Here is a 72,089-nt window from a genome sequence, read left to right as displayed (position 1 = left end):
AAGTGAGGAAACTTGGGGGTACACAAGACAAATCAGACTGAAAAGGGGTACAGGAGTCTGGAAAGATTGAGAGCGACTGCCCTAGTCTACTGCTGAGAGCTGCCAGTAAATTAAGCACAGAGCTGTAGCATGAGATCTATAATGATTCACACAGCAAATCTCAATAGGCTCCGTTTTGTGCATTTGTGTTAGATGGGTAATTTCCTTAAAGAAGAAAATGGTGCAGAAAGGATCCATCTGTGCTATCGTTTGGAAAAGGACTCTCAGAAAGGTGGGCCAGAACGTCTCTAGTTCCCAGTGCCTTTTATAATACAACCCTGGGCTTCTCCCCTCCCCCTAACAAACTTTAAGGACCCAGGCCTGCAGCTTGCTGAGCGATTCCTGCAGATGCCATGTGCCATCAGCTCCCAGCGCAGTGCATAGATGTTAAGAATATGCAGAACTGAGCCCCAGTTAGGGAGAAACTCCTCACCAAGAGCCTTGTTTGCTTTAGACAGTGCTACATCGCCATCTGCTGCACACACGTTTTATTGTTGCACAGAAAATTCTTTGCAGAAAACATGAGCTTTCCAACAGCTAGTTTACTGAGGGCTTGTCTACACCAGGGACTTTTGCTCCAGTTTGAGCTAGCAGTAAAGGCACTCCAGTACAAGTGCAGTCCACCTCCAGCAAGTCTCGTACAAAACCCCCTAATGTAGGCAAGCTCAAGAGTTCATGGGTTGTCATTTCTCGCTACTAAATCCTGAAGCCAGGCCGAGATGTTTATTTTCAAGGTAAGAAACATCGCTTTTATGACAGGATTCTGTCCAAAGAACTTTCCGCTATTATTCCGTCTGACCTGATGGAAGGGTGAGGACAGCTGTTGCAGAAAGTCCACTGGTCATTGTAAAGATGCAAGTCCTTCTGCACCACCTACCTCGGATTTAGAGCAATGCAAAAGAGGAGAATCAAACCCACAGAAGTTGGCAAACATTTTCAAAACCTAAGTACTCCAGAAGGGCTAGTTAACCTAGACACAGAATAGGATACAAGAGTAACTAACGGATTCTCTGTTTGCTTACATTTTGTCTGATAAAGGTTGTAGTTGTTTGAGCCAACAAGGAAACGGACAGAAGCTTCCCATGATCCACTGCTGTAAGGATTCATTTATTTCATTTCTCTGGTTTTCAGCTCCAGAACACTTTCCAACAATAAAGAACAAAAAGTAGAGTTCACATTTATGCACTGGATTCCACTGCTGATGGAATCCAGTGACAAATTCCATCTTTAATAATCCAGCCATATCATCATCCAGAAACTTGCAAAAAAGCTTAGGAGTAGGGCTTTATTCCTATATGAGAATTGTATTTCAGGGCTTTCTTCAATTAAAAAAAAAAGAAATGGTAAGAGAACTTGATGGTGTGCCTAAAGATAGAGAATAATTAAATATGATTTGAGCAGAAAAAGAGCCGGGGAGAAGGGTGTGCAACTAGACATCTAAAACTCAGCACACTGAAAAAAATTGTTGTTCACTAATTAAAATGTTTGCATCTGAATTGCAGATTAAATATTTGTTCAACTCCAGCACTTTCAGCAAAGCAGACATGGGGAATTAAATGGAATTCCTCTGCGGGGAAATAATGGTATAAGTAACTAAGTGGCTTCTCCTGTGAACTAATTCATAGCAAATCAGCTCTCAGGAAGCCATATCTGCTTTCTCCCTAGCTGAAGAGGAGATTCCAGAACAAGTGGCAAAATCAAGAGAGGGAAAGTAATGTTTTCCAGGAAAAAAGTTATTTTTATTTTATTTTATTTTTTTAAAGCAGCAACCTTTATATAGCATCTTTTCTGTAAAACTGAACGTAGCCACAAGCAGTGTAATTTTAGCATGCGATTGGATTATTTTTAACAGCATAGTAATTTAATATCAATCATGACAGAAAGATGAGATGAATTGTATTTATGGGAAATACGGTGTGACTTGGGGGAAAAGGATAATTTACTTACCTGTAATTTGGAGTCTGGGACTAGATCATCAGTACAGACCCGCACTCAGTACTTGGCTTCTGTGGTCTGTGCAGGCACATCCCAGGAGCGGAGTTCTGTACTGACAGCACTTGGAGGAGGAAGGAAGGGTTCATGATGTATATTGGCACATAAAAATGTGACTTGCTTATAACAATGGATAAAATCCTGCCCCTTGGCTGCTGAAGCGATGCAGCAGTAGTAAGAGCTAGTCATTTTAGAAATTACTTTTCCCCATAAGATGACTTCTGACAAGAGAGTTATGCAGCCCTAGGTGGTGGTGAACGTCTGGCGCTAGAGGAGAGGACCAGTGTTTGAAGATGAAGTGGTACCAACACACACATCTATTAATCCAGGTGCTGGTATGTGTCGGGGTTCACCGATTTTTATAATTTAAACAAGCTACAGTTTCTCTTGCGTGCCATTATTATTGCTAATAATTATTCATGCTGTGCAGGCAAACAAGCCAACAGGCTTCCCCCAAGGAGTTTACAATTTATATCCTGATCCTGCAAACTCTAGTGGATCAGCAGGCAAGAGCTATGCTCCTGCAGTGCCAGAACACGAGTACCAGAAGAAATGTAAGACAGCGTTCCAGCTCCCCAGAACAGGGCCGCAATGGCTTCCTGGAGCATTGAAGCAGGACTAATGAACATTGTTCTTACTACCATGACAAAGATCATGGAAAAGGGGAGAAGGGAAGGGGAAGAGGCGCAGGTATAAAACAGATCCCTACAGAGAACTGTGCTGTAGCAGATTAGATGCAGCACGCTAATCCCAGCATTGACACCATGGCCATCAGCAAGTTACTTTGGTCAACGTTTTCAGAAAGGGTCCCTTTGAGTTTGGGTGCCTCACTTTCAGGGTGCTCAGCTGTAGACATCTTTAATTACAACAATCCTCAGCTCGGCTGTGGCACTTTTCATCCATAGATCTTGTAGTGCAGTACAAAGAAGAGTCCCATTGTCCCCATTTTACAGTTGGGGAGACTGAGGCAGGGAGCGAATGTTACTTGCCCAAGGTCTCACAGCAGGGCTGTGGCAGAATGAGGAACTTGAAGCAGGACTTCTGAGCCCTCACCCTAGTGCCTGATCCTCTGATCCACTTTGCCAGTCCCTAACCTGGCTCAGGGCAAGGATGACATGATGGGTAAAAACACTGACCTCTGCTCCATGCTGTCAGCCCCCCTGCTGCCAGCAGGATGGCGCTACACTCCCCACGAAGCAACGGTGGGAGATCTGCCAGTTCTCAGTGTGAAGAAAGCCAGAGAGCAGACATGTCACCTTGGCTGGGATGTTTCATGTCAAGGGGTAGGCGACAAGCTCATCTCCCCCGCAGGAGACCTGGGTTAGCTCCTAAACGACCATCAGTTTTTCTGGCCACATCCTACACCCCATTTCTGCAGATCTCAAAATCCACTTGCAGTTTGGCAAGAGGCAGCGAGACTGGGGGCCTGCACTTGGCAGAGGTCACGCTCAGAAGAGCTGCAGTGGGTCAGGTCAGGGCTACAGTTAGATCAGAGAGCCAAGGGAAGCGTGCCCAGAGCCGGCCTGCATCAAAGGCAGGTTCCACATTAGCCCCGTCTTTCTCCTGCCCCAGTTCTCACTAGCAGACAGCTCTAGTGCACTAGGGCGGAGTGCAGTGGGACAGCTTTACCAGAAGCAAAGCTTTTGGAAAAGAGGGTGTGCACAAGTCTAACTCTGCTCCCATCAAAGTCAATGGTAAAACTCCCATTGACTTCAATAGGCGTCGTTAAGCCAGTGCTGAATGCTTCTGAATGTCCCACCTGTGACAGGGGCCCTGCGCGTCGAGCTGGGGCGCCCCCTTCGGCCCAGTGCGGGATTGGTACACCCTGGCACCCAGTCGTCAGGATTCCCCGTTAAGCGGGTGATTTCGGCCAAGTGGGTCCCGGCCCCCTGACAGGGTCACTTAAACAAATAGACCGTGGTCTCTGGGCAGGCAAAACCAACCAGTCGAGCCCTGCAGCCTCCGGGCTGGGGCAAGTAGTATTACTTGGGGAATTAGCCCCCTGGGCAGGGCAAAACAAACAGTGTATAGGCCTTACTTCCCTCTGGGCTGAGACAGAGCAGGCAGCAGCCTCCTCAGCAGGTGGTGGCTTGGCTTCCCCGGCTGTCTCCGCAGCCAGCGAGTCACCTGGCATGTAGTCCGGGTCTTCGGGCTCTACCGCCAGGAGTATCACAAGCACCTCTGCAGGAACTGGCAGTGCATGTCCTTCCTTCTCCATCGCCCACCCCGACTGAGCTGGGCGGCCTTTTATCTGGCTTCTCCACCTACAGCATGCACAGCAGGGGAAAGGGGGTGTGGCCTCCTGGGCCTACAATGATTGGTCCGCTCCCGGCTGCCCGGTATGGGGTTGGTACACCCCGGTCACATCACCCTTAAGGTCTAACTTCTCCTGTTGAACTGAGAGGTAAATCTCAACTTGACTGCCAAGGAAGCAGGACCGGGCCCATAAGTTGTAAGGACTGCAGGCTTGAAACAGCCCGTTGGATAACAGCTCCACTCCCACCCATTGCCAATTGCTAGGTTCGACAGACTAGTTAAGAATCATCTGCTTTTTATTACCCAGGGCAGGCAACAGCCAGTCTAATAGTGCCAAGAACACCCAGCCAACATTGCATAAGCAGATGCCCTATTTCATCAGCTTGAGAGAGTTTTTTTTAGAGTTTAAAAAATGGAAGGGGAGAACAGGCAGCAAAAGCTTTGGAAGAACCCAACTGTCACCGTGCCTCCCAGGGTCACAACTGAGAATATCAAATTCAGGACAAACTGCTGAGAAACAAGGCAGACACACCCCAAAACTGGTGGGTATTCTTCCATAAGATATACCAAACCAGCAACAAAAGTAAACTTCTGTTTCACCACCCTGGCTAACAAGATGTCAGAAAAGCAGTCTCCTTAGGCATTCCAGTCCTTGTATCACCACCAAACACACTAGACTTAATGAGGAGTGGTTATTTAAAACCAATTCCATCAAACAAAAGGGTTCTTCTGATCCCAAAGGGCCAGCCACACACCCAGGTCAATATACAACTCAGCTCTTACCCAATAATCACACTGTTGTTAATCCTTTAGTATCTAAAATCTAAAGGTTTATTTATAAAAAGAAAGAAAGGTGAGTTAAAATTGGTTAAAGGAATCAAATACATACAATAATTGAAGTTCTTGGATCAGGCTTATAGCTGTGATGGAATAAACTGCTGGCTTAAGTCAAGTCTCTGGCTACTTCCAAATCATTGAAAGCTCCTCAGTCCGTTGGTTAGAACACTCCCATTAGTATAAATTCATAGTCCAGAGGTTGGAGCAGGAAAGAGGCCAAATGGAGGTGTTTCCAGGGCCTTTTACAGCTTCTGCCAAGTGAAGGGAATCCCATTGTTCTCACTGTGGAAAATTACAGATAACAAGATGGTGTTTGGAGTCACATGGGCCAGTCACATGTCCATGCATTATTTCGCTTAGTCATAGGAGAAGCCATTACCTATCCTCCAGACAGAACGCTCACAGGAAAGTCCGTTAAATGTAGATGGGCGTCTTCCATTGTGAGTTAAGTGTTCTTTGATGGGCCATTTAACTTGAATAGTTCCTTCACAATGGGCTGGCTAAACACCATCGTGGTGTTTTCACAGGAGCCAACATTTGAAATACAGGTACAGAGCCAATACTCATAACTTCAAATACAAAAATGATACATGCTTACAAATAGCATAATCCTATTCAGCAAATCATAACCTTTCCATAGACACCTTACTTGACATACTTTGTACACGATTTGTTGCAATTATATACCAGTGATTGCAACAATAATCGACATGGTCATATTTTAATCAGATAACGTCACACCGAGTATGTGTGGTAACTAACTTTGACCTTAGTTTACTATGGTATAAATTAGTTCTCTCAAAGGAAAAGACATGGGCATGGTTTGCTTGAGAGTTTTCACATCTGCTGTCAGAGATGGTCTAAGGAAACTGAAAGACTCCTTCTTGGTTACAAAATGTCTCCAGAATTAGGCCATGTCTAGAGAGGTGTTGAGAACCTGCCACTCTTTCACTGATTGTTTTGGGGGAGGGGAGAGAGGTGAGTGGAGAGTTGCATCCCAGTACTCAAACTCTGCCAGTGGTTCAGGGGCTGAGAGTACACAGAGGAAGTAACAACCCATGAGCTTCTTTGGTCATTAATTCTAATAGACAACATACCCTTTCAGCAAAGCAGCATGAGGAATGGTGGAGTCTAAACAGCATCACCCCTCCCCCCAACTCTGCGGAAGCCTCTTCCACATATTTTTACCCTACAGTGGGGGAGGCAAAGTTGTTGGATGCAGAGGGGATGGAACTGAAGGTGGGAGAGGTGTTTGTGCTCCGCAGCATCCATCCACATGAAACCAGCAAGGCCTTTCCTCTTTAGGATTATACTTATCTTGTTTTCATCATACAACAGAGCATTCCTCATCCAGAGTTTGAGACCCCTTCCACCCACAGGTGTTCTACACACAGATGTCTCTGGGAGTGGGGAGGAGGGCAAGCAACATGGAAGATGGGTGTCTCCACACAAGTATTCTTGTTGTCTACAGCAGTGGTCTCCAAACTTTTTTGATCGCGCACCCCATCAGTAAAAAAAAAAAATTTGAGCACGCACCCCCTGCTCCCGGCCGAACTGTCAAAGCAAAAAAAAAAAAAAAAAAAAAAAAAAAAGGCACTCGTACACCCGAAGGTGGGGGGGGGGGGGGGGGGAGCAGCGCTGCTCCGGCAGCACTCCTCCTGCCATGCACCCCGAAGGATCCTCTTACACACCCCACTTTGGAGACCACTGGTCTAACAGCTATGGTGAGATATGGCGACAACCTTGGGCTCGGAGAGCCATTTGCTCCTGTAAAGTCTCTGGGGGCAAACCATCAGCCGTATGACTCCACTAAGGCCTGGTCTACACTGGGGGGGGAGGGAAATCAGTCTAAGATACACAACTTCAGCTACGAGAATAGCGTAGCTGAAGTCAACGTATCTTAGATCGACTTACCTCCTGTCCTCACGGCGCGGAATCGACGGCCACAGCTCCCCCGTTGACTCCGCTTCCACCTCTCGCCCTGGTGGAGTTCTGGAGTCGACGGGGAGCGCGTTCGGGGGATCGATTTATTGCACCTAGACGAGACGTGATAAATCGATCCCCGATAAATCGATCGCTACCCGCCAATCTGGCGGGTAGTGTGGACGTACCCTAAGACTTCATGAGACCTGGTGGAGATTCCTGACCTTCCCTCAAGTTCCTCCCCCCCCCACACACACACACACTAGGGATGGTGTGGCCCTGGAAAGGGTTACATTAAATTGCTAATAGCGATTTGCCCCTTGATTTCAGCAATAAAGGTAGGTGTACATACACAACCACATCCAACTGAAGAGGAAAGAACCTTTAGGGGATTGGTCAAGAAAGTTTAAAGATTTCCTTCACTACGGATATTCTTTTCCACATATATTTACTGATGGAATGTAACCCTGACTAAACCCGAGAAGAAGGCCTCCATTCAGACATCTTTCACTGGAGAGCATTGGTACATGCAGCTGTCCTACTGCAGGCTGCTGTTTGTTTTAACATTTCCCACTGAAAGTCAATGGAGACTAAAGAATGATTAGTAAACAAAGATACCCACAATAAATGCCAAGTCTTGTTTGCAGAGTAAATTGTGTGCTTAGACTTAGAGGAATCTTTGCAGGGTAAACACTGCCAGTGATGTGCACTAGAGTGAGTGAGTGAAGGAAAAAGAGCAGACATGAATGGTGACTTCACTGGAACGTGATTTTACTGACAGGAGGGGGGCAATGGGTGGTTAAAATGGTGGGAGGGAAAACAAGGGACACAGGATCCATACACTGGAGTCTGATTCTTTCAGCATTTTTCACAAATGAAGAAATCCAACCTCTGCCCCATCCCGTGAATTAGCTAATGACTTGACGAGTCCCTTCTGAAATAATTTGATTTCTCTTCCAAGTTTTTCCTTCAGTCTTTTGTGTTTAGAAAGAAACATTCTAACAAAGAGCCATTTGTTCTCATCTGTCATCAGGTTTCATTCTTTAATTTTCCACTCCCTCCTTTCCCCCAGCTTGAAGAGAATAGCAACAATTAAAGGGAGGGACTCCCACGTTCCAGTGGTTTTGGTTTCAGTGGCTGTGTAGAAGCAGAAATGCAAGCCTCAAGTCCTCTGTCCTCACCCTGAGGCAATCATCTAGAATTACACAGCCAGGCCCAACATGGCCCTTCCTGGGCAGTAATGTACAAAAAAAACCACCCCTCTCTTCCTTGAAGATTGCCAACAGGCTCTGCTCAGCAGAGACCCAATCCAGCACACAGATAACAGGGAGAAAGATTCCATCCCTACAAACTGCTTCTATGGGGCAGCACTGGGCCAAACAACAAGTTGCTCTTCATAGACCCATGTACCAGGACCTGGTCATTTTATGACAAAGATTGTCATTGCCACATTGCTCTTTCCCCCTCTCCCCCCCCTTACAATCCAATGATGTACAGACACATCCTTCTTAGTAGTAAGGTCTTAAGTCTGCCAGTCATTTAAACACCACCCAACTATGTTTTTTCCATTGATGATGCAGTTCTCAGCATGTTTCAAACTATTCTCACTGGAATTTGTCAGGTCTTCAATTTCAAAACAAAGACCTTTTCCCCCCAAAAGGAATGAGACTGGAAGAAGTTTTGCAACATTTAAGGCTGGGTGTCCATGTGTTAAAGAGTTATGCACCCCTTCCCACCAGTGGTTAAAGAGCATTCTGAAAGCTTTACGGCCAGACACTAGACAGGTTAACAGCAACCCGAATGAAGAACACCAAGGGTCACACTCACTCCACAGCTAAATATTCTTTCCTACAAAGATGCTTTGTATCTACAATAAGAACGGCCATACTGATCCATCTAGCCCAGTATCCTGTCTTCAGGCAGTGCCAGATGCTTCAGAGGGAATGAACAGAACAAGGCAATTATCCAGTGATCCATCCCCTGTCGTCCAGTCTCAGCTTCTGGCAGTCAGAGGCCTTGGGACACCCAGACCATGGAGTTGCTCATATAGTAGTTTCCCATCATATTTTTCTGCTGTTGCTGATGTGTTTAGGTGGCAGATGGCCTGAATACTGCTTGTTAAACAGTGTTAATCACAGGGCGAAGTGTGTCGCTAACAGATTAATTGGGATTGGGGTGAAGACTTATTTTATTCCCATTCTAAGGGGTTTTCTTCAAAACAAAAAATAGGTGGCTGCAGCCCCATTTGACTGTTTTATTGCTAATTCCACTAGCTCAGCTTCCCAGCACTTTCAATCAGGGTAGGTCTATACTTACCTCCGGGTCCGGCGGTAAGCAATCGATCTTCTGGGATCGATTTATCACGTCTTGTCTAGACGCGATAAATCGACCCCGGAAGTGCTCGCCGTCGACGCCGGTACTCCAGCTCGGCGAGAGGCGTACGCGGCATCGACGGGGGAGCCTGCCTGCCGCATCTGGACCCGCGGTAAGTTCGAACTAAGGTACTTCGAATTCAGCTACGTTATTAACGTAGCTGAAGTTGCGTACCTTAGTTCGAAGTGGGGGGTTAGTGTGGACCAGGCCTCACTGTGAAGCATCCAAGCTGATGCAGTTAGACTCAAATTCCTCTGAGACAGCTCAACACTTAAGTCTGTATTAGTAAGCCATTTTCTTCAACTGGTACTGGTCAAGATCTTAGCCTTTCAGCAGAGGTACCAAGCAATAGGATTCGGATCACATAGCCTGGGTTACACTACACAGTATCTGGGTTCCAGACCTGAAACACAAGGATCCGTCTCTCCAATGTACACCTTGCACCAAGAAAAAAAATCTTGACTGACTGTGACCAGAAAGTACCAGATCCTGGCCCAGACAAAAGCCAAGTGCACAATAGCATAACATATCCACACACAACTCAACAAAATCCCCTAATCGCTCCAAGTACAGACCACATTTCCCCAGCTGCTCCCAGCCCTGGAAAGGAAGGAACCGTCTATAACCTGAGCAGCAGTCATTTGGTATAAGGAGAGGGGGCTGGCACGGGGGACTGGTTACAAGGTTTCTAAAGCCCAGCAATGCCTGAGGGAGGAGGCACGTCCCACAAGTGGGAACAGACAGAGGCTACCTCAGAAGAGTGAAGTTGTGGGGCTGGGAAGAATCTAAGGTCACATACTGTTTTCTAACACTGGCAACGCTGCTACTGCACCCCCCTAGTGGCACTGGTTCAAGATGCCCAATGTAATTTATTGCCTTTTTAATACAAGTAGCTGTCATCTCCATGCTAAGCTATTGATACAACAGCCCTTTCCCTTCCATCTCTCCCTTTGTAGAGGTTTAAGTGACAGAAATGATGTACTCCTTCCACAAGGCTTCCTTACTGGTTATTTGAATCCTTGCTTTCCGCTTTCCTCTTCTAGTATTTAGCTATAAGTTACAGAAAGGCATGAGGACCTACAACAAGGCCTGTACCCTATTCCTGAATGGGTCATGGGAGAAGTAATGACGCAAACAGTGGTGCTGCTTATTTGCTCTTACAGAGGTCTTGGGCAAAGTGTTTCAGTGTGCCTCAACCCATTTTTAATGAGTCCAGTCCCAGGGCAGGCAGCCGCATCCTAGAATCCTATTCATAAATGTATCAAGCCAAGGAGGAGCAGACACTCTAGATCCCCTGGACTGCCTGCTTTGTATGTGGGATGATCACTCACACCCTTATCACCTGGGGAATCCTGCAACTCCTGGTCAACTTTTCCCATTGTGGAATTGCAGCTGCACGGGTGTGGGCAGTAGTAGCAGATCAGTCCAGCCGAGAGTGCAAGGACTGAGACTAAGGAGGGCAGTTTGCCCTTGGAAGCCTGCAAATGCTGCCTCACAAGCAGAGCAACTTTTGCTCTTCTCCAGTCAGTGCTTTGGGGCTGCTCCACCATTGTGGGGTGGGAACTGGGTTGGCGGTGTTACACGGGCAGACCCAGAGAGGTTGAAGGCCTCATTTTTGGTTTTCCCAGCCTAAGATGGAAGGGCTTTGAAACGTGACCTGCTCCGTGTCTGCTCAAGGCTACAGGTAACAACAACGAACATCGGAGTGTTGACGTCTATCGTTTTGCTCAGGGAGAGGTTTATTATTATGAAGCCTCACTAAGAATCGGAGTTGTAATATTAGCCTGGGAGGGGGGTGAGGGGTTACCAGAGTTGGACATGAGTCCTCACTATCTGTAGCACTGGTTTTTGTTTACACACTACACTTTTGGATCAGACACCAAGGCCTAGTATTGACTAGGAAACGAGGTATGTTTAGCAAATGTGTTAGCGAACACAAATATGCATATTTTTAAAACACTATTTAGCGGCCAGTGTAAACAAACTGCAGTTAAAACCATGCTTACTAGGTGTGGTCAAACCCTGTTTTTAAAAGCCATATTTTTGACAGTTATTTAAACACGTTAGCCAACATACTCTCTAAAGAGACCTTTTTCCTATTCCTAGTCCAAAGTCTAAAGCAAGACAACTCTTTCATCAAAAGATAAGGCAAGAGACTGAAGTGGAACTGGCTGCCTTGAAAGGGAGCCTATATAAAATCCCGAAGGTCTTGTCTGATGCTTTTAATGTATTGGAATTCACTGTAATCCCTTAGTCAAAGTTTCGAAGAGTGCCAAACCCCCACTTCAAAGATCCATTACTGCAGGATATTTTTTGGCATGGGAGCTCTTAAAGACCAGACAATGCAAGATGGTATTGAAATTCTGGCCTCACATCTCCACTGAGAGGAAGCCCAGATTACATACACTAAAAGTAAAACGTTATCCAAAGTTAACAAGTCTACACTGAGTAAGAGCCATTGAATAAAAGTATTTATTTTAACACATTTGCAGATCCATGCTTAATATAATTGTCACCTAACAAGTGAGCATATTACCTTCATCCCCACATCTGCTGATGTAATCAGCATCATAGAACAGTTACTCATTGCACAGAACTGAATAGGTATGACACCAATTCACCATTATGCACGGTCTCAGGATTCCTGCTTTCTGTCATTAGGCTGGCTCGAAGACTGAAATGACTTTCAGAAGACGATTGTATATGTACAGAACACTGTCAGTGCAACAATTAAGTCCCATCTCTTATTGGATAATTGTTCTGATGCGTAGTTCATATTAATAATTGTTGCTAAGTATAATAAAAACCTGAATGGGCATAGAAATATTTCTAAAGTGCATTACTGCAGCTAAATAAATAGCAGCAATTGTGTATTTTTCTTTTAAAAAAAACAACCATATAAAGGATTGTGACCAAACTTGAAAAAGTTTTACACTATAAAAAGCAAACCTGGCAAAAACACAAGGTGAAAGCCTTGTATGATTCAGTCTACAGGAGATATAGAATATCAAGAGGTTCACACACACACACAAAACAGAAGGCTCTCTTCAAAGTTATCCATAATACACAGCAGGGCAAAAAACAAATGCGTTGGATACATGTATTTCCTCAGAATTGTGAAAAACAATCTTTCCCTTAGCTGCTTGCTGTCCAGCATAGGCCGTTATGAAAGGCAAGTCTGCAGCGTTAGCATAGCAGTAAATTTACCAAGACTTCACTGGCAGCAAATTCTGAAGAACTGATTAAAATCCCCATTTTGTCAACAGTATTCCAGTACAATAGTGAATTCCAGCTCATGGTTTTCTGCGCCTGAAATAAAAAACACAACACTCTCAGCTCAAAGTTTTGATTCTCACATCATAACTTTCTATAATAGTGGTCAAGAATGTTACTTAGATTTACATAGTCTGTTGTATGAATACAAGTTAAGCGTATATAGTGATGGAAAGACAATCAATTGGTTCAGTGATACAACTGTGCTATAGATTTTATTCAACACATCAGATCAGGGAGCAACAACTGTTAAGTTCACAATGTGCTTTTGCATAGAGTTCAGCCTACACACACAGTACAACAGCAAGACTGACACAACAGGCAAAGTGAAGACTTGATCCTGCTTCTCTAAAAGGCAGTGACAAAGCTCCCACCCACTTCAATCAGGCCCCAAGATTACACGGAAGGGGGCTTTGAAGAAAAGTTTATACCATAGCAGGATTACAAGGGAAATGTTTGTAAACAGATCTAAAATCGCAAGTCTTCCGACTAGACATTCCCCAAAGCGCCAGATTTCAAATGTATTCCACCACTGCTACTGGACTTGTACAGACAAGTTTTCCCACTTGTAGCAGTGTACACCATAGACTGAAGTCTAATGCATTAGCTTCTTACAGTTGTTTAGCCTCTCTATTTCGACCTGAAATTTGTGAAGGTTGTTTGGTCATTATGGTATCACCATCCGTTTCTACCCCCCAATCCCCTTTTTGCTTCATGAAAAGCCTTTTTACCTCTGAAGCCCTCTCTCCTGCCTGTAAACATCGTGTAAAACTGCAAGCTTTCTTCCCCTGAGCTGAATGGATCACTTCCACAGCACTGCCAGCACCTATCTGCAAAAGGCCAAATCTGCAAGTGAACGCTGTTCTCCAGCAGCTAGGCTACCAGACTACCTAATAAGCACTTATTCTGTCAGCAAGTGTTTGAGTTCCAGTCTTGCCGCTTATGAAGCTTCATGTCTAAACTATCGTTTGTTTGAACTCTGGTGTTAGAAACCGGAACTTCTACATGACATCAGGTGAGGTTTCTATTTGTATAGCGAGATGGGAGCTTTAGATTCACAAACTCTCCAGGGTGAGACTGAGCTACCCAAAAACTCCCCAAGAAGCCTCAGGCTGTCATCCAGGGCTAGGGCCTGTGCGTCTCTGTTAGAAGCTTTAAGTACCCAGTCTGGCAAGTGGTAGTTGGAATTTAATATGAACAACATCGACTTTGCCATCAGATTGTTGAACACCATCCCCCTCTCCAAGGTCCCTTAAACAGTTTTTGTAAACTAATAAAATGTATTTAAATTATCCTCCCCTCCCGCCATCAAGCAGAGATCGCGGATATGCCCATTTGCACTGCAGCGTGTTACTAACATTGACAGGCATGGAGATTACTTTAATCCTTTGCAACCTTAGATGTATAATGGCCAAAGAAATCAGGGCATAATATAGTCACTTCTCTTCACTTCTGTCCCTGAAACACTGCTCCATGTCTGAGCTGTCAGGGCAGCCAGTGTTCCAGCACAGGTTTGTGGGCCCACTCAAACTGCCGCTGAAGACATAAGGTGTCGGTCAGATTTTACTATCACGCCTCAGGCCAAGAGTTCCAAGTGTGACCGGTGATTCTGGGGACCCAGCTTGACATGTCTTACATGGGACTGATGTTCAGAAAGTCGGCCCAACTCTGAACGTCAGGCTCCTTTCAGGCTTATCAAGTTGGGCACCCAAAAAAGTCACTGGTCATGCTAAATTTGGCTTCAATCTCTGTATTTTAGGCCACTTTGTCATTCCAATTGCCATGGCATTTAGCTGTCTCCAGTAGTCCCCTCGGTGACATATCACTGCTACTTGATAATCCGAGTCAGCAAGAGAACCCATTCACACCAGCAGAGGAGAAAGAGTACATGGCTGGAACCACAAAGGCACCAAGTGGCAACGCCACCTGGTTTGACATTTTAGGACTCAATCTTTACCTTAAAGCTGGTAAGACTTGAGGGGAATAATATTTTTCCAGCCAAAGAGCATTTAGAGAAAGAAAGCCAGAAGCTCCAGTTATGATAAGTTAATGTGACACCTACTTGGGCTGAGCATGATGCTGATATCCAGGTCCCAGATTGGATCCTGCCCTCATTTCCACAGCTACTGAACACTGGAAAGACATGTGCATTAGTCGCTGCTGCTGCATAAAGCCAGCAAAAAGATGAGAGACTTACTGGCGTTATTCCAGATTCACACCAACGTAAGAATCTGGCCACCTACTTGTAACTTACCCTGGTTTCTACATCTGTCCATTCAGATTCCGCAGCATCTTCTGGTGGAGTAGGACTTGAAGGCGATGATCTTCGCTTTCGACTGAAGGAGGCAGAGAGACGAGTTAGTCCTGAAGACTGCTGTAGACAGCTCAACAGACTGTCAAACAAGTGACTGCACAAGCCATTATCTAGAGATGGTTCGCTCATCTGGAGATGATGAATAGCTTCTAGTACCCCAAAACCCCAGCAGCATGCCAGCGCTACCTGTAGCTGAAGGATTTACAAGAAACCCTTATCTCAGTTTTACATATATTAAGCCAGTAACTCCAGTTCAAAATCTCAGCAACTTCATTCTTCTGAAGTTTCTCACCAGACCATTGATGGAATTAGAGCTGTGCGCACATTCTGGGGATACTAGGTTCTTGACATTATTACAATTATAAAATTAAATGTGACTGACCCGGTTGGTGATTCTTGTTTTAGAGTCTCTATATCCGTGAACTGGACTGCCTGTCCACCACCTCTGGTTCTGTAAACGTCACCCTGAGGGAAAGAAACAAACAAGTTACTTACAAATTAATATAATTACTTGGATATTATGTTTGCACAGAAACGTGAATTGTGGCCAACTAGTACGTGACCTCAGCATTTGCAATAACTACCATTTCTTTCAAGGAAGCTCATCGATCAACCCAGAGAGCACAAACACTTGAGCATGCACTAGAGTGAACCATCAGCACATGATGTACCCAGAGGTTGTCAGCTGCCCCCCAAAAATGGGGCAAGAAATTCCTAAGGCCGCAGATTACAAACACAACTAAGTAATGCCCAGTTTCAATGCTTTCATTCGGCAGTCTAGACAGGACTAACTGTGTTGGCAGATAAAGCCTGGGATAAGTGGGGTCAACAAGCCCTTGGGGTAGCATGGACAATGCCGTAGTAGTCAGAGCTAAAGGAAAATGCAGCTGTTTTATCCAGTTTAAAGTTCACCACAAGAAGTCAATGCTGTTTCTTTGGGGGATTTTTTAAGTGACAACAATTGGCATTTCCAAGAAACATGCTGAAAGCGGCCATCTGGCTGAAGAGACATCTTTTGTGAAACTAGCAAAGCCCCCTGACACTGGAAGCCTACGCTGCATCCCAACTTGCTTTAGATGTTTGCCAGACTAACACTTGGAAGCTGCATTCTGAAAGTGTTAGATTTCACATTGCTGCTTTGTTGTTGCGGCAAGATGGGAACTGGCTCACGCTGCTAGAGGAACGAAGCGACATCACTTCAACAAGATGGTCAAACCTCCGTAACTAGGCTTCAGAAAGCCAGTGGAAGTCACAGGCTTGACACATCCACGGATTATGGATGGTGTCTTACATAATGGGCTAAAAGATCATTTTATTATGGTAGGTGCAATTTCTTTTTAATCAAACTGATGCAGATGAAACTTGGCATGCAAATAGCTAGAAGAGCACATTCAAGTACAGTAAGCTTACTTTAGAAATGTTTTCTAGGAACTGAAGTGTCTCCTACCCCAACATGCAACTTCCAAAATCACAATCAACAAAAGCACTTTAAGTCAAACACATCCTTATGCAAGCTAAGATCAGAAACTCCGGATCAGTTAAGTACGATTTGACAACACAAAGGTATTTGCTTTACCTTAATCAGTTTAGTTTCAATCTCCCCATCAGAAGCTAGTTCCTGATGCGTCAGCATGTACTTGTCACACTTAGCTAGTGCCTTTTCGTTTGCAGCTGCTACTGTGATGGCATGGGGGACATAGGGCTGCATGACTGTTTCAGTGGGCACATTAGAAGGTGGCTTATGATCTACCCATCTTTCCCCCGCTGAGCGTGATCGTCTGTGTCGGAGACGAACTGGAGGTGCAGTCTGATCAGAGTGGAAAAGGAACCAGAAGAAATAAGCATAATCAGTAGTTAAAGTGCAGTTTTTCAGGCCTGGTTAAAATGTATTTGGATGAAGCCCAAAATTTCATCTCTAAACTTTTAATGAGAATTGATTCTGCAGGGAACCATTACTGACACACTTACACAAAATCGCTATTAGAACAACACTTGGGCCAACTCATATTCTTTGCAGTTTTAATTAAGTTCGACGTAGTTGGATGGATTCCTTAACCAGAACTTCAGACAAAAGGATTTGAACTTTTTTGCAGCAGCTCTCAAATGTCCAGCCAAATTATGAGTTCTACACATATTAAAGAGGCCTGAAAAAGCAGTTACGTAAGAGTTTCCATGGATACATTCCTGGGTCAAATGGTCTGTTTCTCAGGTAATCAAGGGAGCAGATTCATGGCACAGGTTTTAGGAGGTGCTACTTCAGCGTAGTCACTCAAAGATAAGAGACCTTAACTGTATTACTGGGTAAATACTGTGGAGAAGGAAGAAGCTTGACATTAGTCCCCCTTTCCAGAGTGAGATTTTGACCCATCCAAAGTACACAAGATCTCTAGTCAGCCACACAGTGCACTGTCCCCATCAAATTCAGCTTTTTTCTCCCATCATGTAAGAGTTTACATTGCTGAGAGAATGGCACAGTTTTAAGAGAAGAAAGATGAAACTAGCAAGACCACTGGTATGGGTAAGTGTTCCTCTGCCATCAGGCTCTGAGAACTAACAGCTGTAAATAGTAAGGGGAGATTTTACACTTCTGTCGCACATATACACCCAATGAAAATCCATTTCACTAGTGACATGTGGCAAGACCACCTAACTCAGATCCATGGATACTAACCCCCATCCACTGCACTTCCAAGACTCGAGCATTGATTACATTGTATTTTAGCAACAGGTACAAGGCTTACAGTGCACCCTCTTGATAGGTCTCTTCTCAGTAGCCCCAAATACGGTTTACAAGCATCTATGTTCTTATCAAAAACTACATGCTGCCAGGATGCAGAAAGCAACATTAAGATTTGGGCAAATAGAAGTTTTCAAGGCTCACCTAAAGCTACCCACGGTAACCTTTTTTTTTTTTTTTTGGATGGGTGAGTGAAGTGTTAATTTTTCCATTGGCAATTTTTTGAGACAGTTCTGAAAAGCTGCCTTAGGAGTTTAGATCCTTAAAAAAGGGTGCACTGTATTTGACAGTAGACAATGTTCCTTAACTTGCTACCAACAGGGGTTAAGATATACTTTAATTTGAACGGCATTAGTATGAAAGCATGTCACTTGCATCAAAAAGTCTCTCTAGCAGGAACTTTGATGAACAAGTGTGTAATACAATTAAGGGAGTCCAAGATATGGATTCACAATGTAATAGAGATTTTGCTCCTGTTTCGAACATCTCTCAGAATAATCTGATATTTGTATTTGTCTATTAGTTTTACCTGAACCCCTGTAGCAAGAATGTGATGATAAAGCGTATAGTGTTAAGACAAGCATCTCCTTGCGATGAACTGGTACACAGAAGAATCACAGACCAATTAAAATGGAATGAGAACTGCAAGTAAAACCACCAAGTTTTATTACAAATATTCAAATTTAGTAAGAACATTTTAATGGTTGTATGAATCCCAGACTCAGCTCTTTACAAGCGAGACTGCTTGTCCAAACAGTTTCCAGCTGATAAATGAAATTTGCACAAACAGCTCATGAGACCTTTAATCTGCCCAAAAATGACTCTGGCAATTGCAGACTGCCAAATAAGTTTAAGAGACAGACAAATGGAGACACAAGGAGGTTTATAGTCAGAAAAACTGACTATAATTGTTGTTCCTGGAGAGAGCTACACACACGCTGAGGAGACACAGACAGACATACTCCTTTAAGGGCTTTTATATGCTGACTTTAGAAACCAAATTAGACTGTGTTTTGCAAGTGCCGTGACACACAACTTGGAGGCAGCAGTCAAGCATGGAGAAAATTTGTAAAATAGGGTCCAATCCCATTTCAGGGGTGAGCTCACATATGGCAGAACACAGTAAGCTTAGCAATTGTTTGAGAATGGTAATCTTCTGAGCCATGGCAACCAAGCACTGCTACATGTAACCATTGCTAGGAGTAGCACTAACCCTGCAGCATTGGTCCTCTTCTATTTCTATCTCATCTCTACGGCTGGGGACCTCAATGACTCCAGTCCAGTGCATCCCTCGCCTTCTGTCTGACACATTACAGTTTCTATTTTGCTCTGGTTCCTGTTGTCTACTCCTTGCCTTAGGTGTGCCAATGGTATGCTTGTTGTATGGAGGAATTTTCTGCTCCCACTCCGAAATACAGGATGCCACAGAAATGCTGCTACAAGAGTTAGAGCGTCTATGCAGCTGTGGCTGGCTCATGAGAGGTTGGCTGCTAGGGACTTGAGTAACATAGTTACTAGAAAACTGAAGAAAACGGGAGAGAAGTTAGTGAACACATACAATTTTGAACTGGTAACAAAGTATAACACTTCTCAGAAATCATCCTGTATGGCTGACTTGCATATATGCAGAGAGTAATCAACGCAAGTACTTCACATAATTAGGTGTTTCGTGGTCAGCTTTAAAAAGCCAGGGCACTCTTTCAATTAGTCAAGTGTAAGGTAAGAGCATGCAGAGACTCAACACACTGAAGGAAAAAAGAAAAAAAAAGAAAAAAAAAAAAACTTAAGGAATTTAGTAGAGCCCAAAACATATACTCATTCTCGTGTCCCATTCCCAACAACTAGACAGAAAAATAATCAGTCACATTTAGCTTTATAAAACTGGTTTGTCTCTGCACTGACATACAAAGAGATTCATATATAACATACTGGTGCTGGCGGCGGGGACAGAGATCTCTGAAAAGCTTTCTCCCGGTCCTTCTCCCGTGAAGGCCTCTCTGGTTTTTCATTCTTTGGTTCAGTAACAATAGCTTTCAGTTGCTTCAGTTTCTCATCTTTGACCCAGAGCTTGTTCTGCATCTCCAGTTGTTTTGCTGCCACACGGCGCTCCTGCAGGGGAGAACAGGGTAAAGGCGATTGTTTTCAATAAAGACCAAATTATACAAACATACGTTATCGTGATGAAAATTGAATTGAGGAGAGCTGTGTATTTCAAATGGAATGAAGTCTTTCCAGCCAAGATGTCGACTTGTCAAAGTACTCACTATGTAAACTAGGCCTGGCCAACTTTCAAAGCCATCTAGCATCTTTAAAGTCCTAACTGAAGAACAAAGTGATTACATTCATTTAGTAGCACACATTGCCACTACAGTATGAGCCAAGTCTCTAGCTCAGGTAATGGATCACTATAGGAGGTTGATTTCTCAGAAGCTATTTTTCCCCCCTACACACACACGCACGCACACGCACGCACACGCACACACACGCACACACACGCACACACACGCACACACACGCACACACACGCACACACACGCACACACACGCACACACACGCACACACACGCACACACACGCAATTGGCAGAAAATTTGCTGTTGCTAATGTACCACGGGAAGAGTAGAACCCTAAGTTCACATCAATCCCCTTCTAGAAAAATTCTACCTCAGCATAAGATCACACTTGTCAAAATTTCAAGATGAGAGTGGATGGTCTGGTCTCTCTCTCTCTCAAAACTGGATACACAAAGAGAAATTAACTTCAGCCTTAGCTTGGTACAAGCACCATTGCTCCATGAAGCATTTCTAACAGATCCGCTAGCGTACTTACACATTCCTTCTCCCACTTCATTGTGGTCTCGGTCACCATGCCTTGCAACCGTGCTTCCAATCGACGCTTATCAGAAGCCTGTCGCTGCAATTTCTGACTCTTGCTTTCTAGCTCTTGCTGCAAATTCCGTTTGTCTTCTTCATAAATTGTCGTCGTTTTCTCTAAAATCTCAATCTGGAGAAAAGACCAGAGCAATTTCTTTTACGTTTCACATTAATTGCTCACGAAGCATTTTCTTGGAGAGGTGCACAATAGAGCAAAGGAGCTAATTGTATTTTAAGATGCTTTAGAACACAATCAGCGATTTTAGTACAGACACAAACACACACTCCAGTAAGATCCCTTTGAAATTTCAAGACAATTTCAGAAATTTGTAGCACGTTTAGCAATTTCTGTTTTTCTTGAAAGAAACTTAACCGTAACCTTATGCTAAAGCCAAAACAAGTAAGACATTTTGAGTAATATCCCCACCAAATAAGAGAAAAAACAACTAATGTGGAACCTTATGTGGAAAAACTTCTGGCTTTGAATTAAAAATTTGCCATTTGCTAAGTAGGGTATAAGTTTTGTGCCTAAGAACTGAGTAATTTCAAATTATGCAAGAACAAACCTTGTACTCTAATGTTTTAGTTTTCTTTTCCAGTCGTTCAATCTCCATTTTCTGTCCTGCTATCATTTTCTCCTTTTCCGTGAGTTTTCCTTGAGCGTAGTTTTCCTTGGATACAATGCTGCTATCAAATTCTTGCAGCATAGTTTTAAATGCGAGTACTGGAACAGATTCAGACATTGTAATCCATATAAATTCACTTAGGGAGAATCTTTGCACTCCCGCCCCAGAACATTAAACTAGATCAGGGGTCGGCAACCTTTCAGAAGTGGTGTGCCGAGTCTTCATTTATTCTCTCTGATTTAAGGTTTTGCGTGCCAGTAATACATTTTAATGTTTTTAGAAGGTCTCTTTCTATACGTCTATAATATATAACTAAACTATTGTTGTATGTAAAGTAAATAAGGTTTTAAAAATGTTTAAGAAGCTTCATTTAAAATTAAATTAAAATGCAGAGCCACCCGGACCAGTGGCCAGGACCCGGGCAGGGTGAGTGCCACTGAAAACCAGCTCGCGTGCCGCCTTCGGCACGCGTGCCATAGGTTGCCTACGCCTGAACTAGATCAACTTCTGCCTCTTCCCAGCTAGCTTGAAATATGAAGATTGTCTTATTTGCTTGCTGTCACAACCCTGCCAAAAGTCTGATTTATTACATCAAACCACAATGAAGTTTTTAAAGCATCACTCGCAAATTTAGGTGAACAAAGATATGTTCTGCCACATGCCTACTGGGATAGAAGATATGGCTATTTTACTCCAGATGCTTTACCCAACTGTCTTTCATGTATTAGATTAGCAGAGGAATGGTTTCACATGGAGAATCAATGCTCACCATTTTTGGTAAACTCTTCTGACAGCATCTGCCGCATTCTGTGGCGTTTCTCAAGGACTTCAATCAGCCTAGGAAGTGTTTGGTCATCATTCACGTCCAATAGTTCACATGATGGTAACGGAGGGAAGTTCTGCAGAAGCATTTCTATAACAGATTGTTCTTCTGTTTCTGTAAGGATTGAAAGCAGACAATCCATGACAGCAAGCTATTCTAAAAACACTTCAGTATTACAGGGCACAGACTGAAGCCACACACTCACTCCCTCTCACCCCATAGCATTTTGGAAATATAAAAGCCTGAACATTTTAATCAGGAAGTTTCCACCACCTAGATGGTAGCTGATCAGGCACAACTGTACCAAAAGAAGGGTTTGCATGTGACATTGCTGCATATAATAAGTGTTTCAAGAGAAGTTATAAACCAAAGGTAGGTGTAGAGGGAAGCTTGGAAATTTAAGAGAGAGAAATTAGAAGTCCTTTGAGCATAACTTTTTTTAATCCTGTTTAAAAATTATTTCTTTGTCCAAATATTGCTGTATTTCTAGATCCATGACCTCCCCCAAGGGACAGGGTAAGGGAAAGTTAATCTAAGTCTGTTATCACTATATTAAAAATGTACCTTGTAACTAGTAATATGTGCACTAAAACCAACTGTATTCATTAGAATTTATACCCCGCAGTATAAACCCAAGGTAACACATATACTTATGACTTTATTGTATAGGTTAAGTTATAGATTACGTAAGAGATTTTTGTTTTCTTGTAATGTCTTTTCTATTAGTCAGACTGGACTAATAAATCTGTGCTATGAAATCATGTAACATCATTCCAGGTTTTACCTCCGCTGATTGGGCCACCTCGAATCTCAAGTTTTCGTGAGAGTTCATCCTTAAAGGCCTGGTTTCTAAATCGGCGTCCGGGGGTTAAGCCAAAAAGTGGTTTATCAACAGGTCTCGCAACTTCAACTTCTTGGGTCATTTCTGCAAATCGCATGACTTGCTATGATAGAACAATATTCAGTTTTAGATACTCCGTATTTAGTTACCACAATCTTTAGCCACAGTGTGAACTCGCAAGTACTAAGATACATATTAAAAAGGACATTATCAAATTGAGATGGCTTTTAAAAACCAAGTTACAGGTAGTTCCAACTACTACAGCTCCGGCCCAGTTTCCCTAGTGGTCTTACAGGGGCGTGTGCGCGCGTCTCCCCCCCCGCAATGCTGCCAACAAGGGAAACAGTGAAAGTGACTATACAGAGTGCTGGCAAACAGTTAATGCCTAGAAGAAATGTGACTTCTTTCAGTTATAGTATTCTTCATGCCATTTCTAGGAGTAGGGAGTGTGACTGTTAGGTTGTGGGTTTCCCTTTAAAGTTTCAGTTTTGTTCCTTGTGAGAGATTCCTTCCCCTTTATATTTTCTATCTCTTCGTATTCATTTCATCCGTTTAGTGGGGATGGGATGGAGGGTGGGGAGGAGAAAGAGGGGAAATCACATGCAAGTTACCAAGCTCTCCTCATAGTCCTCGGCCTTGGGGTTAACGCACACGATCATACGCACTTTTCCTTCTCCATCAAAGTAGTTCTTGAACAGGTGGGTTAATTTGGAGTCTCGATAAGGGACCATCTAAAAAAATTGAAAAATATCTAACCACATTCTCAAGCAAAAGTCTTGACAGGTTAGAAGACAGTAAGGAGGTGGGTTGTTGTATACCTTGTTGGTTCCATACATTTGGTTCTCCCGTAGAACTTCAATACATGTTCTTAATGTCATAAGTGACTGGTTAATATTACCTGAAAGAAACAGAGCTAGTGTTAAGCGCTCAGTTGGATGTTGCCCCTCCGTTACAATACTCCAAAATTAGTGACCAGTTTATGCCTAAAACAGCATTGTTTGGGGGATAAACTACTCTGATTAGATTAGGAATATCTAAAGCCTTTTCTAGTTACATTAAGACAACAAGTAAATGCTACAATGAGTGGTGTCCAGCTTTCCAGATAAGGGGATTTAAGAGAGTCATTTGACTTAATAGAACAAAAAGACACCCCCACCAGGATTTTCCCAGGATATTTATCTTGAGCCAGGAGACATTACCATACGACCAGCTTGCTAGTCCACAAATAGTTGCATATGAGCATATAAGCAACAGACCACCCAACAGACACCAAACCAACTATGTACCTGCTTCCCGTAGTCTGTTTCCTTCAGCTTTTGTCCTATTCGTTCTTTCACTTCCAGCTAAATCAACCAAGGACATCTGGCTTAAAGTTATTTGTTCTCTCTCCTGTTCAAGAAAAAAATTAAATGTTTAATGCCATTTGCAACACTTCCCCAATATAGGGGAAGAAATAAAATTACATGGGACTTTTAAGCCTTACATAACTGCTGTAAGTTAATACTTAAAGGTTAGAGAGAGAATTGAGGATCTCTCTTATAATTATGTGAGAGACTAGGAGCTCCTAATGGTTTAGTGCTCTAGCATTCCAGGTTCTGGAACCCAGGATTCCTATTCCATCTCAGGCAGCCTCAAACTATAAACGCCTTTCACAAAACCTCTCCCACTTTCTATATGCTTACTTTTTGCGTAAGAGTAAGACAAAGAGCAAGAGAATAACAAGCTTTGCTTATTTCGTTAATGCTCACCTTGACAGAGGGAGCTTTGACTTATGAGGCATTTAAAAAGTGCACCTGGAAACTAGTAATTAGAACGTCCCAGACAGGAGCCATTGTCTAGGTAGGTCTCCGCCCTTCCCACACCCCCATTGTGCTCTTTTAAATAATTAGCCTCTGAATTTCACCTGCAGAACATTATCTCCATCCGCATCCAGTGGCGCCTGAGCCAACTTAATCATAAACACACTGTGAGAACGACTAGATTCGCGATTCAGCTGAGTGTTAGCAATCCGCCTCTTCTTTTGACCTGTTAAACAAGAGTCTTTTAATCTGAATGGCAGATCTGTAGAGGTCATGCAGGTCTTCATGCCACAGGCTTTCTACTGTACATGAAGGGATCTACATGGACTAAAGTGACCACTACTTCTGAACATTTCTTACCTCTCCAAAAAACTTCAAAAGCTTCTTCAGTAGATTTTACCTCTACTTCGGTGCATCCTATAACATACATGTTGTGATTCTGGTCCTCACGGAGTACTTTGGATTGTGGAGGTCTGCAAAGAGCATGGTTTAGATCAAGCTGACAGACTGCAAGGCTTTTAAAACAAGCACCATGCAAATCCTTATGTTTAAGGATCAAATTCAACCTGAACACAGATGTCAAACATTCTCCCACACCAACAGGACGGAGAGCCAATACAAATGCATGGGGAAATATTTAGGCAGGATTAGTTACACTTCCGTTATTGCTTAAGCCACATTTAATTGCAATGCATAGTAGGCACTAGGAGGCTGGAGGACTACTGCTACTCTCCTACATGCATAAGCTCATACAGAAGCATGTAACAGATTTAAACAGCATTATTCTGAATTTGCTAGAGAAGCAGAGAAAGAGATGGGGTCGGAATTTATTTACAGCAACACCATACAATAAATTCAGCGTCTCCAATTTTAATAGAAGGGACAATATGCTGGGCACATACATAAAATCACCATTCTGCACAGGAGTGTTGCAACTGTTCCACCTATCGAAGGAATAGGGTAAAATATTACAGCAACCACCTAACATTTTAATCACTGTAGTTTGCACAACGGGAAATAATGTAAAAGTTAAGACCAATTTATGGAAATGTTCAACAAGATGGTGATCCTCTAGTGAGAGCTTAACAAGAGGTTAAACAAAATAATTGTAACTCTCCTCTTACAGCCTCATGACATAGCCAATATGTTCTATTGGTTTGTGGACCCTATTCAGAGAAGGAATCCAAAAAGACTAGATCCAAAGACCTCAGGCCAGGGTCATGGCAAATCTGTGTGCATTAATTGTTCTGCCGTAAGTGTATCAAGTTTCACAAAGATATTTGTACACCAGTAGCTATTTGTGAGAACCTTAATTTTAGATCCATTTAAACAGAAGCACAAAGCAGAGAGTTAACGTGGAGACAAGACAAAAGTTTAGAGGTGCGCTTGTGTTGTCCCTAACAGGCATTGTTTTCCCAAAAGTTCCCAAACACTGTAGCAGTGGGAGGCAGCTCATCCAGAGGCTGCCTCCAAAAGCCAGCGTTTCAGACTGACACCTAGCATTTCTGTTCCTGTTTCAATGAAGTGTAAAGCTGATTAACAGTGAGTCATGTTCCCCAAGCCAGTATCAGTTTCTTTGGAAACAGGAGTAGGAATGGCAGCTAAGTTGTAGTATAGATTGCAAGTTGTAATCATCAGTTGAGTGCTGTTTGTCAGACAGCATGAGCAGGTTTGGGAGTCCTGCAGGTTCCAAGAGCCTGTGCCAATATAACTGAAACTTAAGTTCCTCTTTTGACATTCCCTCTAGAGTAGGGTGACCAGACAGCAAGTGTGAAAAATCGGGATGGGGTTGGGGGGTAATAGGAGCCTATATAAAAAAAAGCCCCAAATATCGGGACTGTCCCTATAAAATCGGGACATCTGGTTACCCTACTCTAGAGCATGTTACAATTTAGCACCAGCAACAAGACACCTATTCTGAAGTTTTAGACCCTGCTGTAGAAACTTAAACAAGCGAACTCCACACTACATCACAGCAAGTCCCCGTTTTTCAGATGAGGTTGAGGCAGACTTGCACAAGGCTACAGAGGGTGTCAGTGGCAAAGTCAGATATAACTGTCTGGTTCACAGTCTTGCATCCACACCCCTGTACCCAATATTCCTTTCTTGAGTAATCTCGTTTGGACTCAAGACAAAAGTGGTGGGGGTTGTGAGCATGTCTCGAGGTAACCCAATATTAATTACAACCTGGACAGGTGATAATCACTCAAAGAGGCATATTAAGAGAGACACTTACTTTGGTTTTATTGGATCAAAGGGAATTTCCTCCAACAGATCATATATGTAGTTATTGTAGATTTCAATATACGAGACAAACACGCCGTAGACATTGTCTTCTTCAACCTCTTCCACTTTGCAATGATCTCGTACACTGATCATATCAGCAAATTCTGGATCTATTTGTCGTCTGTTAAAACATGTATGACATTATTAAACTACAGCATCCATGACAAGCTGAGAACTCATCACATATACTCTAGAATTAGAAGCTATATTGAAAGCAGCACAGTATCAGGAAAAACTGTCTAAGGGTATGTCTACACTGCAATTAAAAACCTTAGCTCAGGCTAAGGCACCATTTAAATGCAGTGTAGATGTTTTCAGGCTTGGGCTGGAGCCCAGGCTCTAGTACCCTGCGAGGGTCCCAGAGCTTGGAATGCAGCCTGAGCCAAAACGTCTACACTGCAATTAAATAGCCCCTTAGCCAGAGTCAGCTGGCATTGGCTAGCCACGGGTATGTAACTGAAGTGCCAAAAATGCCCACATTGAATACTGATGCCAGGCATCCAGTTCTCCAGAAAGAAAGATCTAAAGCACTCGTGAAAGCAGTAAAAAGCTTAAATATAGTCACGTTTATTACTATAGATTGTGATATAAAATTTTCAGATGTAGTTGTGTTACCTAGTCAATTACCAAGCAGTTACAGTTAGTCAGCCCTATGCAGAGCTCATTAATACTTTGTATTTATAGCATCTTCCATTCATTAAACTCAAACACTTTTAATTTAACATACCTTTTAGTAACAGGAAAGACTAAAGCACAGACAGTTTAAGTGACTTAACCAAGGTAATGCTACGAATCATGTTGCAAAGAACAGAACCTAGGTTGCCTGCCTGCAAGTACGCAGCTTTAAATGTTGACTAGACTATCTTTATCTCACCAGAAGATAAAGGAAGAGTGATATATCAACGCTCCCTGAAAGTGGTGAGAAGAGTTCATGAAGGGCGTCTAAGTCATCAAAAGTCAAGTTTTAGAAGGACATGTATCAATAGAGACAAGGTAGGGGAGGTAATCTCTTGCATAGACAAATTTATGAGATTACACAGAGCTCTTCTTCAGGTCTGGGAAATGTACTCTGAGTGTCACAGCTACATAAACTCTCAGAGAAAAATGAGAAGCCAGAAACACCACATCACCTCGGGGTGAACACTTTTCACCTCTGTATCGGACGTTCCAGTCCTCATCCTCAAAGGAAACCTGCACAATACCATCAAAAGTAGCCTGGGAGCTTAAATGCATAACTTTTCTAGATACTAAAAATCATAGACTGAACGGAGACACTGGATTTATGGCTTATTACAACAGTCTATAATCTTGTATAGTGACAGGTTTCAGAGTAACAGCCGTGTTAGTCTGTATCCGCAAAAAGAACAGGAGTACTTGTGGCACCTTAGAGACTAACAAATTTATTTGAACATAAGCTATCGTGGGCTACAGCCCACTTCCTGCCAGTTTCTCTCCCCCCACCCCAACCCCCATGCATGGAGAGGTGTTAAAGGGCCACTTTACCTTGAATGGTCTCTTACAATGTGTTAATTACTAGGGCTGTCGATTAATTGCAGTTAACTCACGCGATTAACTCACAAAAATTAATTACAATTAATTGTGGTTTTAATCACACTTAAAAAATAATATACCAATTGACATTAAATATTTTTGGATTTTTTTTACATTTTCATATACATTGATTTGAATTACAACACAGAATACAAAGTATACACTGCTCACATTATTATTTTTGATTACAAATATTTGCACTGTAAAAATGATAACCAAAAGAAACAGTATTTTTCAATTCACCTCATAAGTACGGTAGTGCAATTTCTTTATCGTGAAAGTGCAACTTACAAATGTAGATTTTTTGTTACATAACTGCACTCAAAAACAAAACAATGTAAAACTTTAGAACCTACAAGTCCACTCAGTCTACTTCTCGTTCAGCCAATCACTAAGACAAACAAGTTTGTTTACATTAACCGGAGATAATGCTGCCCACTTCTTATTTACAATGTCACCAGAAAGTGAGAACAGGCATTCGCATGAGACTTTTGTAGCTGGCATTGCAAGGTATTTACGTGCCAGATATGCTAAACATTCATATGCCCCTTCATGCTTTGGCCACCATTCCAGAGGACACGCTTCTATGCTGATGATGCTCGTTTAAAAAAAAAAAATGCGTTAATTAGATTTGTGACTGAACTCCTTGGGGAGAATTGTATGTCTCTGGCTCTATTTTACCCACATTTTGCCATATATTTCATGTTATGTTATAGTAGTCCTGGATGATGACTCGGCACATGTTCATTTTGAGAACACGTTCGCTGCAGATTTGACAAAACGCAAAGAAGGTACCAATGTGAATTTCTAAAGATAGCTACAGCACTCAACCCAAGATTTAAGAATCTGAAGTGCCTTCCAAAATCTGAGAGGGATGAGGTGTGGAACATGCTTTCAGAAATCTTAAAAGAGCAACACTCCAGTGTGGAAACTACAGAACTTGATCCACCAGAAAAGAAAAATCAACCTTCTGCTGGTGGTATCTGACTCAGATGATGAAAATGAACATGCGTCGGTCCGCACTGCTTTGGACTGTTATCGAGTAGAACCCGTCATCAGCATGGACGCATGTCCTCTGGAATGGTGGTTGAAGCATGATGGGACATACGACTCTTTAGCGCATCTGGCAGGTAAATATCTTGCAACGCCGGCTACAACAGTGCCATGAGAACGCCTGTTCTCACTTTCAGGTGACATTGTGAACAAGAAGCGGGCAGCATTATCTCCTACAAATGTAAACAAACTGTTTGTCTGAGCGATTGGCTGAACAAGAAATAGGACCAAGTGGACTTGTAGGCTCTAAAGTTTTACATTGCATTCAAAAATAAAACCGTTATTTTTTTGTACATAATTTTACATTTGTACGTTCAACTTTCATGATAAAGAGATTGCGCTACAGTACTTGTATTAGGTGAATTGAAAATTGCTATTTCTTTTGCTTTTTACAGTGCAAATATTTGTTATAAAAATAAATATAAAGTGAGCACTGTACACTTTGTATTCTGTGTTATAATTGAAATCAATATATTTGAAAATGTAGAAAACATGCAAAAATATTTAAATAAATGGTAATCTATTTTGTTTAATAGTGCAATTAATTTTTTAATCGCTTGACAGCCCTATTAATTACTTATTCTAAACAATCTGTTCCTCCTTGTATTTAGCTGTGACACTCTGACTACCTTTCCCAGACCTGAAGAGCAGGGCTGTGTAGCTCAAAAGCTTGTTTCTCTCCCCAACAGAGGTTGGTTCAATAAAAGATATTGCCTCCCCCACCTTGTCTCTCTAATATCCTGGGACCGACACAGCTACAACATTTCAAACATATGTATTAATACATTATTTCATTCTACTTACTTGCCAGACGGAGTCTTTGGAATTGGCATGGCATCTCTTTTCTGACGCTCTAACAAAGCATCAACTTCACACTGCACATCCACACCGTTCTTGTCATCAAGTTTAAAAACCTGAGGGCAGCAAATGGAGTTAGCTGTCATGTGACGATCTTAAACACTGGAAATGACAGGTTGTGGCGAGGGTTAGTGGTGATAAAAATGTCAGCACGATAAGAGTGAAAATATGACTAATGATCTCTGGGATAGTCAGACCAAACTACTTCATTTCATTGACATGCCCTCCTGTAGTCGGTCATTCTCCTTTTTGACCAGGCTCTGCTTCGTATGCAGATGTTTTGTTAGATTAATTTATTTCGAAGGACTGTAAGGTTACTCTTACAATTTAACTATTTGGAACAGAGAATAACTATTTGGAACAGTGTTTTAGACTGTTACTGGGAAAGTTTCTCTTAAGACTTAAAGCAAAGCAACTCACAAATCGCTTGGCCTGAAATGGTCCTATGCTGTTGAAGATCATGTCTAAGCACCGGGGAAGAAGTCCTCCATCACCAGGAGAACCTGTCATTGTGTGTGTTTTCCCACTACCTGTCACACCATAGGTGAAAAGGAGACCTAGGAATAAAACAGTTACAGTTAAATATTCCTAATTGGACCTTATTAACTAGAAAACGTTCAACTTGAACGGTCACTTGATCCTATCCAATAAAGACAGAGGCTGGGAGAAAAAAAAAAAAAAGACATCCTCATTTGGAACAGTTGGCACTAGTACTCAAGACATGTTGGTACCATCCCAGGCGTGGGAAAGGAAAGAGTTAGTCCAAAGGAGGAATGACCACAGCTGCATGTCTTCAGAGCAGTGACTGCCCAGATAGTAGGACTGGGCCAGCTAGTGTGAAGACATTTCCCCAGCACACTGTAATGCCGCTCAGGACAAGGCTAGCTGGCGCTAGTGGACAGACCTCAGGAAAGTACTAGAAACAATCCGTTTTTAATAAACTCTAGCTGCTCAGAGTCCCCCCTTTCTGGTTAAGTACATTTAGAAAGGAGAGGGAAGGCAGCCATTTTGACCGTAACTTAAAACCTGACTACGGGAAGCTTGTTTGTTTTTATTCTGCTCTGAAGAGCTTCAGATACAGCAGCCAGATGGACCTGAAGAACCTGGCCTCATGGTATCAGACAGTTTTTGATAGTTCAGATGAGCCAATCACCAAATTACCACCACCATCTAGCTCTTCAATAGTACTTTTCATCCGTAGATCACAAAGCTCTTTTCAAAGAAAGTTGGCATCATTATCCTCATTTTACAGGCGAGGAAACTGAGGCATGGAGTGGGGGAGTGACTTCTCACGGTCACCCAGCAGGCTGATGGCTGAACCCAAAGTAGAACATAGATAGAGCACTGGACTGGGATTCAGGAGACCTACTAGGTCAAATTGCTTGCCAATCAAGACTCTAGGCTATTTACCAAAATGATACGATGTCATGGTTTTGTAGACAAAAGCCTCTACAGTTATTGAGGCTTGATTTTCTTGCATACCAATATAAATATCTTGCATGCATCTGAAACAGGAGTAATTTAGAATTGGAGGCGGGGGAGGGGGAGGGGTTCTTTGCACTTTGTTACAAGGAAGTAGTCCTATTCTTTCATGAAAATAGGAACAATTTGAAGACTTGTTTTCAGCAGACAAACTGAGAAACCTTGACAATTTGGGGGAGTGCCAGAATAAGCGAAGTAAAGCTGAAGAAAATAAGTATCCTTAAGTTTTGAACAGCCTTAACAGTGGTTTAAAAAAAAAAAAAAAAAAAAGATTCCAGGAGCAAGGCAACCAAACGAGTTAATAAAAGGTTTTAGCTATGCAGTGCCACAGCAGCATGTTAAATACAAAACATGCTGCATACCATTTTTCCCACGAATGAGATCTTCTACTAGAGGTCTAGCCACAACATCAAAGAGTGCTTTCTGAGTGACAAGAGTTCCAAATACTTCCTTAAACGTATACTGCGTCTGGGGAAAAGAAAAAACACTGATGTAAATCTGGTTTTTAGATCTCTCTCTGCATAACTAAAACTCTGCTTTTCACTAGCCTAGCAAAAGGGCAAAGTAGATTCTTTAGTGTAAGATTTCATATAGACAATCACATTACATGTGTGTATAGGGCTGCATACAAAGAGTAACCGTTCAAATTCTGGTAAAGTCTAATACTAAAGACAACCACATTATACTTAAACACATGCTGTAGTATCAGGACATACCAGTCACCACCATGTTGTTCCTCTTTGCCTGTCATCTTTTTTAAGTTAGAATACATGCTTGTTGGGCCTGTGTGTGTGTTCAGGAAGTACCTAGCACATTCCAGACAGAAGGAAAAGCCCCCCTCCTTCCCCCAAGCTAAGAAGAGGTTAGAATTGTGTTTGAGTAGGAGGATGAGGAACTGGATGTGTGCACAGTGTGTGGTCCCATGATGGAACTGAAGGGGAGCATGTTTTGGAGCTGCAGAGCTGAAGCCTGATTCAACATGCATTGAAGTCAGAGGGATTCTTTCCACTGACTTCAATGAGCATTAGATCAGGCCCTTGGTAGTATATTAACATATTATGTTTGGGTATTAAAGGCATGCAAGTTGAGGTTATTGTGGATGTTAATTGGTTAGTTCCCTGATTTTTAGCGATTGAGTTTAAGCCATTTAACTGTAAATTAAGAACTTAGTGTGAGAATAAATACATAGTTTAATCAAACAGTTTACAAAAAAGTGAAATACAAATTTTAGAAGCCAGCCCTCTGTAGATTGATATACGAACTGTATGGCAAGCCTATGATAAACAGATTAAGTCCAAAGTTTGCTGGACAAAGTCAGCATGAGCATTAGCTATCAACTTGCCCATTTTAAATTTGTTTCTACTGCTAGTCTTAAAAAGTACTATACCTCCCTGTATTCCCCATTCCGGAATATTCTGTAGCCATCCGGAGGATGAATCTGAATGGTTGTTTCACTGATCACTTCTATGCAACACTCCTGATCCTGAACACTTAGGGGACGCACCCTGCAGTACACCTGATGGAACAGAAGTAAGTTTTCTTAGAATAAAAAGTAGTAACAATAATAATACAAAGCCAGTCTACTCTTGTTCAGGTTTTTTTTTTGACACAGTCAAGTGAAATTAACATTTTGACGTTTGCCACTACAGTTTACACGCACCTTAGACATTTGGTCAATTGAATCTACATTAGCCAACCATTCCCACCTACTGATATTTTTGCCATGTACTTCATGCTGTAGAACACTTAATTTGTTCTACTTTAAAGTCACCAAAGGAATCGTTTTATTTCAGCATCTTATAATTATGTACCAGATCATATGTACTTGAAAGTACACATGATTTACCCAAAAAAAGAGCCACATGAAGAAATTCCCTGGCTGCTTCTCTTCAGAGAAATTCCTACTATGGCAGTGACAAGAGAATTTTAAGACAAAAAAAAAATTGTCCAGTGCCATTAGCAGATTAACAAAGTCGCTCTTTTAACAGATTTGTATCTACTTCTCTCACTTGCCACTGTATACTGACAGTGCTGTCCTTGAAAATCTTTCTACTCTAAATTACCAGCCAAGAGTCCCACATTTAGATTCTGGAGCACACACTGCCCTCGTGGGAAAAGGCCTGCCTGTCAAGTGCCTCCCGTCAACCCAGGAGTGCCACTGACAGATTCTTATGATCCCATACAATCCTTGTTGGCAAGAAGTAAAGTTATAACTCAGGACCTTGAGCCACCGCATCAGTGAAAGATGAGAGGGGAGTAACTCTGCTGGGGATGGGGAAGAAGAGAGAAATTGAGGGAATAGTCTCTGCCACTACATGGCTTTCCTCTCCCTTCATCCCCCAGAACCACAGACTCATCAGAAAGCAAGCAGAAAAACACTGAAGAAATGGATTAGAAATGCATAAGCCTGATCGCAACAAGTGGATTCCAAAAAGACTTAAGCACAAGTAAAAATAAGCCTGTACAACAGGAGGGGAGGTAGGGGCTGCTTTCACCTCATCAGCATTATGTCAGGCACACACAAACCAAGGAGCCCACAGTGCTAGTAGAAAGTTAATCATAGAAATTAGCCTCTCGAAGCTACAGCAGGTTTGCTTTCCAGTTGACCGCAAAAAGAGCAAGAGTGGAAAGCAAGACACCTTACCCCAACTGGATCTTTCAGACTTGTGTTGGATGACTTCTTGAGCACTGGTTTTCTAGGAGTTTTAGTTCTACTGAAAATAAAGAACTGAAAGTTAGACTTGTCATCCAGTCACACGATACATATATTGATTAGCATAGTTCTACCTAAAGAACATTAACTTGCCTCTCCCCAACAATCTTTTAGACTAACTTTCCAACAGCAATGATCTACCTACATCTCTTTAGGAAAACATTGGTCACTTATAGAAACAGGACACCATTGCTCCAAAATGGCAAGTCATATGCTCGCTCCTAAGGCCTTGTATTCACTGTTGAAGGCTTTTGTTTTTGATTCTTCTCTCAGGGTAAAAAAACATGAGAGCTATACCAAGGTACAGACGCAGTGAAGACAAGGCATTTTACTTTCACCTGAGGTAAAATAGGAGAGGTCAGCATTGTACTGTAATACTTATTTCCATAGGGATTTATTATCCTGCAAGCACACTCTGCAAGCACACACAGGAAACTGAACTTCCTGCTACACCTCACCACCAGATATAACATAACTACTAAACTTGGACAGATTAGATTTTGTAATCAATAAGTGTAAATAAATATCAATTTAATCACACACAGACTAAAAAAATACTTCCATCGATAATCATCAAAATTTACAGATAGGCAAAGAAAAAAATGCTGCCTGAAAACTGTTTGATTTAAGACTATTTACTATGTATATTTTGACACGTGATGTTGACAATGTGTTTTAACAGTATAAAGCTTTAACTTTTTGAATCAACATCTGTCATTAAATAATTATTGTCTGACCAGTCCCCCATAATTTCCTGCAATTGTGAAAATGTAGATAAAAAACGCTTAAAAATAAACATTATATATTTTGGCAGATATGATATATCATATCAAATTCTGCCAAGCCTAATAACAGAGAAATTAATAATTAATAAATAAAAATATGTTCAGAACCCCCTCTTCTGGTCTTCAAACAACCCCCAACCTCATCATCACAAGTAAGTTACCCACAGACCAGGACTCACCAACTCAAAACAGTAACAGAACCTGCCAGAACGACAGATGCAAAACCTGCAGACATATCTCCACTGTTATGATCATCAATAACCCCACATCAAACCTTTCAAGACCCATGGGTCCTACACATGCCTATCACAACATGTGATGTACCTAATCCAGTGCACTAAAAGCCCCCAATAAAAATTATGTGGGCAAAAACAGACAATCACTACGCTCTCAAATGACATACCAAAAAAAGATAAGAGACAAACACACTATAGCACCCAAGGGCAAACATTTTTCACAATACCATCACTCCATCTCTCTTAGTCCTCATCCTCAAAGGAAACCGGCACAACGCCTTCTAAGACAAGTCTGGGAGTTTAAATTCATAACTTTGCTAGACACTAAAAATCGCAATCTTAATAAGATGCATCTGACGAAGTGGGCATTCACCCACGAAAGCTTATGCTCCAATACATCTGTTAGTCTTAAAGGCGCCACAGGACTCTCTGTTGCTTTTTAATAAGGATACTGGACTTATGGCTTATTACTGCCATCTGTAACTCACTAACCCCTTTTTTGTCTTATGACAACAGTGCTGTTAATGGCCACTTCACCTTGAATGGTCCCTTACAACGTGTAACTACTTCTGATAAACAATCTGTTCCACAATGTATTTAGTTGCGACACGCTAAGTACTTTCCCCAGACCAGATGAAGAGCTCTGTGTAGCTGGAAAGCTTGTCTCTCACACCAATAGAAGCTGCCCCAGTAAAAGATAACATCTCACCCATCTTGTTACTCTAAGGCCTGGTCTATACTAGGGGGAGGGATCGATCTAAGTTACGCAACTTCAGCTACGTGAATAACGTAGCTGAAGTCGACGTACTTAGACCTACTCATCGTAGTGTCTTCACCGCGGTGAGTCGACTGCTGTCGCTCCCCCGTCGACTCTGCCTGCGCCTCTGGTGGCGGTGGAGTACAGGAGTCAACGGGAGAGCACTCGGGTCGATTTATCGCATCTAGACTAGACGCGATAAATCGATCCCAGCTGGATCGATCGCTGCCCGCCGATCCGGCGGGTAGTGTAGACATACCCTAAGGCTTGGTCTACACTACAGACTAATTATGTCAGTGTACACAGTCCAGCCTTGCTCCCGCAGATGTAAGTGCCCTACTACACTGACATTATAACTCCACGAGAGGTGTAGGGCTTATGTCGGTGTAGTTAGGGCAACTAGTAGTCTGTGTAGACACTGCGTTACTTACATCCGCTGTTGGCTGTCATTCATGCAGGAGCCGTGAAACTGACAAGCAAGCCGGGCTCCTGGCCACGTGGGAGCTGCGTGGGGGGCTGACAGCCCAGGCTCTCAGCCCCCCACCCTGCCCCTGTTAAGTCAGTAGAAGTGTGGCTGGTGAGGATGTGCACCACGGACAAAAGGAGGGTCGCATGGACACGAACCACTGCAATAATCACTGTGAGGGTTGTAAGTCGACCTAACAGAAGTCAGCTGACATTTCTAGGCTAGACCTGCCCGGGGGCCAACACACGAACAAGCATAAGAGAGACACGGTGGGTGAGGGAATACGTTGTACTGGACCAACCTCTGTCGGTGAAAGAGACGGGCTCGCACCGAGCTCTTTGTCTCGCTCTCACCACGGCAAAGCCAAAGAACACACAAGGCAGGGGCCGAACCCCCTCTGCTGGGGGGGGGGGGGGGGGCTGCCCGCCCTGATCACCACGTGGGGCTGACCGGGTTGTCACTGGCGGCAGCGCTGCTGTAGTTGTGCCGGTCCCAGCACCTCGGGGGGGTGGGGGGGATTTCTCAGGCCCGGTGCTCGGCCCCCTCCAACGCTGGTTGCACACGCGGGACCCTTGCCGGGGAAGGGGGTGGACAGGGGGTGACTTTCTCCATACAAGGCCCCAGAGGACCCCCCCCCACACGCCTCCCCCTCAGCGGGGCGGCTGGATCGGGGCCTCGGCGAGCGACTCAACCCACCGGCATCGCTGGGGCATTTCTACCCGCCGCCGGCCTCGAGCGGGGCAAGAGGGCCGGGCTGGCCGGGGGAGGGCGGTGACCCGAGAGCCCCGGCCGTAGGGCCGGGCCTGTGGGGGGGAATCCCGCCCCATATACTCACGCCGCCTTCATGGTGCCGCTCCCTCGCTGCGGGGCCGCTCTCGGGTGCCGGGACGGTGGCCGGGCGGGCTGGGGTCGGGTCCCGGGACGGTGGCCGGGCGGGGCCGCTCTGTCGCGGCCTGGGCGGTGCTGGCGGGCGGGAGGGTCTCGGTCTCTCTCTCTCACTTAGTGATCATTCGATTTGAACTTTCCCTCCGCTCCCATCGGCCCGCGCGCTGCTGTGATTCAAATCCGGCCAATCAGAGGGCGCCGTTCGGCGAGCGTCGCCACGCAACGCGTATTGCGTGCCGGAGCCTCACGGACAATCGTCGTCACCATGGAGACGCCGACAATACCGCCCCGGCTCCAGGTGGGTGGACAAGGCCCGAGGGGAGGAGGCCGGGTCCCAGAGGGGCCTGTGCAGCGGCGCGGGGACTCAGGGTAGCCGGGCGGCGCGGGGCAGGCAGACCCCAGGGTGACCAGACAGCAAGTGTGAAACATCAGGACAGGGGTGGGGGGTAATAGGAGCCCATATTAAAAAACCAGCCCCCAATATTGGGGCTGTCCCTATAAAATCGGGCCCTCCGCTCACGGGACGGGGTAGCTGCGCTGCAGGCCTCGGGGGCAGGAGCCCCGGGCTCCAGCGAACGGGGTCGGGCGAGTGAGGCCGGGGTAGAGATCCACCCGCGTGGGTTGGGGATTGGCTGCCTAGGACGGTCGCTTGAGCGGGTTTTCGGTTTCAGGGCTGTTTATTTCCCTTCCCTGTTAGATGCAGGGTAGCTGGAGCCCGGTCGGTCCGGTCCCGGGATAGGAGCGAGACGAGGTGGGGGAGGTAATAGCGTGTATTTACTTCTTTGTTTTATTTATCACAGCAGTGGGCCCAATCAAAGATGTTCCCTCACCCACCTTGTCTCTCTACTTCCCTCCAGTTGCAGGCAGGCGAGGTGGTGCAATCCCACCAGAGTGCCTGAAGCCTGAGCTGCTGCATGTGCCTTCCTGGTGGTTAAATGGCTACGCCTTGAAATTACATTGTTAATTTATTTTGGCAACTTTAGGGAAGTATCCTTAGTGCTGAAACCTAGTTAGGACATGTGACAACATCCAGAAAGCGAACAAGCCCAATGAGGGACCCAAGGGAGGTAGATGAATGGGCCAAATGCCCCAACCGCGTGTTATATTTACTATAGTAGTTATCTATCATTTATTTAGATTTATACAAACTATAAGAAGAATAGTCCATCTGTGCTCTGGGCACCCTGGATATAAATATATCTATATTTAAATACACAAAAATAAGCAGATGCATCAGTTTCCCTAGATCAACTTAATTACACAGCAACACTCTGAATATAGCTGAAATTAATCAATCCCCTGAGTCCCACCCTCTGCCCTACTTGTTTCCTCTGGATCTAGGGAGAAAAGGTGGGCCCTGGAGTAGGCCCTGAAGGCTGACAAAGTTGGGCTGTTTAAGACCTGGAGAGGAAGCAAGTTCCAAAGGCCCAGTGCCCTAACAGAGAATATCCTGCCTGTTAGCCAGCCAGGACCTCCTCTCTTATATTGAAAGCACTACAGGTGCTTTCACTGACAAGAGCTGCGGCAGTATGTCATAGGGACAGCAGAATTTCTTAGGTAGGTCCCAGGAAGTTTAGGGCATTATAGGTCAAAACTAACCATAAAAACGAGAAAATAGGCCATCAGTGGAGGTCATAGAGAACAATGTTATATGCTTATGAGAGAGATTGCTTAAAGAGAGAGCTGCCAAATCCTGCATCAACTGCCGTTTCCAAATAGATTTAATATGTAGAGCGTACTCCAGTGTCTGATCTCAAGGTGACAAAGACGTGGGGGACAGTTGCTTGGCCTGCATCCAAAAAAAAAAAAAAAAAAGGGTGGGGGGCTATTACCTCCTAGCTCTCCCTAGATGGAAAAAAGGCTAACTTGGCTATAGCAGCTACCTGATCTTCTAGCAACAGCCAGGATCCGATTGCTCTGTAGATTGCAAACCCTGGCCACGAAAGGCCAGAACCACATCTCAGTCAGTGGGCAGAAATAACCCACCCATCTCTTCTGATTGCTTCTGTCAATCAACCAACATCACCTCAGTCTTATGTGAACTGAGTCTCAGCCAGTTAGCCCTCATTTATGCCCCAGTTTTCCCCCAACATTAAGTAATACAGTCAATAGCTTCTGATAATCAGTGGGGTGGAGATGGAGAACATTGGACCTAAGAGGTGTATAGCTTGCCATGCCAATAAAGTACCACTGAATTGAAATATATAACTGAAATAATGTTCTAGATTTGGTCTTAAAGTTGAAGGGCTTTGCCTATTTCTTAGTTGGGGGTCTGATGAAGAGGATGCAAATTAAGGTCAGTGTTTAGGGTAGGATAGGCCAAAGATTGCCCTTCAGGTTGCAGGACTCTGTGTTTGGAGTACTGTACAGACATGGTAGAGAGGCTGAAGGAAACAAACAGTTATTCTGGCATCTTCACATGTAATACTATGACAAGACCAATTCTTCATAAATAGACTTTATTTCTTTACATCTGTATAGCTTAATTCATGGTATGGTTTTGAATGTGTATCTCACATTATAATGAATCTGGCTTCTCTTTCCATATGATGTTTCAAGATCAGAAAATGTTGGAATGACACTCAACTAATTTGCTCTATTAAAATGTGTAAGCATCAGACCAGATCCCCATGTGACCCTGCTGTAGGGTCTAGAAGGATGAAGGAGCAGACTATCATGTCAAACAGAAATGTGTTGTTTTACAGGTAGTTCTCCTATGAACCACTGCATATTTGAAGTTACCTAATTATGGATGTGTAATAGTCACAGAACATGGGACTTATTGAATCTGAAAAGTTAGACTACCAACTGAGAAGGAAGTTCCAGATTAATTAATTAATGCTGTAGAATCTTAAATCACTTCTTGCAACCACAGCCAGACTCTTTCCCAGTTATACTAAAAGACAAGATAAACAGATCAGCAGCACATTTTAGCGCTTTTCTTGTCATAGTTATGATTTTTTTAATTAAATAAAATGTTGGATAAAAACGTGATGTTCCAGTGCTAATAAATGTTAATAGAAATCTTGATCAGCTTTCAGAAGAAAGTAAGATCATTTCCAAGTTGTTTTTTTCCCAGAATATATTTAAAGATTTTGTTGTACTGTCAACCCAAAGTGCATCTATTACACCTCGATGGAGGCTACTATTTACAAAACAGATAATAAACCCATACAGTTATCAGGAAGTTTGATAATCTCATTGTAATTTTCTGCATTACATGTTTATGTACCTAATAAAAATATCATATTCCAAGGTATTAGATAATCCAATATGCAATCAAGTCACAGATAACCTCAAAGCCTGAGACATTTGAGTACCACTCCTATGTATAAAAAACAGTAGTGAAATACTCTAATAGACATTATAACCTGGCCTAGTACCTCTCTGGTCACCGGCTGAGTGCAAGTCGGTCCAATCGCAGGGTGCCACCTGCTTCCAAGCCAAAATTTATGACCCCAGATTGCAATTTTGATGGCTTCTCAGTGATAGTCTTTCAGTGAGGTGTCTGCTACAGCAGGGGCATACTGGGGGGAGGTTTAATTAGGAGCAATGGAGGCTTGATGCTCCTCTCATTCACATTATTGTAAAAAAGGAGTGTAACTGCTGAAGTCAGTGAAACTACCCCAATGTAAGACTGATATAAGAGCCTGAGGCTAGGTCTACACTACCCGCCTGAATCGGCGGGTAGAAATCGACCTCTCGGGGATCGAATTATCGCGTCTCATCGGGACTCGACAATCGATCCCCAAATCGACGCTCTTACTCCACCAGCGGAGGTGGGAGTAAGCGCCATCGACGGGAAGCCGTGGAGGTCGATTTTGCCACCGTCCTTACAGTGGGGTAAGTCGGCTGCGATACGTCGAATTCAGCTACGCTATTCGCGTAGCTGAATTTGCGTATCTTAAATCGACCCCCCCCTGTAGTGAAGACCTGCCCTGAATTACAGCTCATTGTATTCAATGGAAAACACCCACCAACTGATCAAGCCGTAAACAAGTGCAGAATCAGGCTAAGGAAATTTAGACTGAATATCAGAAAAACATACTAACAGTGAACTCAGACTGGAATAATCTCCCTAGGGAAGAACTGAAAGGCCCAGTCCTAGGGACACTAGGATTCTAGGGTGAAATCCTGGCTCTTATTGAAGTCTGTTGCAAAAGTGCCATTTACTTCAGTAGGATCAAGACAGCCCAGCAAGCAGGTGCTTGGGGCGGCACGTCGGGCTGTTCCGTGGCAATTCGGCGGCGGGTCCCTCTCGGAGGGAAGCACCTGCTGCCGAATTCCCGCAGAAGAAGAAAGCGGCGCAGTGGAGCTGCCGCCGGATAGCCGCAGATCGCAATTGCGATCGCGGCTTTTTTTTTTTTTTTTCCGCCGCTTGGGGCGGCAAAAACCCTGGAGCCTGTCCTGGATCAAGATGTTACCCCATGTATTAAATATATAAAATATAGACACTTATGCCTATGAACTGACATAAGCACAATGTACCATCATGTTATAATCAGAATAATCAAGTTTCCTGGTTCCTCCCTAAAGCAATCAACTGAAATCAACACAGATTTAGAAGATGGTATCACAGTGAGTTTCATCATTTGGATTAAATCTGCCCTCAAATACTGGCTTGCAAAATATGACACTTCTCCCTTTTACAATGTTTTCATTTTTTTCTAAATAATTTCATGCTAAAATATCAACTTGACCCGATTTTAAACCATTTCACAATCTGTCTCCAACTTTAAAGTCATATGTACAAAAAGCAGTGCACTATAAAATGGTTCACTCTTGAAAACCCCTTGAGTGAGTATCTTCCCCAAGAAAAACATTCATCAAAATATCTCATCACCTTCATTGATCCAGTACTAAAGTTACTTGGTATTTCTCATTTGCAGCAATGTAACTAAAACCAATCTCTACTTAAAGTTTAATGCCGATGTAGTTTTTCTGTCCTAGAGGACTTTGGTGTTGAATAGAGAGCCAGTGAGAAAGCCCCAATGATAGTTAGGCTAATGATAATGGAGATACCAATTGAACCAACTGTTTGAGAGAAAGAGAGAAGAGGTGAGGAAGCTAAGAGCCAGTCACGGCGAGCGTTCATGTCTATAAAGATGGCCTCCATTTGGAAGTGTGTGCCAATGATCCCACATACATGGAAAAGCTGGTGGCTGTGCCCTGCAACAGAGTCAAAATATTTAACAAGAAATTTCTCTGGGTTTCATTAAAATACACCTCTAACAGCTTTGAAAATCTTATGTGCAAAAATTCAATTTATTTATTTTACTAATTTATATGGCTCTTATTGTGATGCTGCTAAACTAAGGCAATTGTCCATCTGGAAACTCACTGAATCCCTGCTTATCATAAACCGAAGCTCTGCATATACTGCCTTGTGCTGTGATTCTGCCAGAGACTACAAACTAAGTAGAACTTGGCTGGATCACTGCTTGGATGGGAGACCACCAAGAAACACCTGTGTGCTGCAAGAAGTAGTACTGATGAGTCAGTCTTTCTTTCAACTCAGTACTGTATAGCATGGCACGATGGTGTAGATTGGGTCGGCAACTTTTCTGAAGGGGTGTGCCTAGTCTTCATTTATTCACTCTAATTTAAGGTTTCGCGTGCCAGTAATACATTTGAACGTTTTTAGAAGATCTTTTTCTATAAGTCTATAATATATAACTAAGCTATTGTTGTATGTAAAGTAAATAAGGTTTTTAAAATGTTTAAGAAGCTTCATTTAAAATTAAATTAAAATGCAGAGCCCCCCGGACTGGTGGCCAGGACCCAGGCAGTGTGAGTGCCACTGAAAAATCAGCTCGCGTGCCGCCTTCAGAACACGTGCCATAGGTTGCCTACCCCGGTATAGATTTTTGGATGGCAAAGAACCACTTTGTGGTCATTAAAGATTCTATGATACTTCTTGAAACAACAGGTCATTGGAGATGGCTTCTTGCACAACTATGCATGGCTACTCTAACCATGAGTGTGAACCAGTGAATGCATTTTCCTGATATGAACCATTTACTCTGCTCCGGATATATTATATCCCTTATGAGATGCCCAAGCTTCTGTGCTCTTAAATGCTGGAAATAAAAAATAGCAAAGACAAGAATCACAGTGTTCTGCACTCACCAATATAGTCAAAGCGTCCCGGTGCAAGTCTCTCAGGCAAATGTGCAGCAAAAATGAAACAAGTGAGGAAGGCAAACACACAGTGCCTGTAGTGGACTGGGATTACGCTTTCCATGCAGCTTTCCCCAGTACACAGATATAGCTGTGATATCAAAAGGAAAAATTACACATGGGGTACCAAGAAAAGGAAAGTTAGAGAACTACTGAAGAATACCTCTAGATTGGGGCCAGATTTGCTGCTATGCTAAGGTCCCCTGGCCTCATAAAACGGCTAGAGGCGTCTTGTGGAGTAGTCACCCCACACAGCAGAACGCTCCACTAGCAGAAAGCTTGCATAGGCAGTTCCCCTGCCCCCTGTGCTAGCCACTTCTTCACTTCCAGTGTAAGCTGAGAGTGGGGCTGGGGCAGGGGCATTCATACATTGGGGCATGGGTGGGATCAACAATGAAGTGGGCGTGGTTATATCGGAGTCTTATTCGCCACTGGTGTAAGGTCCCTAAGGGCCCTTATGCCAGTGTTGTAAGTTAAAGCCTTTTTCATGGAGCTTCAGTTTAGACTGTGCCTGGGAATCAGATAGCCTCAGTCAGCTCCTGTGCCCTCCATGCTGGGACACAGTGGAGAATCAAGCCCAAGCTGTCTATATATAACAGGGCTTTCTTCTTGTCTGTCTGTTGCATGTTTCCAAAGAACACACCACCTATCCCCGTAGCCCTATATACCAAGATGATGAGGCTTTGCCATCTTTGACTACTAGCCATCTTAGTATGAGGACTAAAAGTGGCCACTTAGGCTGGATTATTGTACGCTGGGATCTGGAACACTGCGGGCAGAGCCCAGTAGTAGATATGAGAGCAGATGCAATCATCTCTATTTTATGCAAATTATGGTCCAAATACTGATGACCTTACTCAGGCAGAACTCCCACTGACATCCAAGAATTGGGCCAAGGGCAGCTTTTGGGCTCATGGTAAATTGCCAATATGTTTGAGTGCCCCTGTACTGAGCACAAAATAATCTGTACATCAACAAATATTTGCTAAAAATAGCCAAACACTGTTTTCTAGCTCATACAATTTTCCTTTTAAAAAAAAGTCTGTATATTTTCCTAAATACGCTCAGTCTCATGTTAATAGCCGATAGTTACTTCACTGCAGGAAGCCAATGTATTTTATGGCATCTTAATAAAAGTTGAATGTTCAGTGCATACCCTGTAGAAGAGAGGGGTGCTGTCAAACAGGTACGGATATGCAAAAGCCAGCGTGCGAAGAGTTTTACTGAGCCGGGGCTGCTGTATCTCGGGGAACCTACATAAAAAAGCATTTCAAATTACAAAATCAAGGCAAATAAGAATTGAGCAACTGCCAGGGATATTTTCGAAGGAACTGTGGCTTGCAGAACAGGCTTTTTATGTAAATTTTTTGCACAAGCCATATTCTCATAGCTGTAGTAATCTATACTAGCATACAAAAAGCTGTCTAAATCCAGAAGTGGGGCTGGAGAAATTAAAGTCAAATTACAACCATCCTCAGTTTGTTTTTGCAACTAATTATTGTAAAACGTGGTAGACAAACAAGCCACATAAATGTCCAGGTTTGTTCTAACAATGGCCTTGTTTATAATGTATCAATCAGCTGAATTATGCAAAGACTGGTTAAACCTGTGGGCCTGGCCCAACTCTACTGAAGTCAATGGAAAGACTCCCATTGCCTTTACCATGAATGGATCAGGCCTTTTGAGACAGGGCACCCACAATCATTCCCCACTAAACTCCATCGATTCCCCACTTCCTCGGCTCTCGTTGTAGATAAGACAATTAAATTGAAAATAGCTGAATCTTACACTAATACAGGAGCCATAGCAGGCCAGTCATCATCAGTAATAAGGAATGATGAATGGAGCAGAGGGATATCTTGATTCTACAATTCAGCAAACTTCCATGTTGGGTCTCCAGCCTGATTGCTAGTATTGTGGTGTGCTGCTGGGTCATTGTGGTGACAGAGTCCCGCATAGACAGACACTGGGAGCAGTGTTGGAATTGCTGGTTCCTTGTGTGGTGCTTTCCAATTGTTTTCTGCAGGCCACAGTGGAATTAGCAGCATATTGAGGAGTCTGTAGCCATTTCCATGATGGCTGAATCACACAAATTTATTTCCCAGATTACAAGCTTCTTACCATTGTGTAAAATCACTGAACAGCAAACAAATCAGACACAATTTTCTAAGCTCTGATTGACTAAAATGGATGTCTCTTCTAGATGTAGATTAGCATGCTAATCTTCAACCCAGACTCTGAGAACAACTTTGAAAGTATGAAATCTTTTTACATCATCTTGGCACACATTTCAAAGCAGTATTAATGGCCTAAAGGAAAACACTGAGAAAGTGCTTCCTTTAAAATTTAGCAACATCTGTCATACGTCAGTTGGAAAAAAACAGAGTTTACTTCTTTAAATAGTTGCCAAAGTTATAGTTATTTTAACCTCTGAGTTTTTGTACTGCTTCATCACAGGGGCTAGATATTGAACTCAATGTTGTCATAAAAAGAGTTCTATTTATATTGGATTACAAGGCCTTGTAAGTAAAGCAGCATTCATGCCATGGTCATGAACGTTGATTCATTAAGTTGAATCACAGTTTCGGTTTACAATGCATGACACGTGTCTCAGAATACTTATATTTTACATCCGGCCAAGGTTTTGTAAATGCAGCATTTCAGGGAATACAAACATATCAGCTTAAATTCAAAATAAAATAAATCTGGCCCTTATTACCTTTCTATGACATCACTGTTATAATGGAGGTATGGAGCACCAAGCCTGTTGATTACAATCATATGGTAAATGAGAAGGAAAGGGTATGTTTGGGTGGAGACATATATGCTGGAATTTGTTAGCACTACCAAGGAAATTGTTGAGATGCACTTTATACTTTGTTGGTGCAAAGTCTAACATAATTTAACAGTCCTCAGCAAATGTGCAAAGAGCTGAAAGAAGTGGTAATTGTGCCAAAGAGGAGAGTTAGAAAGAACACCACATCTTTCAGCAGAAAAAACATGTTCATAGGTGACTCATTTACTCAAATGAAGAGCTTGAGATTCCAAACCAAGACAGAACCAGAAAGAGACACATTATTGCTCAGTGGTACACATACAAAGTTCAGAGTAAATGCGATGTATTACCATTCTATTCAGGTCAGAAATCCAGTTGGAATATCAGTGATCACAGACACTATACTTATCCCTTAGAGTCAGATTCCCCTTTATGTCTGATATGGCAGTCACTCCACACACGATACTCTCACTTCAATGAGCCCAATTCATCTTGTGTCATTTATAAAGTGGGTGTAAAATGACACCATACTAATTTGGTAACATCAAGCACCCAGTTTGCATTGGTGAATGAAGATGCCAGTTGCAGGGCAATGGTAAATTGGCACCTCTCCATGTGATTTTTCTCATGGATTGAGCAGAAAAGGCCCAATGTTTACAAAGTTATTCAACCTCACAGGCAAGGCCAGTGAGAGGTTATGGGCACACATCTTCAGTAGTCTGTGTTTTCACTCGAATTGAATTATGAAAGATCCACTCCCTCACCGTTAAGAATTTTCCATACCAAAAGAGCTCTACTACCGATGCAACCTCAAATGTACCCTAGAAGGAAGTGAAGAGTTCAGATAGGGCAGGTCTACTCATGACCTAACGAGCGCAGGCCTGTTCCCCCGACCTCAGTAGGAATTTTGCCACCGAGTTCAGCGCAAGTAGGATATGGCCCAGTTTCTTTTTCACGCCATTCATTTGTAAACTGCATGTGCATTTGTATGACAGTTACTGCCGGGCACAGCCCACAGCCCTGATCTGATACTCACTAATCAAGGAATGAACACAGCATCCATTGGTTTTGTATTTGCATTTTATTTATTTTAAAACTAAAACCAAAAAAACAAAGATGGGGAGTGGACGATACAGATGGGGATGAAACCAGATCATTTCCAACCCTGACATTCCTAGAAAAGAAAAATGGAAGCCTCAGTTAAAACTACTGTTTGCAACTCTCGTGGTACTGTGGGATATTTAGTTGTGTGAGAGTGGTTTCTCATGGCAGACTCAACTGTGTTTTTCTACCTTTCATTTCTTTTAGCATCCTAAAAAGAGAAGAGACACAGGCCTTGATCCCGTAAATCCTTCAGCAGTGTAGCACAAGTGGAGACTGGTTCCATGTGAGGGCAAGGAAAGATAAGCATGGGGTGTAGTATGGCGAAAGTAAGCCTCAAATCTCCTTCATCCCTGCTCCCAAGTGTGGTTACATACAGTGTATTGAATGGGTGTGTCTTGATGCTAATTTGGGTTGTCTTAACTCTGCACTTCTTCCTTAGGTCTTATTCTTGCTATCAAGGAGAACTAACTTGGTAGCTACACAGCAGTTGTTTCATTACTGCAAGTTCAAATTTCTCACTGCTCCTTGTCCTTGCACCTTCTACATTCAGCATTCTGTGCTCAGGTCATCTAAGGCTAGGTCTACACTGCAGCGGGGGTCCGACCTAAGATACGCAACTTCAGCTACGTGAATACCGTAGCTGAAGTTGCGTATTTTAGGTCGGCTTACCTAGCGGTGAGGACGCGGGAAAGTCGACCGCTGCCGCGCTGCCGCCGACTCCGCTGCCGCCTCCTGCCGAGGTGGATTTCCGGAGTCGACGGCAGAGCGATCAGGGATCGATTTTACCGCGTCTTCACTAGACGCGGTAAGTCGATCCCCGAAAAACCGATTGCTACCCGCCGGATCGGCGGGTAGTGAAGACAAAGCCTAAGGCTCCCTGCCAACTTCTCAGCTCATTTAACACCCCGTCTCTGCAAAACAATCCTTTGTAACTCTCCGGACTTTCTGAGCAATGAACTAGATCAGTGTTTCTCAAACTTTTGTACTGGTGACCCCTTTCACACAGCAAACCTATGAGTGCGACCCCCCCTTATAAATTAAAAACACTTTTTTGTATTTAACACAATTATAAATGCTGGAGGCAAAGCGGGGTTTAGGGGTGGAGGCTGACAGCTCGCGACCCCCCCATGTAATAACCTGGTGACCCCCTGAGGGTTACGACCCCCAGTTTGAGAACCCTTGGACTAGATACTTACTAGTGCTCTTCAAATCAGATGCGAAGCTGGCTCCCAACAAAGCTCTGACACAATTTAGACCTCTGTGAAAGCCTGTTGTAAGCTCTGCAGACTTTGGGTATGGAAAACGATGAAGAAGATGATGAGCCTATTGGCTTTCTTTTTATCCTCCTTGTAGGGTGCTGAGCTTCAGGTGCAAGTGTAGATTCCATCCCATCCTTCATGTCCTCATGCCACCCATTCAAATACAGCTGTGCTACTATTCGCCCCGCATTTTGCTACTTCTTTTTAGCGATGTTCAAATCTACATTTACTTCCATTTCTGAAACACAACACCAATTCTTCAGCCCAGGTGCGCAATAATCCATGGGATTTTATGTTCTGCAAGAAAAGTTTAAGTCCCAGGAATACTTCTCTGTTTTCTTCCATATGTCCTGTCTTTATTCTAGATCCATGTGGGAATCTGAAGGGAGATGTCCAAGTTCTCAAGCATGCGAGAGCTCTTGAGATGCAACTGCTGCACAGATGTTGATTCAGTGGGTGAGAAGGATATGGGAAGAAGTAGGAAGTTCTCAGTGAGAGCAATGGAGGCATCCTGCTTCCCCTAAAAGTCAAAAATAAGTTCGTTTTCAGCCATTTTTATACACTTTCACATTTGACAATTCAGTATTCGTAAAGTACATAAAAGGAAAAAATGCTTTATTACTGATTCACCAATCAACTATCCAGTATTGGAAGAAATTCCTGAGAAGCTGGTAAGAGCTGGTACGGTAGGTTTATAGAAACACTAACTTTTTTCTGATGACCATGATAAAAGTTCCTGCCTTCATCAAGAAGTTCCATCTTCATGCTGATACACTGATTCATATTCCTGTTGATCTTCATGAGGAATAGTATGAAGTGATTAAGATGGATGGGTACATAGAATCATAGAAATGTAGGTCTGGACGGGATCTTGAGAGGTCATCTAGTCTAATCCCCTGTGCTGAGGCAGGACCAAGTAAACCTTATTCTGCTGCTCTCGCTTTCCTTTCCTTAGAATCATGAAATCTATCATTTCATGGTCACTTTCACCCAAATTGCCTTCCACCTTCAGATTCGCTACCAATTCCTCCCTGTTGGTCAGAATCAAGTCTAAAATGGCTCTCGCCCTGGTTATTGCCTCCACTTTCTGAAATAAAAAGTTGTCCCCATTACATTCCAAGAATTTATTGGACATTTTGTATTTTGCTGCATTATTTTCCCAACAGTTGTCTGGATGGTTAAAGTGCCCCATTACTACCAGGTCTTCTGTTTTGAATATTTCTGTTATTTGTTCTAGAAATGTCTCATCCACTTCTTCTTCCTGATCTCGTGGTCTATAGTAGCCCCCTACCATGATGTCACCCCTATTTTCCCCCTTTTATCTTTACCCAGGGATTTTCAACTGGTATGCTTCTCACCTCCTTCTAGACCTCAAAACAAGTGTATATATTCTTGATATATAATGCAACATCTCCTGCCTTTTTCCCTGCTGGTCCTTCCTACACAATCTCTACTAATATTCCAGTCATGAGATTTATCCCACCAAGTTTCTGTGATGCCAATTAAGTCATAATTTAGCTTATGTACTAATACTTGCAGTCCCTCCTGTTTATTCCCCATACTTCTTACATTTATGTACAGGCATGCTTGTTGTTAAAGGCTCCAAGTACCTGAAGGAATCCTACCAGGACCCATGAATCTTTCTCCATTTTTAGTTATTGTAGAGCAAGTAAAAATAGTTGCCAACTGCTTGATGTCCCATTCGGACAGGTTAATACTGAGATGGCTGTAATCTGGAGCTGCAGGCTGTTTGATGGTAGTGGCTACAGATTATACAGTGGCTGGGATTAATAACCAGACCCATGCAAGCTACTTTGCTGTTTACGACCACCTCAATATTAACCTGTCCGAATAGGACATGGAGCAGCTGCCAGCTGTCAGATACTTGAGTAGCGTCAAAGACAATGCTGAACAATGCTTCAAAAATATGGACACTTGTATAGCAGCATCCATGGTTCAGGCCTTTCAGCAGCCTCTGTGGGGACCTCATGACATCAAGCTTTCTATGAAGCTGCAGGTCTATAGAATGACAGTTACACCAACTCTGTTGCACAGAAATGAAACGTGGGTGCATCGGAGGGCTGAAGATCACTGGACTGATGGTTCTAATTTTCATTGTCTCCGTCATCTGCTCCATATGAAGTGGCAAGACAAGATCAGAAATGAAGATATTCGAAGCCAAATCCAACAATCATCTCCATCAGGGCTGGATCAGTTGCAGCAGCTTTGTTGGTATGGATATATTATAAAAACGGAAAACCAATGAGTTCCGATGCATGCTTACCAATGAATGCTGCTACCCCGCTGGTGACCATGTGGGTGCCAAACACTTCGGTGGCATGACAAGATTGCCAGTGATGGATTGAAACCTCAATATATAACCAGACAACCTTAAGCACCATGCCAAAGATCAATCCGGATGGCGATTGCTTTACAAGAAGGCAACGTCCCTTTGTGATTTGCCAAGATGATGATGAAGTGCAAATGGCCTCAGTATTAATCAACCTGAAATCGTTATACCGTATTGTTGCAACTACATCATCTTTTACTCACTAAAATAATCTACATGCCTATGAAAGTTAGTGCCCAGTACGTTTGAAGGAGTGGAAATATACCTGTTTATTGGTAGATGTGGTTGTGACGGGACCCCCCAGGGTGCAGCCTGGGACTGTGGGACCACTGTGCCCCCTGAATTCTCTCCAGCCTGGGCTGTCTCTCACAATGCCTTGCTAGTGACCAGCAGCAAACCCCTCCAGGCGCTGTGATCACTCAGCACAACAGCATGTGGAGCCCCACACCCAGCTAGATTGTGTGAATGCTCTCAGAGCCACTCACGAATCACACAGAGAAAGGCACCAACCAAATCCCCCCAGCTCCCAGCACTGTGCCCCAGGAATATACCGTCTTGCACTGCTCAAGACGAGCAATACAGATTTATTAATTGGTTCACCACTTCAGCAATGGAAAGTGGACATACACCAGCCTTTGCAAACCTGAGCAGATTTGCCATACACTTCATACAAACTCACTGGTAAAGATAAACAGTAAAACAAATTTATTGACTATAAAAGGTAGATTTTAAGTGATATTAAGTGATAGGCAAAATGTCAGAGTTAGTTACCAAAAGAAATAAAATATGATCACGCAGTCTAAACTCTCAACCCTATTAGGCTGGGCAACAACTAGACTAAGCAGTTTTTCTCACCCCACTGGATATTGCAGTCCTTAGTATACAGATGTCCCCCTTGAAATCTGGGCCAGTCTCCTCTGTTGGAGTCTTGCTTGCAGCGTAGGTGGGGGAAGGAGAAAGGCCAAACATGTGGCCACTCTGTCTGTTTTATACCCTCAGTCCATGTGCTTGGAAAACAAGTCCAGGCATGTCTGGGTGGGCCTTGCTGAGTCCCCAGGCAAGGCTGAGTAATTCCCCTGGTGTGGCTTCATGCAGGTGAATCATTCCATCATAGCTCCCTTGCTGGACAATGGTTGTTGATGGGTTGACTGATACCCCACCCGGGCATTGGTTACTTTCCTTGCTGTTGCCTCTGGGGAGCTAATACCTGGCTGATTCCCCAACTTACAGCATGTTTTAGTGACCACCATACAACACAATCTCATAACTTCCTATTCATTAATGATATACACATATGGACAGAGAAATGACTTTCAGCAGGTCATAACCTTTCCCCTGATACCTTACAAGTCATGCTTTATATGTAAGATCACAATCATATATAAATGAGGAATATGGGGGTTCCAGGACACTCCCCCAAGGTATAGAATGTCTCAGTGGTTTTTCTGTGAATGGTCATAAAAGCTATGGTAGATGTGGATGGCTCAAGATTGCATTGGCCTACTACCGAGAGTGTTTTTTAAAAAAGACAAGAGAGAGATTCATGGGTGACTGCACTTCTAAACGTGTTAGACTGCATTGCTTCCAACATTGGCCATTCCGCAGTTTGGACCAAATTTTGCTCTGTTATAATTCACATTGATTTTGAGGAAGAGTTGCACTGGCGTAACTCAGCAGAATCTGGTCCTTTAGCTATAGCAATTAAGATTACGGAAGGATTCTGTGTTGTATGAAAGCAAATGAGATTTACTACTGTTACTGAGCACTAAATTTCCTGCATGGTGCTGAATGCCTTAAACTCCCAGGGACTCAGTCAGTCCCATTTTCTCTCCAACCTTTTCCTGTTGAAGCAGGCTCTCTGCCCCTTGCGTGGCTCATTGCACCCTTTGGGGATGCAATCGTGAGTTAGCCACTTACATAAACAAGGAAGAGGACTTTGGCGAAGAGACATTCACAAAACTATGGATTTTACGGAACTGTGCACTCCTAGTGTATTTCACTGAACATCAAGGCCCCCTGGGGAAAATGATTCTGTGCCACAGGGTGGCATTTCTCTTCCTCTGCAGCTGCGGGCCTGAGCCTAAAAGAAAAAAAGAAAGGAGAGAGACAGACAAAAAGAGAAGAATAGATGGAGAGTCTGGTAGCTAACAAAGTCATTGCTGGCACAGTATAAGCTGAAGCTCCATGCTACTGCAGTTCATTTGACAGGGAAGCTCCATTTTGCATGAATGAAGTTAGGGAAATATATAAAAGCTTCCGATAAGAGTTCAGCGTCAACTGCACAGAGATATCCTCTGATTTTATTATATGTTTATTATGAATAATAGAGAAGTTACCTACTCACAGGGGACAACATTGCACGGCCGATTGTGAAGCAACAGGATGGTTGGGTAGGAAGAGGAAGATGTCTCTAGGATTCAAGAATGATAACTAGAGACAAGAGCTATTATCCCAGCAGAGAGGGCAATTAGAAATCAGTGGGCCTGATTCTCCACTCAGACTGGTGTAAATCAGGAATAATATTATTTGAGTCAATGGAATCACCCTGGTGTAAAGTTAAAGCAGAATCAGGCCCACTAGCCACAATTTCTGCTTACTTGGGAACCTTTTTTTGACTCGTTAAAATGGTGACATTTGACACTTCAGCATTGCTGAGACAACAATGTTACACTGTCTTATCCGATCTATTTAGTGCTGTAAAATTTTTACATGACCATATCTACAGTTCTGCAATTGGGTGATGCTGGCATTTCAATTTGTAAATTAAAAAGAATTTAAAATAGGTTTAAAAGCTACACGTGGACTGGTCAAACTCATTGACATTTCATAACTGTGTTAGCCTGGTAATACTTGAAATTGTAAAAGCTAGAGTTAACCACTGTCTTCATTTTTCTAACCAGACAACAGAAATCAAAAGTCAACCAACACAAAAGAGGAGGGAAAAACAAACAAAAGAAGAGAGAAACAGAGGGAAAAAAGAAAAAAGGAGAGGGGAAAAAAGGCAAGACAAGTGGGATGGTCTAAAAATATCAGTTCCTAATTCTGCAGTTCACATAATACTTGGTACTAAAATTAAAATGATGGAGGCAAACCTGCAGCCCTGACTCTAGTGAGTAGTCCTCTGCAAGTACCCTACAGAACTCAGGAGAGCTACTTCGGTGAGTAAGTGGCTGGATCAAGACCCATCTGGGACAGCCAGGCTTTGCAGCATGATTTTGGTAGACCCATGTACTGCTATGCTATCAATTTGTTCCCCCTGGAGTTGCTTCTTTTCTCTGCTACAGCAGAATCACCTCTGCTGCTGGTGGTGTTTTACCTTTGGGAATTCAGCTCTCCCTGTTCTGTGGCAATAGCATTTCAAACATACTTACATGCCGGCGAAGGCCCCGGGTCAGACGTGGACTTAGAGCCACTAAAGCTGATAGGGAAGCACTCCTCAATAAGCAGAAGCTATTGTGGTGCTTTGTCCTGTAATGGACACACATTCTAATAGGAAAAACTGGGATCACTCCTCCAATAAAAGGACAATAAACTAATTACGCTGAACTATTCATGCAGCTCCAAAACCAAAAATCAGTTATCAGTTGCAGAGGCAAACTGTGTGTCATCTTTATGGTAGAGATTAACCTTCTACAAAGAAGGCTTTAAAGAGGATTTCCATCAGATCCTTTTTGAGATTTGGTAGGTAATTCATAACCAGAAGCTAGCTGAGTACTATGGAAGTTTTTAGAAATGTTGCTCAAATCCAAATTCCATGCCAGGATACTTTCAGTTTATAATAAAGTCAGATTTTCAGGGCAGTTAGATTTGAATGATTTTCTCCTGGTAAGCATACAGTACACGTCATGTTTATTACCCTTTACAAAGGAGGCAATTGGGTGCGAGGCCCCAATCCTGCAAACCCTTACGCACGTTCCTAACTTTTGCCCATGAGCAGTCCCCTTGATTTCAACGGGACTATCTTGGTGCTTAAAATTAAACCCATGCTTAAGTGTTTGCAGCACAGGGGCCCAAATTTCTTTACCCCATATATCAGGCACACTGTAGTTAAAGAAAAAAACAAGTTACTTTAGGCAGACATATTAAACATAGTAAGATATCAAGCTAGCTTTCAGCAACTGTAAAAATAAAGCTTTACCGATAAGTTATTTCACATGCTCTAGGCTTCACTGTATGACATGGTTCTAAAATTAAACGTCCTTTCCCCTTTCCTTTCCCCAGTGCACACAGCGTTACATATTCCAAAGCTACATTTGTAAATAAACCTGCTTTAGCAGTCACAGTGGGATAATCAGGAGGTAACTGTACCTGGAGTAGCAGGAAAGACCAGTGCTAATGACCGTGTTAAGCACAGCAATGGGTACATAACAGTGATGGAAAGTGCTACTGATCCATTCTTCTGGGAAAACATACGTTGAATAAGCAATCGCAGAGCCTGAAAATAAAATCAGAGTCCAGGTTAGTTTTGAATGTTATTAGTGCCCTTCAGTAACCTCCCGGGTAATTTGGTGATCTTGCAGGTTTCAAACAAGCAAACCTATGTTATCCTGTGTTTCTTGTAGACAGATCCTAAATATATTTCAGAGGTGATGAGCACTTGTAGCTCCCTCTGCAATTAGAGAAAGCTGCAAGGAAGGACAGGATTTCAGCACCTTGGAAAACGAAACCATTGATTTTTAAATAAGCCTCCAGATTCAGGGGCAAGACTATCAGAAAAAGTCCATTGTTGTTTGAAGCTGACTGATATTGGATATGTAGTGTTGTTGTAGCTGTGTTGGTCTGGAGAAAAGGTGGTTGAAGTGATATCTTTTATTGGACCAACTGCAGTTGCTGAGAGAGGTGTCTGTCTCTCTCACCAAGAGGAGTTGGTCCAGTAAAAGACATTATTTCACCTACCTTTGTCCTCTGATAGTGGATAGTCTGCCATGGACTTGATCAGAGGTGTCTGCGAGTGGACTAGGGACCTTAATTTAACACATGTGAAAGACAAAATAAGGAAAAAAGTTTCATCATTTCAGATACTAGGTTAAACACTTCATTAATTAGAGCTTTGAAACTGGTCTGTATCACAGGACAGAAACAAATTGACTTAGGACAATAGCATTCCCCTATTTATTGGCAGCCCAGCCTGATAACATTCTATTCTAGCTATGTTTATACCTCTTTTTCTGGTAGAAAAAATTAAGGCAAATTATATAGCCCTGGGCTGATTCTGTTCTCACTCACATTGGGTTTTATGCCTGTGCAATGCCATTGACTTCTTAAATATAAATAAATAAATAAATGGAGATATCCTATCTCCTAGAACTGGAAGGGACCTTGAAAGGTCATTGAGTCCAGCCCCCTGCCTTCACTAGCAGGACCAAGTACTGATTTTGCCCCAGATCCCTAGGTGGCCCCCTCAAGGATTGAACTCACAACCCTGGGTTTAGCAGGCCAATGCTCAAACCACTGAGCTATCCCTCCCCCCAAGCCCTGGTGGAGTTCCTCTTGATTGACCCCAGTGTAAGCAAGAGAAGAATCTGGCCCAGAACCTTTTGTTTTTTCCTGTTGTAAAGTGACAGAATTGTAGTTTGCTTCAGCCTGCTCCTTTCAGGTATTTTACAAAAAACGAAGAGCCCGACCCTGCAACCAGTCCTAACTCAGGCATTTCCCCAGCAGTGACTGCTAGGGCTAAGTCAGGACTGCAAAATCGAACCCTTCAATGGATTTTTTTTAAATTGCAGTGGAGATGTTCGTACGTTTCTGTTATATTTATGTGGTGGCCAGCGTATATGCTTTCTTTAGTGTGATTCATATTTATGCTTGAATTATTTCATTAAGTGCTGAAGATAACTTTATCGTTCCAGTTGCTGTCAGCACGACTTCCTTGTAACAGAGATGATGCATCCCACGGGGCCCATTCCTTTACAAATATAATAAATAAACCCAAAGGCAGTAACTTCATGTCAGGATATCTCTGATTTATAAGCAAGACAGCCAGGTCCCTCTGGATCCTTATGTAGATGCAGATTAGACACATCACAGAGGGGAAACTCTGACTCAGAGCAGGGTACTTTCAGCAACCCCTTGTATGACTGTGCACTGATAAGAATGACCAGCAACTTCAAAGGAGGCTGGACATGTCCCGTGATAATAGATAAAACATGCTATGTTGGCACTGCAGGAATGCAGAACATCTGAACCAGCAGGTTAGGTCTAATTTACCTTACTTCGTTTTTGGGGGGGCTATGGAGCTATTTGGATCGTGCGATTTCATCCCTTTACTCTGGGCATTAGCAAAATGGCAAAATCTAAAAATGTTGGTGACATGTGTTTTACAAGCCACAGGCCACTCCAAACCGAAACAGCAGGTGTAATCCATTGTAGACAGAAGCATGGAATTAATTCACAAATGGTGAGATGGCCTGCATCTCCCTCGATGGTATCAATAAATAAAACCAGAGCTATTCTCACACGGGTTGCATGTACTCAGCATTCTTTCTATAGAGCCATAATAGTGTCAGGCCACCGCTTTGGTCCCCTCTACCTCCAAGATTAACCATTAACACATAGCACAGATTCATGATAGAAAAAAGTCAGTTTTACTTCAACGCTCCCAGACAAAGTGACTTTACCAAATGTTAACATGCAGGACTGTACTTCAACATTCTGCGGATGGTAGTACAAGTATCTAGCAAGCCATGTCTGACTTCGGCAGGCATCAGAGTTGGATGAAGTGTGTGTGTGTCTGTCTGTCTCAAGCCCTGGGTGTGTCTTCAACACAGTCATGTTGCAATAGTTAAGGACAAGAGGTCCTCCAATCTCCCCTTGCTAATCGGTGGAGCAGGATTTCAATTCTTGGGTTGATGCAGGACTTGACTTGGGGGGAACAAAAGTAGCTTTAAGCCATTTTTCAGCTGTCAATCTCTTGGTTCCTGGCATAAATACCAGCAGTCTCGGGACTTCCTGTGTGACTTCAGACAAGGCATTTAAACTCTGTGCTTTAGTTTCTGTAACATGGGTATGACAATACTTCCATACCTCATGAAGGTGTTGTGAGCCTTACTTCATTAATGTTCATAAAGTGATTTGAGATCCTTGAATGGACGGTGCAAAGCATGAATTATTATTAACTGAAAAACACCCACAGCAATCCCAAAATACTTAAGACATTAAAGACGAATGAGAAAAAAAAAATGAGACACTGGGCAACTTTTTCAAAAGTGCCTAAATGACTTAAAAGCCTAAGTCCTATTTTCAAAAGTGAATTAGGAGCCCATGTTCCATTGACTTTTAATTAGATTTAGGCTCCTAAATACCAAAGTCACTTTTGAAAATGGGGCTTAGGCCCAGATCTTTAAAGGTGTTTAGGTACATAATTCTTACTGATATCAATGGGAGCTAGGGGCCTAAATACCTTTGAGGATCTGGGCCCCAAGTCACTTGGATGCTTTTGAAGATGTTGCCAATTATTCTGTTACATATTTAACAAGACAATGTTTGGAGACTCTTACCTAAGCTGTACATACTAAGGGCACCATAATCAAAGAAATAACAAATATGTCTCGCCTGGATGGACATCGTACTGAATGTGTGGGCACAGCTGGATGTGAAAGGATAAATACAGCACGTGAGCATGTAGGCAAGAAAGGGCCAGGCATACATGTCGTTCCAGATATCCAGCGAATAGGCCAAGGCAAACAACTTCCATAGGAAGTACCTGAAATACAAAATACTGAGTTAGTACCTTGTGCGTTACTAGTGAAATGCCGCCCCATTGAAATCAGTGGCAAAACTCCCATTCTCGAGGATTTCACCCTCACTGATTTATTGTTATTTTGTCAGAACTACGATGAATGCATTGATTATTATTTGAGTTCTCAGTTATATTTTCCTTGTCCCTCCATTAGAACATTTCCCACCCAGGTCCCATAATCCTTCAGTCACCCCCCATCACAAACAGCCATCTACTTAGGGTGATTTTAAACATTTGAAAATACAGCAGTTAATAAAAACCAGCTCAAGTACCAGGCAGGCAAAAAGTGTGTCCATATATTTAGTGTTTCGTTTGTCATCTGGAAGGCACTGAGGAGACAGTCTGCTGCAGAACTTCTTGGATGCCGATACCCAAACAGGATGCCCTGCTCTCGAAACACCTGCAAGGGGATGATTAGAAGCACGTTGTTTAGCTGGACTGTACAGTCTGTATATTTCACAATGTGTCACAGGAATTGGAGCATGAGATGCCCAATCCTGCAGCTAAACTCCCACTAAACATCTCCTTGTAAAAGGAGAACTTTATCAAGCTGCAGGGCAGAATATTAATTCAGAAAGCATGCTACAAAGGCAGGAGAACACATGTTAACAGTGCAGTAGGGTTGTTGCAGAAACATGGTTGCATGTTCTCATCTAGGACATGGGCTCGGGGGGTGAGGAACAATCGAGGTAATAGCTGCTAAACAGGGTCCTAAGAACAGCCATACTGGGTCAGACCAAAGATCCATCTAGTCCAGTATCCTGTCTTCTAACAGGTGCCCCAGAGGGAATGAACAGAACAGGCAATCATCAAGCGATCCATCCCGTCATCCATTCCCAGCTTCTGGCAAAAGTGTGAGGATCATGGGGAATTCTTGATTAGGACCATGAGCTCAAAGGACATCTACATATAGGAGCTGACCCTCTACCTGCAGCAGAACTGTTGGCAATGGCTGGTCCCCCAGCTGCTGACTGCTCCTAGCCTCTGTCCCCTCAGTGGCATGTGCAAGCTAGGCTGCAGCTCAGCTCAGAGGCGTAGCGAGCGCCCTCCGTACCCTCCGACCGGAGGGGGCCCCGCAAGGAAGGGGGCCCCTAAAAGTGGCAAAATAAATACCGCATTCCAGTTTCTGCATTGTAAGGGGCCCCGCCCGGACATATGTTCGGAGGGGGCCACCGTTCGGAGAGGGCCACGTTCTTTGTTGCTACGGCCCTGGCTCAGCTCCAGCCCAGCCCATTTCTGCAAAATTAGGTCATTCCAAAAATGGTCACTGATTTGCAGTGCCTCCATTTGGGAGCCACACGAGAGACACTTTGGGCCTGATTTTCAGAGTTGTTGAAGAAACTAGAAGCTGTTGGGTCCTCAGCAATTCCAAAAATGAGCCCACTTAATTAGGTGCCCACATCTGGACTAAGGGTATGCCTACACTGCATCTGGGAGGGAGCCTACCAGCCTGAGTCCACGGACTTGTGCTGGCAGGGCTTGCGCCAGCGCATTATAAATAGCAAGCAGGGCTGTTGCGGCTTGGGCTGGAGCTGGCTCTCAAACCGGCGTGGTGGGGGAGACTTGAGAACCCAAGCTCCAGCCCCAGCCACAATGTCTACACAGCTCTGTTTAGCGTGTTAGCGCAAGCCCCGCCAGCACAGGTCTGGGAGGCGCATTCCAAGATGCAGTGTAGACATACCCTAAGGGGCCTGGCTTCGGGCACCCGTTTCTGAAAATCTTGTCCTTTAAGTTCAGACTCTTCCAAACATTAAAACTCATTGCAGCACTGGCATTCCACTATAATAGTGAAGAGCAAGCAATGTCCACCTAGACAGCTCAGAGACCAGTGTATGATAGTCTCCTTTCCAAAGGCTAGACTTTACGCAGCAAGTCATCTATTGAAGTCAGTAGGACTCCTGTTTGGATAAGTGTTATTTAACATGAGCAATGATGGCAGAATGTGGCACGAAGAAGTAGTAGCTAATGTTCCAGACAGACTTCAAGTGTCTCCAGTAACTTTATATTTCCTAACATTTTAAGATCAGGAAGGAACATATAATTGAACTGCATCTCGGTGAAGTGGGTTATAAATGTGGCACAACTCTGAAGACAGCTGGGTGCTGTTATTGTTTTAACAGAGATCTTACCTTACGTTAATGAGCCCATTACCGCAAATAATTCCCCTCAATATCCTCCCAGTGTCCTTAAATAACAGAGCTTGCGAGATGTGACTCTTTCTAACATTACCATGCCTAGGTCAGAGCACTGAGCTTGCTTTTGAGATACTCAGACAGTTCCTAAAATGAATCTGATTCTTCTTTATCTGAAATTCAGGGTCTGACTCTGATTATCTAACCTAAGCGAGTGAAATACCCTCCCTGTGCAAGAACAGATGTTTTCTTTACCTTGATGTGACCAAAATCAAGTCAACATTAAACTGCAGCGTCTCCTCGGTTTTTCTTTTAAATCTACAGTACTCATGATAAAAGCCAAATCTGTGTGTCGTCTTCTTGTAAATAGTTCTACTATCCCCAATGGGAAGATGGGCCAAATTTCATTCTCCACCTCTTTCTGAATAATTAGGCCAATTTTTTTTTAAATGGTCATGATAATTAGTCAACATTTTTTTAAACTAAAAATATTTTCATCCAATAAATGGCTTTCTTGTGAAAACAAAATTTTATGCAACAAAACTCAACATTTTTCCTTTTTCACAAAAAAATTCTTGCTTTTAGTGTGTGCGCATACAGGTATTTAAATGAATTCAAAATATTATTGAAAATCATTATCAAAGTATTTGATCAAAAACCTGGTTTTTGGTGAATGTAAGTTTTATAAGCATTTTATAATGTTTTCAATTAAAAAAATTAAAAATACGCTGAAAAAAATTCTCTGCACTGTTTTTTCAATGCCTCTCTTTCAAACTCTTCAAAACAAAAAATTACACAAAACAAAACAACTTCACCATTTCAAAAATTTCCACAAAAATAGTTTTTTTTCCCCAGCCAGGTCGAGGGCCACTGATTTGGACATAGGGTTTGGCCAACATGCTTTAATCAAAAGATTCACATGTAGAGCATTAGAAGAAAGTTATAATTAAAAAGAGAAGTTGTAGCTGAAGTTTTATTAGGCTACTGAGCCCACACAGATCAGCAGCCAAATAGGAGATACATTTAACAAAACCTTACTTACTTGAGGCACTTGATTAATACTGAGTTGCCTGGGCAACTTCCAACTCAGCATTGTGTGTTGGGCTAGGTGGTGTTGATTTTGGCTTGGAATGCTTGTTAAATCTTCACCTCCTTAGAGACAGACTCCTACGTAGTCTTCATCTATGGCCTCAGGCCAAACTCAGCATTATTTACACCTTCCTGTCTCCTCGCCCGGCTTGTTGCCAAGACCCCCAAGCGCTTTGGTGCTAGGGAGAGCAAGAGAACGACACAAGGGAGATTGCTATGCAAGAGAAACAAACAAGGTAACTGGATTCAAACCGTCATTGGCAGCTCTGGCCTGTGTCACAGCCCTATCAGCTGCTCTCTTTTCTGTTTCTATACCAAGTTAGGGTGCCAGTTTGGGATTCTTGGGTTTAGTGAAGGCAGATGTGATATGGAAAGCAAGACAGTGACATTCACCCCTGTGCAAAGGCCTATGCACAGAGTATGTCGCACGTAGGCCATCAAAATGGGCAGACGTGAAACCTATGCTCTGTGATGACCTTTTGCACGAGGGAATGAGTACATAGAGAGACTCGGAACTCAGCGCCAGACGCTGCAGGCCTTACTCAGGGCTTGAGCGGTCCCACGGCTTTTGAGAGCAGAGGCTCAGAGCTGGAAGAACCAGCTTTGAGGCACAGAAAGGAGAACGGCGTCTCCATGGCAATGCCCTTCCTCCTAATCCCAGGGAAGCCTCTTCATTGGATGAGGTACTACCAGGCTAGGCCCAGTGGGTACTTTGAGACCCCAGCCCTCTGGAAACTACCAGGGGTCTCCAAGGAGGAAAGCAGGGTGTTGTGTAACACAGATCCCCTGCAAGCGAGTGAAATCCCTGCAATATGGGCCAATCGGCAGGCCTCTACAGCACTGGCACAGAGGCTGGGAAACAGGGTAGAGGTATTGGATCTCAGCCTTGAATACTGCGTGCAGATGTGGTCATCCCAGATATATTGGAATTGGAAAAGGTACACAAAAGAGCAACAAAAATGATTAGGGGTATGGAACAGCTTCCATATGAGGAGAGATTAACAAGACAGGGACTTTTCAGCTTGGAAAAGAAACGACTAAGGGGGCATATGATAGAGGTCTATAAAATCATGCCTGGTGTGGAGAAAGTAAATAAGGAAGTGTTATTTATTCCTTCTCACAACACATAACATAAGAACTAGGGGTCACCAAATGAAATTAACAGGCAGCAGGTTTAAAACAAACAAAAGGAAGTACTTGTTCACACAGTCAACCTGTGGAACTCATTGCCAGAGGATGTTGTGAAGGCCAAGATTATAACAGGGTTAAAAAAACAACTAGATAAATTCATGGAGGATAGGTCCATCAATGGCTATTAGCCAGGAAGGGCAGAGATGGTGTCCCTAGCCTCTGTTTGCCAGAAGCTGGGAATGAGCAACAGGGAATGGATCACTTGGTGATTACCTGTTCTGTTCATTCCCTCTGGGGCACCTGGCATTGGCCCCTGTCGGAAGACAGGATACTGGGCTAGACGGACCTTTGGTCTGTCCCAGTATGGCCGTTCTTATGCCTATGTGGACCTTGGGAGACCTGTAAGTTTGGGCTAGAGCTGAGAGAATAACCAGTATTTCAGTTTGGTGGCCGAGCTGAAAAAAACAGAGAAAAAAAGTGTTATGGATCACACCAAAATGAAAACATCTCTGATTTCCTGGCAAAATTAAAAAATTGAAATAATTTCATTTTGTTTCATTCTGATGGGTTTTAAAACATAATTTAGGGAAATTCAAAATTGGAACATCTTTCCAAAACAAAAAATCAAAATGTTTCATTCTGGAACATTTCTGAAACTTTTTGCCTTTTTTTTTTTTTTTTTTTTGAATTCACAGATTTTTTTGGTCACCCCACAACCGCATTTTTTGGTGGAAAAAAAACTAGTCTCATGAAAAATTTTACCCAAGTCTAGTTTGGGCCCTGCCTATTCTGTCATGGGGGTCCAAACTCCCCACCGTTGATGGAAATATTGGGAGGCAGCTCAGATGCCCACTTGAATTGACATTCTGGGGCCTGATGCAGCCAATCAACCCACACTGAAAGCTCCCATCGGCATTGACGTGTGCTCCATTCAAGGCAGGACTGGCCCCTTTGCAGAATGTCACTTGTTTCCCATATTCTTCTGCGGGTGGTTCCCGTTACAACTGGGTGTCAAGGGGAATACGCAGCACGAGTGGCATTATTTCCTTAATACTCCATCTAGCGGTGTCTGGAATTTCCATTTATCATCACACACAAAAATCACTCAAGAGAGAACCGGCGAAATGGCAAGAGGACCAGCCTTCCATGTGCAGTACTGTGCTACCATGCAGATGGTCTCTGCTCAGCTATGTCCTTGGACATCAATAGACTGGGGAGGTGAGATGAGGGGCAGGCGGGCTCTCCTTAAAGGAGTGGGGAGATGGGGGGGATCCAGGCAATGCAAACCTGCAGCTGTTTGGGGTAGTCTCAGGCATGGGAGCCCCTCCTCGTTCCAGCCAGTATCAGCCAAAATACTAGTTTAAGTGCTTATTGCTCCCAGTCCAATGCCACAAGGTGTGGAGTACAAACTCCTCCATGCCCAGTGACAGCTCGGTGGTGTTAATAACATGCAGCCCCTGGGAAATCAGTATGTCTCCCCCTTTATCTCAACCCCTACTGGCAACTTTCCCTAACAGTAAAACTCCGTCTGTCCGGCCCTCTGGCCCCAGCTGGCATTGCTGAGGAGGTTGGGAGGTAGCTGGGAGACTATCAGATGCTGAATCCTGGGCATTGGCAGCTAAGGGCTAGCTTGAATGCCCTGGCAGGGGGGCCCACATGTGTTGGAATAGGTCCTGGGGAAGAGACGCAAGCTGCCGGCTTCTACAGCAGCCAAAAGGGGCCACGCTGCACTCCAGATGTCGGAAAATGCAAAAGGATAAAGGGTGGGTGTTACAATAGTCTGCAGTTGTTAGAGGCGCAAACTCAGGACTCCTGGGTTCTAATCCCAAGTTTGCCACTGACTCACTTTGTGAGCTTGGACAACTCCCTTCACCACGCCGAGCCTTCGCGTCTCAGCTGTGCAATGAGGGTAACAAAACCTGCCTCACCGGGGTGCTATGATGCTGAATAAGCTAATGTATTTAAACCTGTCTGGGACGGAGGCAGGGGAGAGGAGAGCCCCTTTCCATGGTTTCATCAAACTCCCAGCCTTTAACAGGTGCAGTGACGGTCAAAAGTGCTCCTTAGCCTTTCAGAATTAAGCAACATTGCTGTCAGCTTCGCTTAGGCTACAACAGAAACAGAGCATTGAAAGTGACCGGCTATGGAAAGGTGTTTGTAGCGCCGTCTACAGGACACTCCTTGGCACAGAAAGGGACTGAGGTTTCCCATACTGTCCCATAACTTGCTAACTCACAGAAAACTGAAGTGAGTTCATTAAAACAAACATTCTGCTGAAACCATTTCAGAGAACACTCGGTTTTCAAACCTTCTCCTTTTTGAATTTGTTGGCTCACAATTGGCATGTTGCTGTTACTCCTGGCATGGCAATGATTTTCTGACAGTATTTACAATCATGTTCATTTATTGCCATGCACCTATTTCAAGCCTACCGGCGCAGGGCTAGGTTGACAGACTAATTCCTGAGGTTTCCTCTGGGGGGGGTGGTCATGCTGGGAATGCATCCAGGGCCTGGGATGCCCCTCTTTGGAATGGCAGGTGAACGGTGAAATGTCTGTGCACTGCTCACAGTTCCCCAGAGCTTTTTTGGTGTCTGTTTCTGCAAAACCTTTTCAAACGTCTAACTCAGGCAGCCTCTTCCGATTCCTGACAGCTTTCTTTCTGCATTAGAGAGACCGCTTTCTTTCCTTTTTTGACCACTTCTCACAGCATGCAACTGCAGAGCCCTATTTCCATGCTCTGTGCTAACCTAGTGCAGGCTGCTGGAGTTGAATCAGCAGGCTCTCTAGCTCCAGGTCCCCAGACTTCTTACAGCCTGAACATACGTCCTACTGTGTAGTCAAAGATTGTGGAGAAGGGTCATTTAAGGGTGAGTATCCAAACGTATATTTTATCAGCTTGCCTCGCCTTCCAGTAGGCCTGTAGCCAAGTGTTACTAACACAGCCACATACCAATCGCAGTGCCTGGACAATATTTAAAACAGTATTATCCAAGTGACAGAAACTGGCACCACAAACTTAGATTTGAAAATGGCAGTTTCATTATTTTCTATAGCAATACACACTTCTTGTGACAGACAGCCCAATTATTCCGTCTTCCCCTTTTCTCTTGTGCATAACGTCCCCGTCACAACTTCACTAAGAGCTGAGGGACATCAGCCCAGTACAGGATCAGACTTTAAATGTAGACACACAGCACCAGTGGTAGAAAAACTCCATATCAAGCAAAGCCTTTGATATCCTTTTCCACCCTACAATTATTCTCTACCTGGAGAAGTAAACACACTCCCCTTTTATTTCCCTGCAAATGCCCCACACCTTATCATTAGAGTTTGCCTCACTCTCTCATATCCAACCTTCCAACACTATTAAACACAGTTTGTGGCTGTGTAACTCCCGAGCTGCACTGCATAACGGGAGTCCTCCGTGCAAAGCTACTTCCCAGGAAAAAGGGTTAGATGTTCACTCATCTATTTTAAAAGAAAATGAACATATCCCAGAAATGTAATACGTGACATGAAAACAATCAGAAATGCTTTTGAAGTTTACACATCTGATTTTTTCCATGATCTGTAATTACTTTAATTCTTTCAGATTTACAACCAGGGTCCCACAGGCTCAGAGTTTTGTCTTGTTACATGCAGTGTCTGGTCTGTTAAGGTCCCCTTTTTAGTTAAGCATTTTTCTCACTGCAGTACAAGCGATGGGCCGAATCCCGTGGGGGAATGCTCCAAATCCCTATTGAAAGCATTCCCCTCCATACAGAACTGGGCCCTCCAGTGCTCACCCGGACTCTCAAGGTCTGGAACAAGCTCTACCCATTCCTATCCTTTGCCAGAACACATTTGCTATGAACACAACTGAAGGGAGCCATGGGACAGAAAAAATACAAACTTATTTTAGTGAAACTGGAAAAGTCATGTGAGCTGCTCAACATGTTTGTTCACGGCGACGTGGTTTACATGTTGGATCATCAATCAGCACACGACCCATATTTTTAGTCTCAGACAAAGCCGAGTATCTGATACGCTGGGTTACCACGATTGCAAATCAGGTAATCGGGCATACAAATGACTAGTCACTGACTCTCTGTCAGTGTATCTAGGTTCTTGTATTGGCATCCATCAGTGTAGTACACCTCTACCTCGATATAACGCTGTCCTCGGGAGCCAAAAAATCTTACCGCGTTATAGGTGAAACCATGTTATATCGAACTTGCTTTGATCCACCGGAGTGCGCAGCCCCGCCCCCCCGGAGCACTGCTTTACCGCGTTATATCCAAATTCACGTTATATCGGGTCCCGTTATATCGAGGTAGTGGTGTATCTAAGAACAGCTGATAGTACATTTCAGAAATGTGTCCTGGATGAGCAATATGCCCTCGCTAGTGAATTACTGTGTTGTGAATCAATATATTACAAATTTACATAGGATTGGAAGGGACCTCCTGGGTCACCATGTCCAGGCCTGTACTTTTCCAGGCAGCCCCCTCATAGAATTCCCTTCTGAAATTTATCAAGCTCCATCTTCAAACTAGTTTGTTTGCCTGTATTAGGGCTAACGGGAGGCTGTTCCAAAACGTCACTCCTCCGATAGCTGGGAACCATCTCATTTCCAGCCTTGATTTCGTCATGGCAAACCGTTCTCCCTTGTGCACCACTAGCTTGCCTGTTCGCCCTCCAAGCTGGCATTCACTGCTGACCAGAGAGAGTCAAAGTACCCAAAAAGCTATGTTGATATGAATACATCTCATTAATTACATGCGACTGAAACAGCTAAAATGTCTTCTGGTCTCACTGTCCAAGTGTCAGAAATATAGTCCCCTCTCTAAAGCTCAGAGTCAACTATGCACAACTCTAGAACCAATGAAAAGACTAGCAAGGGCAGACAACCAACCCTATGGTCCCATTTCCCTCTGCTCCCACAGCAAGACCCCTGTGGCCTCTGGGACGCTGCCAGTGGTGCTAGTAGAAATCATTTCTTGCCGGAACTCCACTCATGGGAGGGACATGGGGGGGGGCACGTGACCTCCCTATGTGACCCTCCATGTGACTCCTCCCCATCCCGCCCCCAGCCCGGGGCCCCCACCCTCTCCCTGTCCCCTCTGGTGGCCCCCTTCATATATATAAACATCAGCGTGCTTAACTACTCACTTTCCCCCCAAATATGTAGTATTCAGTCTGTTTATATGGAATAGAGGAGTTGGGTGAGGAGCCATTTCAGCATACGTATGACTTATTAAAAGACAAATTTTAAGTAGAACTGTATCCTAAACTGCTTTATGGTATTGTACCCAAACATTGCATTTCAATGGGGGATTCAACTTCCTTAATAGGAGCAGACTCCTGAAACGCGTACCAGTCCACAAGAGTGGCCCATAGTCATGCAAATAATCCCACTGTCTTCAATGGGATTGATCAAATGATTAAGGGTTTACAGGATTAGGTTCCAAGTTTGTAAATTGTTCTGGATGAAACGGACAATGCCTGAGCTGTCAGATCAGAAGAAGCTTCATTTGAATAAAGGTGGGCAGATGTGTGATAAGTCTTAGCTCCGTTGCTAAAATGAGGAACATATTTTCAGCAAAGTTCTTGGCAGATTCCTGAGGCAGCTGGTTTAAGGCCGTCAGTGTCCGGCATTATAATCTTCACTTCTAGTTCTCTCACCCACAAAGCTGGAAAATGAGGCATTTGTTTTCTTTGTTTTGCTGCTTCAGTGCCAGTTAACAAAATGGGAGAGCTCTCCCAGCGCTGTAAAAAGAAAAAACCCAACCCCATGAGGGGAGTAGCTACCAGCACTGGAAGCGCGGCTTCCAGTGCTGTAGCACTATCTACACTGCCACTTTGCAGCTCAAACTTGCATCTCTCAGGGGAGGGGTGTTTTTCACACCCCTGAGTGAGGAAAGTTTCAGAGCTGTAAGTGGCAGTGTAGACAAGCCGTTAGACTAGTTTGGCTGCAAAGAAGAATTCTTTGTACACTGGGGACAAGACCGGATTCCCATCAGGCTGCAAAACTGGGCCGACATCGGAACCCAAACATCCTCTGGTCAGTGCAAGCAGAGGCATTCCTCTAATGATTTGGACTTGATGTGATGCAGTATGGATGTCACGGATAATTCAGACCAATGGGGAGAAACAGAATAAAAACACTGTTTAAAGACCTTCCGTCCCCCCCTCGCCTCTGCTCTTGAGGACTCCTGACCAACGTAACAGCACAATACATAGGCTAACAAACTTAAAGCCTTTGTTAGCCTATGTATTGTGCTGTTAAAGCCATATAAAGAATGAACATCCTCCCTAGCTGTGTTCTGCTCCTTTAAGGAGCAGAGTGCAGCCCCTCCCCCCAAGTCTTTCCGGTACCCGTACCCACTAACAATCTCTTGCCGGTACTGCGCACTGGAGGGTACCACCCTACTTGCACTCCTGGACGCTGCACTCATTTGAATAAGGGAAACAGTAACAAGCAGCCAGAAAGTGGCGTATGAAGGGTGGTGAGGTGCACATGCAGGTGAGTGCTGCATGCAGTCGCGAGGATAGAGAGTTCTTTGTAAAAGTTATGACCTCTCTCCCCAAAAACAGAGAGACAAACTTTCTCACAGTTCGTCCAATTCCCTTTAACACAACTTCCCCTTGTCCGAGCCTCATGTTACTCCCCATTGAGTTCCATGGGAGCAACATGCACCTAAGGGCTTCAAGGTCCTGGTCCAAATTTGGCTTTGAAGCTTGAATACAGAGAAGCGTCTCCCTGCTTATCCTGCAAACTCAGCAAAGCATATGTCCACACATGCCGAATAGATTTTTTTACAAAACACACTACATACAGTGCACACCCACATCTCCAAGGGCAGGAGCCAGCCGCTCTTTTGCTGTTAAGTTTACACAGGAATATTTCAGCCTGACAGTTTAACTTCCAGTTTTTCAAGATGGGTTTCTGTAAATGAGAATTCCCCTATAGAATCACCTCTCTTCTACAAGGGCGTGCTTTTATTCAGGAAAATATGGGCGTAGGGTAAACAGGTCTGCCTGAAACACAACCTTCCATTGTAGAGTTTCTATAGTTACATTTATTAGCACTGGCTGCATGGCAGACACAATCAGAGTTAAAATACAACAGTGCACACAGGATGATTTAAATTCAAGAGAAATATTTTAGCTGTTAATTATTAACTTTTATGATTTACTCTGTACAGCACAAGAGAGAATTGTTAAACTATAAAACCAGTGACTGAGCCATCCCGCATAATCACCATTAAAGGTAACAACATAAGAAATGCCAAAACCTTGTAGGCAGAACGGTGAGGAATTTAAAATAGGTTTGTCATATCATTTATTACTTGTTTAGGGCCAAACACAGCAAAGCATTTAAACACAAAGAAAAAGTTTTAAGTGTTTGCTTAAGTCCCATTTAAGTCACTTTCAAGCAGACTTAAGCATGTGCTAAGGTGCTTTGTTGAATCCAGGATGATCAGATTTCTACTGCACCCCAGAGATGGCTGCATTTCAGTGGCGTATATGTCTGCTTGTAAAGTGTTTTGGAATAACAGCGCAAATGCTATTATACACTTAAGATATTATTGTTACAGTATGAATGCACGAAGGAAGCAACTTCTTAAAATAAATGAATTGTTCTTATGACACAAAATACATACTAATTTTCCATTGTTCTCTCTCTCTCTCGGTGTGTGTGTGTCTATATATATATATATATATATATATATAGATAGATAGATAGATAGATAGATAGATAGATAGATAGATAGTGTGGGCATGAGAAAGTTCAAACTTTCTCTTGCAGATTGCATATAGTTGGGCTTGGCAGAATTTGATTTTTTAAAAATAATTGACAGATAATATTGAGGTTTATTTTTAAAGTTATTTATTGGTTTAAATTTTCGCAGTTGTGTAAAACTATGGGTTTTAAGCATTTTTTTGTTTATTTACATTTTCACAGTTGTGTGAAATTATGGGGTGGTCAGACAAGGGGGGTTAAACAATTATTGTTTAAAGATAAATGTGGATATTCAAAAAGTTAAAGCTTTATAACCGTTAAAACACAACTTCCCAATATCACATGTCAAAATATACAAAGGAACTATCCTGACATTAAACTCGAATAAGTACTCATGCCGCATTTTTCTTACTTTGTCTAGCTGTAAATTTTGATTATTTTCAATGGAAATATTTTTTCGTTGGTTTCTGTGTGTACAGTGAAATCAACATTTACCAATCTAATCCTTCCACGCCTAGTTACAGTCAAAGTGCTGTTTGCATTTGTTATATAAAAATCCAGTATATTTCACTACAAGCAACATAAAAGATCATCAAAACAGCTGCATAAAAACCAGAACTGCTGCTGGGAAGCAAATATGCACTGTACTTACATCTCTGCCTCTGGGAGCCGGGATGCACTTGCTGATGCCCTAATAACCAGAGGAGCTGGCAGCCCCCTCAGCACCAGGATGTCAGTACTATTCTTCGTTGTACAATGGAAAATGCACAGATCAGCCCTGTGCTAGAAATGTGGTAAGTAGCAGAATTGTTTGGGGCTGAGCT

General features: G+C 43.3%; 2 protein-coding genes across 2 annotated transcripts; both read right to left on the bottom strand.

Annotated features, from left to right (window-relative positions):
- Positions 1-14,751: 14,751 nt before the first annotated feature.
- On the bottom strand, positions 14,752-37,739 carry KIF23 (kinesin family member 23). Its single transcript, XM_065412729.1, has 23 exons — positions 37,729-37,739; positions 34,581-34,647; positions 33,324-33,452; positions 32,299-32,404; positions 30,875-31,011; positions 30,401-30,510; positions 26,943-27,113; positions 25,609-25,650; positions 25,067-25,179; positions 24,811-24,932; positions 24,194-24,296; positions 23,726-23,805; positions 23,519-23,638; positions 22,851-23,010; positions 22,013-22,180; positions 21,184-21,341; positions 20,574-20,747; positions 19,674-19,853; positions 18,958-19,266; positions 16,584-16,814; positions 15,390-15,472; positions 14,948-15,029; positions 14,752-14,826 (listed from the first exon to the last, which is right to left on the bottom strand). The coding sequence occupies exons 1-23, from the start codon at positions 37,737-37,739 to the stop codon at positions 14,752-14,754; spliced, it is 2,931 nt and encodes a 976-aa protein (XP_065268801.1).
- Positions 37,740-42,699: 4,960 nt separating this feature from the next.
- Positions 42,700-62,410, bottom strand: PAQR5 (progestin and adipoQ receptor family member 5). Its single transcript, XM_065412411.1, has 8 exons — positions 62,360-62,410; positions 59,458-59,585; positions 58,944-59,149; positions 55,756-55,882; positions 46,678-46,722; positions 45,115-45,211; positions 43,908-44,049; positions 42,700-42,947 (listed from the first exon to the last, which is right to left on the bottom strand). Exons 1-8 carry the CDS (start codon positions 62,408-62,410, stop codon positions 42,700-42,702), a joined length of 1,044 nt encoding a protein of 347 aa, XP_065268483.1.
- Positions 62,411-72,089: the final 9,679 nt, after the last annotated feature.

The sequence above is a fragment of the Emys orbicularis genome, chromosome 10 (genome assembly GCF_028017835.1).
Source record: "Emys orbicularis isolate rEmyOrb1 chromosome 10, rEmyOrb1.hap1, whole genome shotgun sequence".
Lineage (NCBI taxonomy): Eukaryota > Metazoa > Chordata > Testudines > Emydidae > Emys > Emys orbicularis.
This window is presented reverse-complemented; position numbering and strand designations above follow the sequence as displayed.

Excerpts from the sequence above, each read along its gene's own strand:
- KIF23 (XM_065412729.1), bottom strand. Across the intron at positions 30,511-30,874 it reads CATTTCAGGCCAAGCGATTT|GTTTTTAAACTTGATGACAA; the intron begins GTGAGTTGCTTT and ends TGCTGCCCTCAG. Across the intron at positions 21,342-22,012 it reads AGAAGAGTTTACCAAAAATG|TACTCGCATTTAAAACTATG; the intron begins GTGAGCATTGAT and ends AATCTGTTCCAG.
- PAQR5 (XM_065412411.1), bottom strand. The coding sequence starts at position 62,410 with ATGCTGAGTTGGAAGTTGCCCAGGCAACTCAGTATTAATCAAGTGCCT. Across the intron at positions 59,586-62,359 it reads GTATTAATCAAGTGCCTCAA|GTGTTTCGAGAGCAGGGCAT; the intron begins GTAAGTAAGGTT and ends ATCCCCTTGCAG. Across the intron at positions 59,150-59,457 it reads ACACACTTTTTGCCTGCCTG|GTACTTCCTATGGAAGTTGT; the intron begins GTACTTGAGCTG and ends TTTGTATTTCAG.